The sequence below is a fragment of the Lemur catta genome, chromosome 22, assembly GCF_020740605.2.
Source record: "Lemur catta isolate mLemCat1 chromosome 22, mLemCat1.pri, whole genome shotgun sequence".
Classification (NCBI taxonomy): domain Eukaryota; kingdom Metazoa; phylum Chordata; class Mammalia; order Primates; family Lemuridae; genus Lemur; species Lemur catta.
The window spans coordinates 23,836,848-23,908,936 of record NC_059149.1 but is presented as its reverse complement, the minus strand read 5'-3'; the positions used below and the strand labels follow the sequence as shown (position 1 = coordinate 23,908,936).

The 72,089-nt window shown below is 42.1% G+C and overlaps 2 protein-coding genes across 3 annotated transcripts; one reads left to right on the top strand and one right to left on the bottom strand.

Moving 5' to 3' along the window:
• The first annotated feature begins 20,356 nt into the window (after positions 1–20,356).
• NEFL (neurofilament light chain) lies at positions 20,357–24,343 on the top strand. The gene is made up of 4 exons (XM_045535780.1): positions 20,357–21,403; positions 22,381–22,505; positions 22,915–23,237; positions 23,766–24,343. The coding sequence occupies exons 1-4, from the start codon at positions 20,357–20,359 to the stop codon at positions 23,906–23,908; spliced, it is 1,638 nt and encodes a 545-aa protein (XP_045391736.1). The 3' UTR covers positions 23,909–24,343.
• A 17,752-nt stretch (positions 24,344–42,095) lies between these two features.
• Positions 42,096–66,328, bottom strand: NEFM (neurofilament medium chain). Of its 2 annotated transcripts, none has more exons than XM_045535779.1 (3): positions 66,306–66,328; positions 45,425–45,549; positions 42,096–44,073 (listed from the first exon to the last, which is right to left on the bottom strand). In XM_045535779.1, the coding sequence occupies exons 2-3, from the start codon at positions 45,499–45,501 to the stop codon at positions 42,588–42,590; spliced, it is 1,563 nt and encodes a 520-aa protein (XP_045391735.1). In that variant the 5' UTR covers positions 45,502–45,549; positions 66,306–66,328; the 3' UTR covers positions 42,096–42,587. The 2 variants fall into 2 exon arrangements, with proteins under 2 accessions (XP_045391735.1, XP_045391734.1); XM_045535778.1 differs by lacking the exon at positions 66,306–66,328 and adding an exon at positions 46,276–47,482.
• Positions 66,329–72,089: the final 5,761 nt, after the last annotated feature.

The following is a 72,089-nucleotide window of genomic DNA, read 5'->3' as shown; positions in this document are numbered from 1 at the left end:
GCGGCTAAGCAGGCTGACTTTGATATCAGACCTCACTGGAAGTCCTGCCTGTGTGATCTGAGCAAGTACCCTAACCTCAGTAAGTCTCCATTTTCCCACCTGTTAAATGGGAATGTGAGGAGAACCTTCAACAAAGGGCAGCTATTGGGATCAAATGATTCACAAGAATCTTAACCATAATTAGCAGCAGGCAGCTAAGCACTTGGTGGACGCTGGCTCTGATTGTTGCAGGGGAAATGCCTTCCCTGCCACTCCGGTCCCCACCCTGAAGCTGGAGTGGCCGCTCCCTGTTTACGAGCCCATTGCTCGCTGTGCCACCTCTAGCAGAGCACTCATCACACTGACTTGTTAGTGTCAGTTTGTATCTCTCCTTCTTTAGACTGTAAACTCCTCAAGGACAAGGATTCTGAATTTAAATTCTTCATTTCAAATGCCGGGTACAGTACCTAATATGCAGTAGGCATTTAATAAATAAAGGACGAAATATTGCCTTTCACTTAACATGATATCAATCGAGCTTCACATGAGATTGGCACAGCAGAAAACAACAGTTTATAGCCAAGGACAGAATGAAATGACCTTCTACGGCACACTAGTGACAGTTTGGGCTTAATTACGGGTACCCTGACTCTTTGTCCAGTGCTCCTAATGGGAAGACCGAGAAGCACACAGAGGAAGAGCACGGGCTTCGCAAAATCACTACCTGTGACCCAAACCAAATAAATGTCTAAAACATTTATTTCTTGGTCCTTAAATATAGGTAAGGTAACCAAAGTACCTATTTCACAGGGTAGCCCAGCCCCAGACTTGTGAAGAGTGCTCAATACATGGTACCCATCATTAGGAAGATGAGGCTGGTCCCTCACTACAGTACAGATGCCAAAATCTCAAGAACACACTGTGATCCCAAACAGTCAATCCAATTGGGCAAGACAAGCCTGCGAGAGGGTGCCCTGTCCCCCAGACCTGCACAGGGCATGTTGCTGTGAAGAAAGAAAAGAACAGGCCAGGTCATGGGTCATGCCCTTCCTTCCCAGCTATCAGCTATGAGCTAATGAGTTCGGTAGTGCAGGAGGTTCTCTCCGTCTGCCTGCGGCTTCTTCACACCGCCCCAGCCATTTAACTTGTGCCAGTCATGGACAGTTTCTCCAATATATCTCAAGTTCAGCTCTTATTGCCACCTTTGAACTTGGAGAGGAAGTCAAGGATGTAGGAGAGTGAGACATCACACATTCACCAATGAAGGGGACGAAGCACTCTGTTTAGCTTTCATTCTGTGGCCAAGGCTCCAAAACGGACACATGCCCCGTAAGAGGCTCCAACAAATTAAAGTTCCAAGACCTCTGCACTTAAAAAAAGAGATCTTTTGCTCATTGATTTAACCTTTGCTCAACTACTAGTAAGTACCAGGCTTGGCGGGGAGTTCAGAAGTGAAAAGGAAGAACTCAGTAACCCCCAAGGAAATAAGAGAATAATGAGACCTACATGAAAACTATCATAAGACACAACAGAAGGCTGTGGAAACTCAGGGCTGTTCTGAGCAGGGCCGATGGCATTGGCAGATCTGGGCTCCACAGAGAGTCCTTCAGCAGCCGTGGATGGGGTGAGCTGAGGCTAGGGGGACACTGAGGCAGAGAGACCTTCAGCTGAACAATCTGCCCAAAGAGTCAGAGGATCACGGGTGCCTTTTCTTTCTTAAGTGATTTGTTCTCAGTCATGAAACCACGCTCATGACTTCTCTCATTGGCTCTCCTGTCGGACCATCCTGAATCCTGGTGCTAATTTTAACATCAAAGTCTAAATAAAGAAAGTTATTAGAGAAGTGATGAAAAGCCATATATATGAGATGGCTCAGTCACAGCTCCTCTGCCCTTGAATAACTGAAGCGCGAGTTATCAAGCCAGGAAAAAACACAGCCTGGTGCGATGCAAAGCACCATTTGTTTACAATGCCCCCTGTTTCCTTCTCAATGCACAGGCTGAACAAAGCACATGCAATGAAGCCTGAAGAGGCCTTGCTACACAATAAGCCTTCAACATTTGCCAGCTCTATTGACTATGGAGTTTCACATTCTCATTCCCGTTAGGTTGAGAAGGGCAACATGCCAACCTCCTCAACCCCAGGGCAGAGACAACATCAGGACAGGAGCCTAGAATACAACTTATTTAGGAGATGCTCTTAGCGGCTGTTCTGGGAAGGATGGACAGAGCTATACAACTGGATACAGTGATGCTTTCTTCACAGGAAACCAGCTCAGGCTGGCCAGCTGGAGCCGGAGGTTTGCATTAGTGTCTTGTAAGCCGAGAACAGTTGTCACACCATCATCCCACTTCTATTCGGACTGGCTTGGGGTCATGTGCTAGTCTGGCTTTGACAGTTTATGACCGTATTTGTGGCCAAGAGAGAGTGGGGCCTGGAAATTGGGTTAGGGTGGCTGAGCAAAGAGAAGTATTCTGAAAAATCCAGGGTGAAAAAGGAGTGAGAAGGCAGGCAGGGATCGCTGGGAACATGCCGGCATGACCGGGGTCCTCTGCACAGCCTTGGAGTTATCTATTGTCTTATGTTTAAATTAACCCTCCTTCAGCCCCTGTGAAACAATTTCACGCACCAGATTAGTAATGGTCCTGAGAGGTAAATTAGAAAGAGCAGCCTGCATAGGTGCTCCTCATGAGCTTTATGGATTCAAGAGAAATAGATTCATTTGCTAAGTCAGTCTGGTTCCAAAAATAATATATAAATTAATTCCCCATTTAGGAGCTAATATTTACATTAAATACTCAAAGCAGTAGCAATTCTGCGGCAGGCTAGTAGCATCAATAAAAGATAAAAATGAAATTCAAACTCTTTTTTCTACACTGATATAAAATTCCTCTAAACTTTGGTATGGTAACTTTCACCCTGGAGAGCTCTCAAAAATAGGCTGGGTAATCATTTGCTTTTATCACATCAATGAAGTGGCACGAGATAACATTGCTTATCTTTTCCCCAGTGATATATCCTACTTGCCAGTTAAATACCTGGAATTCTTTCACTAACAATTTAGTCTTTTGGGATGACTCTTCAGGAATCCTGGTTTTTGAAAGCAAATACTTCTCTCTGAAAGAGGTTCATAGATTGCCAACGTTTGCAGGCCTGAAATCATCCTGCAGTGTCCTGATTTCACCAGTAGGTGGCGATCTTGTTGTTTTCATAGCTTGGAAACACCTGGTTTTGTCCTTCAGCTGTTAATGGTAAAGGTACCTTTTAAGGAGTAGAAAACCTCTTCACAAAAAGATCCAACTAACCAGTTATTATCTAGAACTTTCTAGTTCTTAATGAATTGTGCATTATATAAACAAATAGAAACTGTATAAAAATTAATCCAACAGATTCAAGCCAAGGCATTTCTGTTCAGTGCTTCCTAAGCTGTAGTCAGAGGTTCATTCCAAATCCTGTGTCTAAGTCCCTTGATCTGTGGGTTTAACAGAATCTGGGCCTGTGATTCCAAAATCCTACTGAATCTCACAGATTTTCCCAGCCGCTAAGATCTGACTTTATCAGCATGGGGTTTGCAATTAGATAATTGGTACTTAAATTATTTGAATTAAATCGTTCTCACTTGGTTCATTAATAAGCCTGCCTTTTGAATTTTTTCCTGCTTCCTTTCAGCAACCGAGTTCAAATAAAAAAATAAGTCAACTGTAAAATGGATCTGCTGCTTGACTCTGCTAGCCTGACCATTTAGTCCATCAGAATAATGCCCGAGCAATTTACATCCATTTAGCTCAAGAAAAACATAGCAAGCTGAAGGAAAGCTGGGGAGATTTTAGCAATCCAGTTTGGAAGGAGAGAACATCAATGAATCATAAATTTCAGTTCCTTTTAGAAGGAGATAGACAAGTTGATAGCTTGGAAACTAGCCCAGATTTCTTATAACTAAAACAAAAATAAAATGATGGGTAATACACAAAATAAACATATAAAATATATAAGATATATAAAAATATATTCTTACCTACAAAGGAATCAAAACATAAAGTCATTTCTATTTCATGAGTCTTTCCGGACTCAAGACTTTGAAAATTAAAAAAACAAAACAAAACAAAACAGAGAAAATGCCAAATATTCATTGTCTATCTATTGCTATTCAAGCAATGTAATAGATAGTTTACTTACATTATTGTATTTGATCCTCCCAGCACATCGATGAGATAAGCATACTTGATTCTGTTTGTAGATAAGAACATTAAAACTCAGAAAAATTATTTGTCTAAGACCCTCCAGTTAGGGATGAGAACTCAAGGCTTTTGACTTAAAATCCCGGATCTCGTCTGCATACCACAACTAACACCTGAGACTTTACATTAAGGAAATAATTGGGAACACAGAGCCACTTGCAGCTGCGTGAGTGATCAATGCAAGGAGGGTTCAGAGGGGCAACAGTAAATTTAGGCTTCAGTAACTCTAACTTCTTATTAAGTCTTAGCCACTAAATAATAGAAGTACCTTCAAAATTTTCAAAAGGAATAAGGAAAACTTCATCAATCCCAAGTGAAAGCAGAGAAGTAAAAAAAAAAAAAAAAAAACACATAGCAAAATCAGGGTAAACAGAAAGCCTAAAACAAGATAGTAAAAATAAATCCAAGCATATTAGTCATGATAATAAATGTGAATAGGCTTAACTTAGCAATTAAAAGCCAAAGATTGTCAGACTGGATAAAAAGAAAAATCCAGCTATATGCTGTTTACAAGAAATTACTAAAGGATAAAAATTATAAATACATAATTTTAAAAGGCAACCACTTGTCAGAAGGATGTAACAATTTCATATCTGCATGCACTTATTAACATCAGTTGAAGTATATATTAGCAAAAGTTGAAAAACTGTAAGAAGCAGCTGACACTCCCAAGCTCTAACATCCGTCTCTTACTTATTGATTTGATTTAAAAATCCAATTACCAAGTTTGGTCTAATATTGACATGTACAGAATACCATACTCACCAAAGAGAGGATATACAATCTTTTCAAAAACCTATGGAACATTTATAAAATTGACCAAACCAGGCCACAAGGCAATTCCTAACAAATAACACCACACACACAAAAAAATCATACAGACCACATTCTCTTACTACTATGTAAACAAGCTAGAAATCAATGACCAAAAGGTAAATGAAAAAATCCGTATGTTCAGAAATGTAAAGATACACCTCTAGATAATCTTTGGGCCAAAGAATAAATTGAGATGACACTTAGAATGTGTTTGAACTGAATGATAATGAAAATCCTACAAAAGTCACCTTGAATAATGTAACTAAAGGGGTACTTAAAAGGAAATTTATAGCAATAATTTCTTATATTAGAAGAGATAAAATATGGAAAATTAACAAGCTACAAATTCACTTCAAGAAGTTAGAAAAAGAACCAAAGTAAAACTTCCCAAAATAGAGGAAATGAAATAATAAAAATCAGAAATTAATGAAGTAAAACACTCAAGGAAAATAATAGAAAATGTCACAAAGTGAAAATTCAGTCCATTGAAAAGAGTAAAATTATATGTAAACTTTTGGTAGGATTAATCCAGAAAAAAGGAGACACGTGGGCAATAAGCATATGAAAAGAGGCTCAATGTTACTAACCATTAAAGAAATGCAAATTAAAACCACAATGAGATATCATCTCACACCCATTAGTATGGTCATTACCAAAAAACCCCAGAAAATGACCAGTGTTGGTGAGAATGTGGGGAAATTGGAACCCTTGTGCACTGTTGGTGGAAATGCAAAATGGTGCAGCCGCTATGGAAAACGGTATGGAGATTCCTCAAAAAATTAAAAATGGAATTATCATATTATCCAGCAATCTCACTTCTGGGTATATATCCAAAAGAATTGAAAGCAGGATCTCTAAGAGATATCTGCATACCTATTTTCATTGCAGCATTATTCACAATGGCCAGGAGTTAGAAGCAACCTAAATGTCCACCAATGGATGAGTGGATAAACAAAATAGGGTATACACATATGGTGGAACATTATTCAGCCTTTAAAAAGAAGAAATTTGTCACATGTTACAACATGGATAAAGCTTAAGAACATTATGCTGAGAAAAATAAGCCAGTCACAAAACACCAAATATTGTATAATTTCACTTATATGAGGCATTTAAAGTTCTCAATCTCCTGGGGACAGAAAGTGGAATGGGGGCTGTTGGGAGATGGGGGAAGGGGAAATAGCAGATTGTTTTATGGATATAGAGTTTCAGTTTTGCAAGATGAAAAAGTTCTAGAGATCTGTTGTACAACAATTTAATATGCTTAAAACTACTGAACTGTACACTTAAAAATAATTAAGATAGTATATTTTATGTTATGTGTTTTTTAACCACAATTAAAACTTTGTTAACAAGAGAAGACACTTATGAGTAATGAAAAAGGAGATAACTGCCAATAAAACAAAAACATGAAAACAATAAAGGAAGATCACCAACACCAATAACTTTATGTTAATAGAATTGAAAACTTACAATGTATAATCTCTCTGTAGAAATGTAGATTCTAGTATTTACTGTATAAGGAATAGAGAAACTGAATGGCTCTGCAACCATAAAGATATTTTTTCAGTAGTTCAGATTTATACAAAATAAAAAACTCTACCTGGATGATTTTAGAGGCAAGTTTAATTAAACATCCAAAAAACAGATGGTATGTTATACACATCCTTCCAAAAAACAACATGAGGGAAACCTACCAAGTTCAGTTAATGAGGTTGGTGGAACCTTGATTCCCAAGATCAGGCAAGGATTACAGGAAAAGTAGAGGTTAACTTCACTTTATGAGTATATATGCAAAAATTTTAAATAAATATAGACAAACCGAATCCAAGAACAAATGAATGCATATTGATATCTATGTCTATCTTCTATCTGTTTATCTATTTATCCATCCATCTACCTATCTATCTAATCACAGGGTATAATGATGACTTAACATTAGAAAACCTATTCATGTAATTCATCACATTTACAGAATAAAGGAAAAGAATATATAATTATTACATTAGATAATTCAGTACTCATTCATGATAAAAATTCTTAGCAAACTAGGAATAGAAGATAATTTTCTTAATCTAATAAAGCAGTGGTCCCCAACCTTTTTGGCAGGAAGGACCAGTTTCATGGAAGACAATTTTTCCATGGATAGGGGTTGGGGGATGGTGGGCTGGAGGCAGAGCTCAGGCGGTGATGCCCATGATGGGGAGTGGCTGTAAATACAGAAGAAGCTTCACTCCCTCGCTCACCTCCTGCTATGTGGCCCGGTTGGGGGTTGAGGACCACAATAATAAAGAATAGTCCCCCAAACTTACAGCAAACATATCTGATGCAGAAACATTAAAAGCATTTTCTCTGAAGTCAGGAAAACAATAAAGAGCCATGCTATCACCAATTCTGTTTAACAGAGAGTAGAACTGTAAATAAGATGAGAGAAAGAATTTTAAGGTTTAAGGGTTTTAAAGGAAGCAACACAACTGTATCTATTCAGGACAAATATGTCTACATTATTATATATATCCATATTATTTATAGATAAGAATTTTTTTCAAAAACTTGCAAGAGAATGAGTAATACTGAATTTAGTTTGCTGGTTACTGCTGGGAAGGACAGGCCAAGAAAGGGATTGAAGAAAGCTGAGAAAGGATCTTTGTACTTAGAATTTTTTTGGTCTAAGATCCAAAGCAAATCTGACAAAATTTTAAGATTCGACAGCTGAGCAAGAGATATATAATGTTTATCATAATATTCTTTATATTTTTCAGCAAGATGTAATACAAAAAGATTTTGCCAAGAGCTGATCCTATCTGCCTAGAAGTTTTTCAATAAAAATTTGTTATTCATTTTTTAAAAGGTACATTATTGTGGGATCCTGAGAGGATACAGATTGTGAACAGTGTGACTTTAAAGTATGAACACAAAATATGACCCATGAAATATGTATATACAGATATGTGTATATGTACATATGTACACACATATGTATATAAATTACTATTTTTAAGTCCTTGATACTTACTATTTTTGGTTATCAATTTATCTGACACCAGTCATTGGGCTGGGGAAAATGTGGGTAGCTGATTTAAATGTTTTGTCTGCAAAACTTTTTTCTACATGTGAGATGTAATAATATATTCTATTATACATGTATCAGCATATCACATGTACCCTCTAAATACATAAACAGTTATACATCAATTTAAAAACAATGCTGCTATGAACATTTATATATGTCTTTGTGTAGACATATATATATTTCACTTCTTTTGGGGAGGTACCTAGGAGTGGAATTGCTGGATCATACGGTAACTATGAATAACATTTTGAGAAACTCCCAAACCGTTTTCCAAGGTAGCTGCACGATTTTGCATTCTCACCAGCAATGTTTGAAGATTTCAATTTCTCCACATCCTTCTCAACACTTGTAATTGCCTGTTTTTAAAATTACATTCACTCTAGGGGGTGTAAAGTGGTATCTCACTGTGGCTTTGATTTGTGTTTTTCTGATGACTAATGATGTTCTGCATCTTTCCATGTGCTTATTGGTCATTCACACGTCTTCTCTGGGGAAACGTCCATTCAAATCTTTTGTGCAAGTCAGTGTTGTTTCTTTCTTTCTTTTTTTGCTCACATACACCCCAGAAGAATGTTGGAAGTTTATTTGACTCTTCTTTTGATTTTAAATTTGTACATTAAATTTTTCATCATAAGTTTAGACAGTGTAATTCCCAGTATATTTTATTTTATTTTATTTTTTGAGATGGTCTCACTCTGTTGCCCAGGCTAGAGTGCCATGGTGTCAGCCTAGCTCACAGCAACCTCAAACTCCTGGGCTCAAGCAATCCTCCTGCCTCAGCCACCCAAGTAGCTGGCACTACAGGCATGTGCCACCATGCCCGGCTAACTTTTTCTGTATATATTTTTAGTTGTCCAGCTAATTTCTTTCTATTTTTAGTAGAGACAGGGTCTCACTCTTGCTCAGGCTGGTCTCGAACTCCTGAGCTCACATGATCCTCCCGCTTAGGCCTCCCAGAGTGCTAGGATTATAGATGTGAGCCACTGTGCCTGGCCCCTGTATATTTTAAATATAGGCATTTTGAAATAAAATTGTAGAATTACTCTTTTCAATATATTGAATGGAACCTAAATACAATGCCAACATTTTACCTATCATAATCCAATTAAAACTTTTAAAATTTTAGTAAGTAATTATTAAAATAAAAACAAACTTTTCTTCAAAATATACACACATATATATAGTATAAAATTACTACAAAGTCTAGTTTACCCAAGTAAGTATATAAGTATACAAGTATACACATTATAAATATATAGGAATAGAAGTTTATGTTGTTTTATATTAAGTTTTAGGATTATCATTCAATATTTGAAATCTTCCCAAATTTTAAACCAAAAAGCACATATTGACCTATTAGAAAAGGAATTTTAAAGATCTATCAGCCAATTAATTGGTTAGGTACTTTTAACATTTTGTTAAAAGCAAAGAATTGGAAAGCACATAGCTTGCATAAGGATTATCTCTGGATGACTAAAGTAACTTAACTCTATTTCTGGGAAACACACCAAAAGAGACTTTACCGAGTCTTATCAAATGACTATTAATTATACCTGATTATTTTTTCACTTAAAGGTATTTTATTTAACCCATTATAAAGGATTGGAATAAGACTATTTTTAATTTCAATGCATCCTTACCAATACAATGTTAAAAATAAAATTATCTTCTTACATCATTTAAGTCCGCTTTTGTCAAAACCTTGCTGTTGCAGATTCAGCTCATTCACCTTACAGTGGAAGTGGGGAAGGAGACAGTGCACAAGTCAGAAAGTGGACTGACTTTCTAAAAAACCACATATGGCAACTGGGGATCTGGAAACAGATTCCCCTGGTGCTGTCCGTGCCTGTGAACCGGTTGGAAAGTCCTCCAATCCCCGCCTCGGGGGAGCGTGTGGCCCCATGTGAAGACAGTTGTACTTGGCTAATGGCAGAGCTAGAACTAGGATCAGACACCTCAACCCCAACCCCAGTGCCATTTCTACTCTTTACGTTGTTTCCCAAAACTATACAGGCTTTCAAAATTGTCTAAGGTGCAACATCACATTCATAAAATTCAGTTGTCAGGAAACAATGATGCTGCATTTGGCTGACTCAGGCGGCACTTTTTCTTTTTTGAAGTAGCAGCAGGCGCCACTCATCTACGCTGTGCCACCTTAGTGACACCCTAGAGATTGTTGGCATGTCCCCTCTCTAAACCCCAGGCTCACGGTCTGGTCTACTGTTCCCTGGGCATTGAGTACGAATTCTTAGGTACCTTTCTGCAAAGGGAAATCAGCAAGACACAAATTTCAGGAAGAAATAAAGAACCAACACCTTTAAGAAAGAGGCTGGGGCTGGGGGAAAGATTCTTCAATTCCTCATGCCTGGGTTTGGGTCCTAGATGAGAAATGTGAGTGGACATCCACGCATGCTCTGTTTCCACACTTAGTCCCAAAGCCAGAGTAAAAGAAGCATCGGCTTTTCTCCCCTTTCTTTCATCATCAACTCTTGAAAGGAAAAAAAAAAATGAAAGAGGGAAAATGAATTTTACTGTGTTATGTGAATGGGAACCACTTCAGCTGATAAATATTGACAGTTCAGCTTTTTATCACTCAGCTCTGCTCTGTACAAAAAGGCGAGTTTAATGCAGATGAATAAATACATGTTCCCCAAAGACTTCAATTAGTAACTTTCTTTCTTCCCTCAAAAACCTCATTCTGGCGGGGCACAGTGGCTCACGCCTGTAATCCTAGCACTCTGGGAGGCCAAGGTGGGAGGATTGCTTGAGCTCAGGAGTTCGAGATCAGCCTGAGCAAGAGCAAGATCCCGTCTCTACTAAAAATAGAAAAATTAGTTGGGCATGGTGGTGCACACCTGTAGTCCCAGCTACTCAGGAGGCTGAGGCAGGAGGATCACTTGAGCTCAGGAGTTTGAGGCTGCGGTGAGCTAGGATGACACCGCAGCACTCTAGCCCGGGCAACAGAGTGAGAACCTGTCTCAAAAAAACAAAAAGCAAAACAAACAAACAAAAACCACCAAAACAAAAAAAAAGCCAAAAAACAAAAACAGAGACAAAAACAAAAAACCTCATTCTGCTGGCTCTTGCTCATATTCTGTCTTTTTGACTCATCTCTGAACTAAGACATCAGCAAGTCTCAGTTTTGGGACTAATGCTATGCTTTTAAGCTCTCACTCTTGATCACTGTAAGATGTGCATGCTCCTTGGCCCTAGCTGATTTGGTATTTTTAACCTTTTTAGTACTTTTGAATCAGAGACTCTCAAGTTGGCAAAGCACCCAAGAGGCCATCTAGGGCCAAGGCCAGCTCAGGGTGGAGTGATTCCTTTCTGAAATGCTGCTGCCTCGTGCCTTGGAGTGACCTATCCCACTTTTGGAGAGCTCTGAATTTTATATGGAGCTGAGCCTTCTCTCCCTACAGCTTCCACCCATCTGCACATTTCACAGTGGTAGAACAGAGCTATGAGCCTTCCTTAAGTAATCTTTCTAAATTTCATTTTGGGAACCCATTTGAAAGACAATTTTAATTTGGATAACTTCTAAAGTAAGTATTCATCAATGTAATGGGCAAAAACTTTTTTGGCATGAAGGGAAAAAAAAACACTTCGCAAATTGAAATATCCGAGACCTGTTCAAAAGCACATCTGTTATCCTAATGCGATTTAGTGATGCAGTTTATTGGATTTGTAGGATAAAGTGACACTGAAAGGTGCAGGGAACCTTTTACAGTGCAGTTTTTTTCTCTTTGAGTTAATATAATAATAAAAGGAATTGCTAGTTTAGCAATAAGGCATCAGATCTGTATCTGGAGAGAGACACGCTAATGCAATTTGGTTCTTGTAAATCATTTTATGATGCATGTCTGTTTTTGGAGGCTGCTATGAAAGCAGTGTTGACTTAATTGGTTTGTGTCTGTGCTGCTCTACCTAAATGACTATTACATGGATTAGTGATGCAATTCTGATTATTGCAGCTTTTTTTTTTTGCATCAGAATACACATTTCAACTTTGTAGGAAAAAAAAAGAGTGAGAGATCTTATTTGCATACAACCTCTCAAGAACATTCTCGCACTTTGGTCACAGTAGGAAGTGTAAAAATTCAGTCAGACCTTGACCCAGCTATGTGATCTTGACTAATATTCTTAAATTCTCTGAACCTCATTTTTTTTATTGTAAAATGAAAATAATACATACCTCCTTAGAGTTCTGAGATGATCTAATGACATATTATAATATCACCGAGTTCCTTAGGCACCCTGTTAGTCTAAACCTTAGTTATCACGTCTTTAAAATGAGGATGATTTTAATACCCAACTCATCGGGATTTTGTGATGATTCAATGAAATGATCCAAGTAAACGATTTTGCATGGCGCTTGACACAAACCAATTATTAATATTATTACATGTGATTATGCTTAATGAATGCAAATTCTCCTTTCCCTTATCCTCTTAAGTTATAGGGATTATAATTTCACTTCCATCAATCCTCAGGTTTGATAACCAGGTTTGTGGGCTGTTTTACTATTTCGCCTCTCCTTTTTCTATTTGCTACTCCCTTTGGCCTTTTCCTGGTTGGTGCAGCCCCTTCCTGGAGTGTGAGCTTTGACAAAGGTCTGAAAATAGAATTTCTTTGGCCAAAGGTCAGGTGGCGAAAGATACCCCAAAATAAAGCTTTAAGGTTCTCCCCTGATGTAAATACATCCTGGATATCCCAGGACTAATTGGTTGTAATTAACATGGATCACATCTTAGTCAATCATAGCACAAAAGGCCTTTGCTTTAGGCATCATAAACTTGAAGTCTACAAGGAACATTGTGCTTCTGGCCCTGCCACCTTTCTGGCTTCTCTGACCATCCACTTCATCCCAGGAGTGTTTATTCTCTTTTTTCGTTCTTACCCTAAGCTCACTGCTCGAGGTCCTCGATATTTTTTCTTTCTTTTTTTCTTTGAAATTATTGCCAATCTCATGTTCAATATTGGGTATAAAGTTTGGGTATGTCAGCTTTTGCCTTTACCTCTTCCATTGATACCAGCATTTTAACAGTGTTAGAAGGTAAAAAGATGATGCTCTAATCAAAATAGTTATGCATCAGGTATCTGATCAGAAAGTGGGGCTTCCCTGCCTTTCTGGAATTGCACCATGAAGGGGTGTGAAAAAGGATAGTCTTTGTACATGTATTTATAAAACTGTAAGATTTAGAGGAAAAAATCATAGTGGATTTGATGATAGGAAACCTGGAGTAGAGCCCTGGCTCCCTTGCTTACAGGAGATAGGGTTACCCTTACCTTCCAGCCTGCTCAGCATCCTTATTTATCCAGTGAGATGCTAACACCTGCAGGATCTGCCTCTGCCTTGCAGGACTGCTACAGGGAACAAGTGATACCACTGGGGAATATCTGGGAAACTTCAGCTCCCCATTTAAATATCACTGCTATCATCTCTGTCATTCAAGGAGGCCATGACAGTCACATGGAAAAGAAATGTAAGTGTAATGACAAATAGAAAGTGAAAAACCAAAGCTTATTTCTGGGCACCAAAGCCTCTGTCTCCCTAGAAATTCCTGCTCTGTTTGGAAGTACTGTCCAATGGCTGCAGCGTGGGGTACAACAAGAAGGAATAATGTACTCTACAGAGGGGGTAAGCAAAGCAGACCAAGGTTGAGACCTGACAGAGATAAAGAAGCAGTGGGGGACTTTACTGGAAAACATTTAAATTACTTTCCAACCCCAAGAGTCTATGACACATAGCATATAAAGTACATTTCTAATAGTGTGAAGTTAAAAAAATATTGGCACATTCATTCATTATCAAACTTGACCTAAAGTTGGAAGGTTTTAAAACATTCAGTAGGTTTGAACAATGGACCAAAAATATGTATATTAAAGATTAGATTTAAAGAAAATAGATAAAAGGTATATTTTAGGTTTTTTTTAAAAGCCGCAGTATAAATCATTTTCAATGTTTTTTAAAAAGTCAATACAAATTCAATATGAGGCTGCAATGTAAGATTGCTAAAAAATTTTAATGCACTATGAGCATAGAAATATAATATCTACTCATATTTAGAACAAAGAGTAAGAACATCTACTTCAGACAGCAGCTGTGAGCACTAAATACGATACCTGCAAACCATCTGGCATAGTAACCAGCCATAAAAATCAAGTCTACTATCACTTCTCCCTTTTCGAAAATCATAGTAATTATTGTGTGTACCATTCTTCTCTTCTTTGTGACACATCCTAGGATTCTACCTTTTATTATTTACCTTTTGCATAGTTCTTTAAAATTTCATGCACATGGGTTTTGTCTGCTTAGCTGTTTTTTAAATGATTTGTTATATATAATATTAAGTTTTTATTTTTGTAATTATATACACTATATAAATGTGTACATATACTTGGTTTAGCTTTTTTTCTTTTGACATACAATTTACATTTAATGAGATGCGCGAATCCTGGTACATTCTCTGCACCTTAACAAATGCATACACCTGCACAATCCAAACTTCTCAAGACACTATAATGATACTATCACCCCAGAAATTTCCCTTGCGTTTCCTCCCAGTCATTCCTTACCCCACACTCCCTGAGGAAACTACTGTTCTGATTTGTTTTTCACCATAGATGAGTTCCCCTGTTCTAGAATTTTATGTAAATGGAATTATACAGTATGTATCATTTACCTGAGATTTCTTCCTCTCAGTATCAGTATATGTCATTTTTGAGATTCATCCATGTGGTGTGTATCAGTAGTTCTTTTCTCTTTATTGTGCTCAGATATTTTGCAAGCTCTTTGAAGACTGAGACTGGGCTCTAACTCCCTGCACCCCCCACCCCATGGCAGTTGTACAGAATTCTGCACATTGTAAGTGTTCCATCGACATTTGGTGACTCAATGGATGAATGAACATTTGAGTTATTTCATCAATCAATAAGCCACTTAGACACAATCAAGTTTCGCTTTTCTAATCCGGACAGTCTCTTGCATGTTCAACTTACCAAGCAACAGCGTTACATATCCTGGTTTCGGAAGCCTGCCTGCTTTACTGTAGGAATCCAGGGATCCGCCCATGTGCGTTGCTACAGCATTTGCTGCACTGGTGCAGCAGTGAAGTGCTGTGAGAAAGTGAACTGCTGCCTTGGATGGAGTCCAGCATGGCTGCGAAAGAGCCAACCCTGGGGCTTTGTCTCTTGCAGACGGAAATGCTTATCCTCTATCTTTGCAAACATGAAACCTCACATTCCTCCCATTGATTTATTAAACCACCGTAGAGGTCAGCAAAGAAATCCAGGTGCCGCATGGAATATTTTTGTGGCTGGTTATTACCCAAATTGCAAAAGCAGCATATATTGCCTTGCAGTCAGGAAAGCACAACTGAACAAACAGGGTTAGTATTGCTGGCTCTGACCGATATCCCTGTGACCTGCCTGGAATGGCTGTCCCCAGCACACCCTCTTACCTCTGAGTCTGGTGACTGTGATTAAGGGCAAGGCACGGTAGAGCAGGCCTCTGGGGAGAAAATACATTCCCTTGGTTAGTTCCATGGAGCAAGCATTTAGGAGTTTGAACCTATCACCATCATTTCTGCTTGGACAGCAGCAAGTTCCTGTCATTTCTAATACTGCACGTGCCCTGAATATAAACGCGCTTCCCGTCTTTAATCTATTCAAATGACATTCTTGTTCCTGCTGCAATCTAAATTTTATATAGCCGCATAGCACACTTTATGATGCATCACTTCAAAATGTGGTGCTGTAAAATTAGGCACAGTTTATATTAAAATGGGAAAAGTTTTTCTCTTAAACATATTTCCCAAGAGAGGGGGAGATGTATTATGACTCCAGTAGTGAGCATAACATACAGAGAAATAAAGTGGCTACAAGAAATAGAAAGGAAAGATATTTGTGGCTTCAACAAACTATACATTTCTGTTGACTTTATTTATGTTTCTTTTGAAAAAGTTAAAGACTTGTGGAAAGCATGATAAACTCCAATAATGAGGTATTGGGTGTCAGTAGTTTTCAAAAGAAAGAAATTCCTTAAAGCAATTTTTAAGGTCACTTTTTCAAAGAAAACCCATTTGCAAGGGCAGAAAATAAAGATATTTTAATTAGAAAAAAGTGGAAGTCATGGTGTGGTTAAAGAGTTTCCATTAGCTAAGCTGCATTTTAGCTTATTAATTCCTGAAAAAGTGTTTTGTTAATGGATGTTTAAAGTTGTGTCTAAAAAGTTATAGCACCAGTGCCATGGTCCATTTGATTTTACACTGGGATATTTGAGAAACCTACAACAATCATATAGTTTGTTGCAACCACTAGCTATCTAAAAAAGGAACACACTCATTAACAGTTTCTTCATGGTACAGGTCAGTTCATAATAGTGTCCCCCAAGCAGGAGGGGTTTATTACATGTGCGCTAGACTCCAAAGACTGTAGCATTCAATTATCAAATTCTGCAGAGACATAGGGAAGTGGCCAACGACAATGGCTGCAGGATGTGTAATGAGTACAGCATCCTTGGTCTCGAAGCAGATAGAGCTTAGGTTAGAAGTAGCTGTGTGACTTGGAAAATTACTTAACCTCTCTGGGCCTCAGCTGTGTGCTTGGACTAATAGTGGCCATCTCTAGGGGATTTTGTCATTACTAAACAATTGAGAGCAAGTGCCTGTCCTATGTAGGTATCTCGCATGTGTTTATTTCCTGCATTTCCTTGCACCAACATGTGGATGCCAACTTTTATGACACTGATGTATTTACCTGGTGGTGGGATGGACGGAGTCCGATCTGCTGTCTTGATCTAGGACTGTTGCCACAGCTTACTGGTGGCAGGAGAACGTGGCTCTCCTGACCCCTGGAAGGAGGCTTTTCATGGGCCCTACCTTGGAATATAACTTCAGCCTAAAGCTGAGCTTTTTAAAACAAATGCCAGTACAGAACTTCCTGCTTTGCCAAAGGGTTTTAGAATAATGAAATGAAAAGTCGCCAGGCATCAGGTCCCATACTTGTGAAGCCTTCAGACTCTTTTGGCACTGGAGAAAGAAAACATGTTCAGTGGTTCTAAAAGAGTTATGCCTTAGGCATTTTATGGTAATGCAAATATATTTACTTTTTAATAAATTACCTCAAACAGTCTTTTAGATGAACACGGAGGTATTAGGAATAATCAGACTGGTAGGAATTCTATTACAGAGGTTCCTCAGCATACTTCTATATTTGTTTTTTAATACTTATTTTTTTAATCTCCAAGGAGTGTGTTTTGTTGGCAGCCCTTAACCAATTTCATGTTTGTGCAGAAGAGGCTCAAAAGGAAATAAATGCACAGGTATATAACAAGACTCAAAAGCCTCCTTCTAAAGAGATAATGATATTACTTCAAACAACACTAATGCAGAAACATTTACAGGGAGGGGAAGGAAAAGTCGGGATTTTTTTTTTTTTTTTTTTCTAAACAGATTTTTCTAAAGTTGCTCACTTTACCTTTGCTTTGACACCCAGAGCAAATGCCACATGGGCTTTCAGGGCGAAATGCTGGGAGGAGGATTTAAAAAGGAGGATGACTGGACAGAATATCAAAGAAGAGGCAGGCAGCTAGCAGAGGAAGGCTGAAGGTGGGGGTAACCAAAACCAAACTCAGACCCAGGCCGGGTTCAGGAGCCCCCTAAAGTAAGGCAGCAGGAGGTGGCCACACCAGGAGCTATTCAAAAAGACCAGAGAGCTGCGGCGATAAACAAGGTTGTTCTGCCCCTCCCCCCACTCCGTGGGCCAGGCTCAGCCCAGAAAAGGGCCCCTCTGCCCTCCCAGTCTCACCCTCCCTCCCTCTTGCCTCCTTTTTCTGCTACCCAAAGGACGGTCCCAAATGCCCAACTGGTTTCTTCTCCCGGCAGCATCTGCTGCCCCTGGCGCCCCTCTCCTTTCTGGGCAGCCTCCTCTGCAGTCAAAGGCCTCAGTGAGGAGCTGTGGAAAGGAAAAAAAAAAAAAAAAAACCACAAAACGCTGATGGCCTTAAGATCTCTGAGAGTGATCTGCAACTCCCGGGAAAGGGAGCTGGCACAAAGGAAATGAATTCATGAATAACCAAGAGTGTGGTGTAGCAGACTCACACACACTGAGTGTGAAACAATGTGGTTTACATGGACCAGGTTACAAAACCATCCATTCTGCCACTTTCCATCACATATGGGTAGCTGGGAGGAGATAAATATATGGCTTATTCAAGATTCTCACTCCCCACCCCCAACCCCACCCCATAATCCTTTCCCACTGTTGAATCTGATGAAAGAGAAAACCAAGAATGCGCAGGCTGTAAAAATTCATCCGAGTAAGTACCCTACCATATCTGCCAGGGCCAAACCATATTCAGGACAGCCTTAATGACCTTAGGCTTGAAATCCTAGAATGTCTGGACCTCTGAGATCACTAGGTCTTGACAGATTTAAACTACCAATATCCATGTTTCTGAATCTGCATTATTTGAGACAATAGAGATTGTTTAGAAACCCGATGAAAGTTCTCTGCTGCAGTCTTTCCCTCTACCATGAAGAAGGTGGGGTAGCATAATCCCCGGGTTTTAGGGTCGGAAAGGACCTCGGAGGATGAGCCTCTCCTACCCTCTTCTCGGGAGAGGAGGGCAGCATCTCCGGAGGCGACTGCGGCACCGCTCCACGCGCTTCGCCCTCTGAGGATCACACGGGAAGCCGTTGGGCTTCTCTATTTGAAAAGTTATCCTGTTTTCCCCTTAGTTCGCCTCTTTAAAAAAAATCAGTAAGTTGATATAGAAATAAAACAAAAACTGAATGCTTGCTCAGAAAAATCTTAGGTATTTTAACTTCAGTGTCTGCAATCCCTCCACGAAACCGGAGGATGCTCCGTGAATCGCAGGGCTGTGTCCAGTGTGCACAGTTTCAGGTGTTTGGCTGCTTCCTAAAGGAAACTCACAGATTTCTGACTGCATCTGTTATCTACCCGTTATGGTGAACGGGAGTGGGGGGGGGGGAGAATCACGAGGCTGTTTTCTATCCGATCCTGAACGAGAAGTCGCAGTGAAGTCGCAGCGAGTCCTCCTCCCCGGAGACCACACCCGGCGCCCGGGGCTGGCCGCAGCGGCTTCCCTGAAAATCAGCCACCTGCACGGCCTGTCCAAATCATCAGGTTGAGTGCTACACAGGTGTAAAAAGAGGGAAGGGGGCTTTTAAATATGCTGGCGTTGGTGGTGCCAGGCAGGAATCCGGCTTGGTGGGCTCCAAGCAGCCTGAAGTTCCCCACTGCGGAGCGCACGGCTGCCTTAGCAAGTCGGTCCCACCGTTGGTCTCCAACTCACTCTGTTCTCCACCTACACCCTGCAACGCGCTGAAAGCATTCAAGTTTCCACTCCCAGAAAAGAAACAAAGAAAAAAGCTAGAAACACAAACAAGCTGATTAGCTGCTCTAAAGGTTTAGAAATGCTAAACAAACACCTGCAGTGCCGCAGAGTGTGTGTGTGTATGTGGCGTGGGTGGGGTGTGTGTGTGCCCGCACATCCCCTGTGTGTTGAGAAGCATCACATTAAAGAAAAAGAAAAGGAGAAAGGGAGATAAAGAAAGTGCCAGAAAAGGCTACAAAGTAACGTGAAACTCTTCTCCATATGTGCCGCATACACGCAACCTAACCTATTATTTCTATGTCAGATGCCCTCGCGGCACCGTCACCATAGACACCAAAAGGGATGATCAAGGAGTCCCTGGTGGGGAAAGGGCGAGCTGGGGGACAGGGAGTCTGTGAGGCACCAGGATATAGAAAACTAGGGTGTCTGTAGGGAGGGAAGACCTGTTATTGGGGACACTTAAGCTAAGTGACACAAGGTCTAGGTATAAGCAAGGATGGGGAGTGCGTGGGTGGGTGGGTAGAGAGAGGAAATGAGGAAGGGGGTGTGGGGTCTCAGAGAAAAATCGAGGGGCTCAGAAAAAAGCAGACAGGACGGCCGCCGCAGCTCCCCAGCCGCCTGTCGCTCGCCCCCGCCTTCCCTTTTGCGCAGAATCCTCGCCCGGGCTGCGGCAGCGCTGCCGCCCCCCCCCCCCCCCCCCCGTCCCGGCCGGCGCGCCGCGATCGATCGCACACTGCGTCAGAATCCTCTCGGCGTATAAATAGGGGTGGCAGGACGGCGCCGAGCCGCACACAGCCATCCATCCTCCCCTTCCCCTCTCTTCCCTGTCCTTCTCTCTCCAGGCCCCCGCCGCCGCCGCCGCCGCGGGCCGGGGAGGCACCGGCCGCCACCATGAGTTCGTTCAGCTATGAGCCGTACTACTCGACCTCCTACAAGCGGCGCTACGTGGAGCCGCCCCGGGTGCACATCTCCAGCGTGCGCAGCGGCTACAGCACCGCGCGCTCCGCTTACTCCAGCTACTCGGCGCCCGTGTCCTCCTCGCTGTCCGTGCGCCGCAGCTACTCGTCCAGCTCCGGCTCCTTGATGCCCAGCCTGGAGAACCTCGACCTGACCCAGGTAGCCGCCATCAGCAACGACCTCAAGTCGATCCGCACGCAGGAGAAGGCGCAGCTCCAGGACCTCAACGACCGCTTCGCCAGCTTCATCGAGCGCGTGCACGAGCTGGAGCAGCAGAACAAGGTCCTGGAGGCCGAGCTGCTGGTGCTGCGCCAGAAGCACTCCGAGCCGTCCCGCTTCCGGGCGCTGTACGAGCAGGAGATCCGCGACCTGCGCCTGGCGGCGGAAGACGCCACCAACGAGAAGCAGGCGCTCCAGGGCGAGCGCGAGGGGCTGGAGGAGACGCTGCGCAACCTGCAGGCGCGCTACGAGGAGGAGGTGCTGAGCCGCGAGGACGCCGAGGGCCGGCTGATGGAGGCGCGCAAAGGCGCAGACGAGGCCGCCCTGGCCCGCGCCGAGCTGGAGAAGCGCATCGACAGCCTGATGGACGAAATCGCTTTCCTGAAGAAGGTGCACGAAGAGGAGATCGCCGAGCTGCAGGCGCAGATCCAGTACGCGCAGATCTCCGTGGAGATGGACGTGTCCACCAAGCCCGACCTCTCTGCCGCGCTCAAGGACATCCGCGCGCAGTATGAGAAGCTGGCCGCCAAGAACATGCAGAATGCCGAAGAGTGGTTCAAGAGCCGCTTCACGGTGCTGACCGAGAGCGCCGCCAAGAACACCGACGCCGTGCGCGCCGCCAAGGACGAGGTGTCCGAGAGCCGCCGCCTGCTCAAGGCCAAGACCCTGGAGATCGAAGCATGCCGGGGCATGAACGAAGCACTGGAGAAGCAGCTCCAGGAGCTAGAGGACAAGCAGAATGCCGACATCAGTGCTATGCAGGTGGGGCACCACCCGGAACACATGGGGGGGAGCTGCCTAAAGGGGTGGGGGAGTTGAGGGTGCGCCCAGAAAGTGGAGACCAGGGGTGAGGCAGTTGCATGCAGCTATTAGGGGTAGGACTTGGCTCCCTAAAGTGTGCGTGGTAGAGGTGGGGCACTTGGAGGGCGAGGGTGGGGCGCTCGGACTGCACTGTGGGTTTGCGCTCTGTGCTGTTGAATCTGTCTTGCGCATTGAAGCTGCCCAGCCCTGCCTGGGGGTTGGGTGGGGGAGGGGAAGAAAAGAGAGTTGGGCGTTGCCTCCGGCCAACCACAAATTACTTTGCAGCACCTATTGGATTATCTGGTTAATACATAGCATAGCGAAAAATTCTCAATCAGTTCTGGAAGATTACTGTTTCCAGCATGCTTTATGACTAGTTTTACCAATCACTCCCTCCCCTTAGCAGAGAGACAGGAATACAGTCAAAATAGTTTTACATAATTAACTAGTGATGGTCAAGGTAAACTATTTCTATTTACAGGACCTCCATCTTCTGGGGAGTAGAAAAAATAATTTAGATACAAGGGAAATATTTTAGAGGATATAATTTTTAAAATTCAGCTATTTCCTTTTCCCATAAAGGAAAGAATTAATCAGTGAGTGAGAAATTTTTCTATCAATTTAGTTTTTTAAATTTTATGATGATCATCAGACTGTATTAAGTAAAGAAATAGAAAAAAAGGATTTTCTTTCATCAGTTTTTTTTTTTTTTTCATCTCAGGCTTCATGAAGCTGGATAATTTTAGCCAAGAAAAGGTTTTAAAGAGAACAGGCAATTGTTTTAGGAGAGATTTTATGAAAGGTGTGCACTGTGGTTTTAATTGAAAATAGGCCTTTGCAACTGTACTACAGTAAAATGATAGCACTAGGGATTTATGCTTGGATTTCTTTCTTTCTTTCTTTTTTGTTTTTTTTTTTTTTTTTTGGTCTTCCAACAGGACACAATCAACAAATTAGAAAATGAATTGAGAACCACGAAGAGTGAAATGGCTCGATACCTAAAGGAATACCAAGACCTCCTGAACGTGAAGATGGCTTTGGACATTGAGATTGCAGCTTACAGGTGAAAACAGGGGCAAAGGTAGCTGCCATTAAGCCTTAGGAAGAAAATCAGATTCCATTTAAAATTATGTGGGATCAGAAACCTTCAAGAATAGTTCTTTGAAATAAAGAAGCATTAGTTTTTTGGCTTCTCCCAAGAGGAAGGTATTTAGACAAATACCGAAGCATGTAACCCTGTAATAATAATGAGTCTTATTCTTAGCTTCCCATTACATTTTAAATCTATTAGGCCTATTTATGATTTTTTTTTCTGGTCACCGTCACAAAATCCCCAGTCTTTAATTTTTGGTAATTCCCAGCTCTGCTCCTGGGGGCATTAGGGGGAAGGGATGAGGGGTGGGCTCAGAGCAAGTCATTAAGCATATTTCTTGCTCCTGTTTTTTAACCCCACCTTCCACCTGCCTCCCCAGGAAACTCCTGGAAGGTGAGGAGACCCGGCTGAGTTTCACCAGCGTGGGAAGCCTCACCAGTGGCTACACCCAGAGCTCCCAGGTCTTTGGCCGATCTGCCTACGGCGGTTTACAGACCAGCTCCTACTTGATGTCTGCCCGCTCCTTCCCGGCCTACTACACCAGCCACGTCCAGGAGGAGCAGATCGAGGTGGAGGAGACCATTGAGGCTGCAAAAGCAGAGGAAGCCAAGGAAGAACCCGCCTCTGAAGGAGAAGCCGAAGAGGAGGAGAAGGACAAGGAAGAGGCTGGGGAAGAAGAGGCAGCTGAAGAGGAGGAAGGAGGTATGATCAAAAACAAACCCCTGCAACTTCAAGTGCACACTGGATGTGGCTATTTGTTGGGAAGTGGGTAAGATAAATGAAGTCTTGCTTACTCTAGGGAGGCTTTATTTATATGTGATTTTAGAATCTCAAATAAATAGTACATTTGTTTATTTAACAAACCTTTAGTAAGCACCTGAGTGATTGCTCAAAAATTTCATTTTTTAATGCAGTCATTGATCATGCCACTTGGTATCCTAAAAAGATGAATACCAGACACATAAGAAATCCTGAGGTTAGGTCTTGGAGAGGAGCAGAGCTTGCAACACCTAGACTTAGACATACATCATCTCACTCCATTTAAATATGCATTCAGTGGCAAAGGATTCATGACAAGCATTGTCTGCGACAGGTGCTTTTGGGGAGTGGCATTGAGAGGTTTTTGGTGAGCATCCCTATAGTTGTGTTTTCCCATAAAACCTTCGCAGAAATGTCTTGATTGCACTTACCCTGCATCTGGAGCTTGTCAATTTTCTTTTTATGTTACAGCTGCCAAGGAAGAATCTGAAGATGCAAAGGAAGAAGAGGAAGGAGGTGAAGGTGAAGAAGGAGAAGAAACCAAAGAAGCTGAGGAGGATGAGAAAAAAGTTGAAGGTGCTGGGGAGGAACAGGCAACTAAGAAGAAAGATTGAACCCCCCCCTCCCTTTTCTTTAATTATGCCAGGAATAATTCTCCCCAAATCAGGTCAACCCCATCACCAACCAACCAGTTGAGTTCCAGATCCTCCATGAATTTAAAAAGTCAATCTGTGTATAATTCTGAGATGACTTAGGTTGGATATTCAATGTTGTGCTATGACTTTTCTCTTTATGCAGAGTATCTGTTTGCTTGCAGAGTGGCTTTCTGGCTTGCTGCCAGCCTGTGCATGGTCGCTTATGAGTTCAGGATCTACGGCAATGTGAATCATTCAGATGTTTACAAATAAAAAAACACACCATGAATCAATGAATTCACTAATGTTAATGTTAAACTTCATGGAGAAATAGTCCTTTGAGCCTTCGGTGGTTAAACATTAAAAGACCTCAAGTTATGTGCAATAAATAGTAAATAAAGTTACACTGAATGACATATTTTTTGCTGTGGTTGTTGATTTAATTAAAATACCTTAAAGATGGCACAAGTCTAAACTATATACAAGTGATCTATTGACCTCTAATTTTCTTTAAAAGTCAAGATTTTAACGATTACTTTTTTTTCCCCACGTAATTGGAAATTTTTTTCCCCACTTAATTGGAAATTCTGAGGGATACACTGAGGTCATGACTATTCATCAAATCTTTCCCCTCAAAAATTTTACGGATAATAAACATGAGTAGATGAGAAAGTCTATAAGGAACAATATACTTTGCCCCATAAAATATACAATAATAGGTTTCAGGATAGCTTTATAGGAAGCAATTCTGAAAGTATCTGACAGATACACCCTTTATGGTAAATAGGTTGATTCAAACCAGTATGTAATAATACAGTATGAATAGAATGTAAATCCCACACATCTCTAAAACTGCATTTTAAAATATAGTCTAAATATCATGGGCAAAGGTTGAAACCTGAGCACATGATAGAATCAGGAAGAAGAATTTTTTATCAATGTATAATTTTGGGAGGAGAGAGTTGAGACTATCAAAGGTTCTTTGTCACTCCCCTGCAAACATGTTGCCTGCAATCCTGAGCTCATGATTCAGTGTGTTGTTCGCTTAATTCTGTTGTCTCAAGTAAATAGCATTTAATGCCACACATTTTAAACCTTTTTAAAAACTACCGACACAGGTAATGAAATTATTATCAGTTACTTACGGGGGGGAGATAATATACTTGTACGTTCCATTGGCATTGCTCTGCATGTCTTTATTGGGAAATACTTGGATTTCAGTGATAGCTTAACTGGTTGGACGTTGCATCAAATACACACCCCATCTGTCCTCCCTGTCCACTGTAAAGTTATGAACGCTCTTGCAATTGCATTTGATGGTGAATATAGATGACATTATTGAATATCTGCTACTCTGCTTCTGTTCTTAAACAATTGCTTTGTCAGCTGACTTTGTTCAATATCTGGTTTTTAGATGATATTTTTAAGTTATGAATTTAACCTGAAACCAAAGTGGTCTCCATTTAAAGTTATTTGATCCCTTTGCACTACCTATTTCTAGTTAAATATATGTTATCATGCAAATAGGTAAAATATTTCTTTATCTACCATGAGAATATGGACTTAAACTATGAAGGCTCTGAGTATATTGGCTTCTGTAAAGATTTAAGAGTCTCAGAACCAAGCTTTTCACATTTATGCTAATTGGACGTGAGATGATACACATGGTGAATTTCAGGCAGATGCAAACTACTTCTACAAAGTAACTTTAGCCAAATGGGAACAGCTGGCTGGTTTGAGAATTTCTTGGTTGAAGTAAGAACACTGTACCATCCTCTATCCTGTGTGCCATAATAAAATACTGAAAAACCTAAATTAAATGTATTTGGAGTCTTTTCTAAAATTTCCCCAAATGCGGTACTGTTGTCCATACCCCTTTTGTTTTTGCTCCCCGCAAAAAACCCCAGTCCTTTTTCAGTTATTCCCGCTTCCAGTCAATGACCCCACTCCTCAGTCATCTGATTCCGATTCCGTAAGCCAGACACCTCGCATGTCACCTTCCTCCCGTTTCCTCTCCTCGCACCCTCTGGTCTAATCTGTCACCGCGTCCTAGTGGTTTTCCTACCTCCATGTCTCGAATCCATCCACTCCGCTGTGCATGCTGCCACCGGTGCCTACGCTTGGTCTCCTTCAATCAGCTCCCGACAGCCGGCTAATCTTTCAAAAAGTTTTGATCATGGCATCTTCCTGATTAAAACCCCCCAATAACTTCCTATTTCTTTTAAATCTAAAAACCAAACTCTCTAATGTGATCTTTCAAGGCCTGCATAGGCCTGACGCCTGCCTACTTCTCTGGCCTCATCCTCCGTGTATCCGCTTGCCCCGCACTCCAGTGCTCCAGCCAACCTGGTCTTCCGTTCTCCCACCTGCAGCAGGGTCTTGCTGATTACCCTCTCTTGAGCAATTATCTTTTCTTTCCTCCTCTCAACCTTGCCCAGCCAGTTCCTACTTACCCTTCAGATTTAAGCTTAAGTGCCATTCCCTAAGGAAAGCCTTTGCAGACCTCTTCTGGTGGGTCAAGTTCTTCTGTTAAATATGCTCACAAAGACTTTGTAGACTTTTTCATACTTTTTTTTTTTTTTTTTGGAGACAGAGTCTCACTCTGTTGCCCGGGCTAGACTGTCATGGCGTCAGCCTAGCTCACAGCAACCTCAAACTCCTGGGCTCAAGCGATCCTACTGCCTCAGCCTCCCAAGTAACTGGGACTACAGGCATGTGCCACCATGCCCAGCTAATTTTTTCTATATGTATTTTTAGATGTCCATATAATTTCTTTCTATTTTTAGTAGAGACAGGGTCTCGCTCTTGCTCAGGCTGGTCTCGAACTCCTAAGCTCAAACGATCCACCCGCCTCGGCCTCCCAGAGTGCTAGGATTACAAGCATGAGCCACCGCACCCGGCCTACTTGTTCATACTTGTAACTAGACATTATCTATCTGTGTGATGGATAATTTGATCACTGTCTGCCTCTCCCACCACAGTGGGGTCCTCAGAAGCATGGGAGTCAGGTCTCTGTTGCCCACTATTTTATCCCCAGCATCTAGCATAGCCCCTGCCATAGCAGGGGCACGATGCATATTTATTGAATGAATAACTTCTCCATAGCTTAAAATGCCTTCAGGACGACTAGAAAGTCAAGAGTATTCAATAATCAGTTCTAATCTACTCCACGCCTTGTTGTCAGAGAACCAAGAATGGAGTGTCCATCCTGGATTCTAGAGTTACTCTCTTGTGGCCCACTGGCCATTCCCACCCCCACCCCCACCTGATCTCAATTTGCTTATCTACGTAAGGGCCACATAGCTAGTCTGAATGGCAGGGCTGGGATTCCGACCTCACAGTCCAGCTTCGTAGCCCACACTCTTAACTCATCCACCTCACTGCCTTTGCAGTCCATCTTGTGAGGCACACCTGTGGCATCAGAGTATGTCCTCACCAGCATATTTTGTGACAGTGGTCAGAGAATTTTCACACAATAATCAGAACTCTTAAAAGGCAGTCCTTCACCATTCAAGGGCCACATGCACCGCTATAGTTACTTAGGATGCTCAAATGTTTCATTCATTCCTTTGATGACTTATGTCCATATCTTAATCCCTTTGCTTAAATTATAAGCTTTTGGAAGGCAGGAACCAGATCTTATAAAGAGAGATGAATTTGAAATTTATCTTCAACAATCATCAACTTTCAAGATGATGGTTCTCATGGTGTTATTCCTCTACCTGGTCAAAATGTTCTCGTTCTGTTGACATTTTACTAATCCTCAACTGTTTCTTCTCCTCCTTTTCCTCCTCCTCCTTCAATTTCTCCTCTTTTTAGGAAAAAAAATCTTCTCCTTTCTCTATCTCCTTCTTCTTCTTGCTTGTGTTCTTGCTATAAGCTATTTCAAATAATTTTGGGAGGGGAGAGATGAAAATTGACTGAATAAAAGGTGTCTTTGTTTCCTTCCACAATACTCAATAAAGTGTCTTGGATTTAGTGGGCATAGTAATAAAGGTTTCTGGAATGGCAAAGGTTTAATATCTGTGAGAACGTTTCATAAACATGGGAAGGATCAAGAATTTCTTCTTTCTCCCTTGAGGACAGAGTGTGAGTTGTCAGAGATGATTCCAGTTCAGGCGAGATTCATTTGAAAGGAGCTCCCAGTGGAGAATCCAGGAGGTTTTTCTGTTAGGTGTGCAGTGAATTAGACAAGCTCTCAGCAGGGACCATTGTCAGTGTAAGGTCCTCTAGAAAATTCTCAGTAAAGAGTCTTAAATAAGAACTATAAAGCTGAAAGGTAAAGCAACCTGGGAATAAAAATACCTTCAGCAACCTCAGAAAGTAACTATGGGTGGTTTTTACCAGCCTTTTTATTCTGCTTCAACATAGATAATCATTTGTACAGGGGGGGGGGGTTTAAAAATGTAACGATGAGATTAACAACAAATTTAAAAAGAAAAAAAAATCTTGTTCTCTCCAAACCCAGTTATTTTCGTTTACATGTTCTTTTTTTAGTTCTTACTTTTATTTATGTATATTTTGACATAGAGCATCCATTCACTCCCCAAAATTAGTCATATACTACATGCCATACACTGTTCAAAGTGCAAGGAATAGAGCGAGAATTTCCTGCTTTCAGGTACTTAACAGTGGTGTGTGTGTGTATGTGTGTGTGAATAGACAGTGAGCAGGTAAACAGGTTAATAAGTAGGTGATCTTTGATCAGAGCCAGACCTGTAACAATCTGTGTACCAGGGTTCCACGTGCAGGGAACAGCAAAAACAACAGCTTAGCTTCTTAGCTAAGCTTAGCTTAACAACAGTTTAAGCTCATTGCAGAGGATTATGAATGAGACAGAGAGTAGGACAGAAGGCTCAGAAAGATAGGCAAAGGCCAGATTATGCATGGGCTTATAGATCAAGAAATTTAGATTTTATTCCTCATGCAACTAGAAACTTTTGCAGATGTTAAGCAGGAGAAGGTGATATTACCTCATTTATGTTTTATTACTATAAAGACCACTCTGGCTCTTGTGTAGAGGATAGACATTAGGGAAGCAAGAGCCAAAGTAGAGACTAAGTAAAAGATTGTTTTAGTCCAGATAACAAAAACTAGAATGGTGACTTAGAATAGGAAGTGGCAATAGTGATGGCAGGATGTCATGTGATTCAGGATATCGTTTTAGCTATTGTCTTACAGACAGAATGAATGCATGGAGAAGGAAAGTTGTAAACAGTATCTTATTTTTGATAACTACATAATATTTCATTTGTCACATGAATATGCAGTTTTTATTAGTTATCTGTTGCTGCATAACAAATCATACCAAAATTAAATGGCTTTAAACACCTCAATTATTCATTACTTGTTAGCTTCTGCAGATCACGAATTTGGGAGTAGCTCAGTTGAGACGTTCTGGCTTTTGATCTTTCATGGAGTCGCAGTCAGATGTTGGCTGAGGTTACTGGTATCTGGAGGCTTGACTAGGCTGCAGGATCCGTTTCAGGGTGGCTCATCCACTTGGCTGGCAATTTCCTCTCCATGTGGGATTTTCATGGAGCTGCTTGAGTATCCTTACAACATGGCAGCCAGCCTTCCAGAGCAAGGCCTCATTGCAAGGCCTTCCAGAGCAAGGCCCAAGGAAACCAAGGCAGAAGTTACAATGTCTTTTATAACCTAACCTTGAAAGTCACATACCATTACTACCACTGTATTCTATTTGTCATGGAGACCAGTTTGCCTGATTCAATATGGAAGATGTCTACACAGGGGCATATACCAGGGGCAAACACCAAGAGGTGGACATCACTGGAAGCTACCTTTATCAGTATATTCATTATGGTCTGGTCATGTGTCCCACCTTAAGTTTAAAAACATGTTCATGAAAATTATAGACAGTTTGACAATGAGTATCTTTATCCAATGTATATCTTCATGTTTGTCCTTCTATGGAAGTATTTTTTATATAATTCCCTCAGCGGGATTATATGTTCAAAGGACATTATATACATTTTAGTACACAAATACTACTGATATCTATCCCCATATTTCTTTCCCCCTTCTCCTTCTCCTTCTCCTTCTTCTTTTTTGATTCAGGGTCTCACTGTCATCCAGGCTAGAGTACAGTGGAGGCATGATCATATAGCTCACTGCAATCTTCAACTCCTGGGCTTGAGTGATCCTCCCAGTTTAGCCTACTGAGTAGCTGGGATTACAGACGTGAGCCACCATACCCAGCCTCCAATGTTCTTTTCTATAAAGGGTGATAGCTAATACTTCAGGGCCTTAACTTCCTGCATCCATTCTTTGAAATGAGATATATATTAATATTACTCTAGTTTACTGGAATAAATATGTTGGCAGCTAACATCTAACTTAAGGTAAGTTGTGACAGAAAAATAAAAGTGTTTATTGTTTTGTCAGGTGGTCAAACCCATCGCAGTTAACATCTTATATATATATATTTTAAAAATGTAGGTTTGCACATGATTTTAAATAGGAGACTTCTAATAAATAAAAACGTATGTTGATTACAAGTAGTCTAAATATAAAGGAGTTTATAAAAAACCAACCTGAGACCCTGCAGATGAGGCTCAGGTTTCTTGCAGCTATTAAAGGCACTTTCATTTGTGTATTGATGGCCATTAATCCCTTTGCTCTGAGCTCAATGTCATCCTCTCAATTTATAACCACCCCACATCCTTATAATGTCATGTGGAGTACAGGCCATTTCCTGATATGACCATTAGAAAAAAAGGACAAATAGCAACTATTAAAGTTCCCTTTTTACTTTGTATCTACCCCCTAGTAGAAACAGAAACCCTGCATTAGAGAGGAAGGAATGTTCTGGTTATTCTGACTGGTTAGTTTGTTTCTTTGTTCACTGGAGAACTCCATCTTTTCACCCCAGGAGTTAAAACACACACACACACACACACACACACACACACACACACACACACACACACACACACACACACACACACACACCCTGGCTTCCTCTCTTTCTCCTCCTCTCCCTCCTAGATACACACAAAAGAGAATACGTGTGAAAGAGAATCTCACCTACAAGCCACGAATCATTCACACAGTTTAAGGCAGAAAAATTGGTGTCAGACATGTGAAACCAGAGGGTGATTTTGAGGCCAGAATAAAACGCACTCCCCTTCCACAATGGGTTGTCGGTTGACCCCACCAGCAGCAGGTTGCCAGGATGGACCCAGGGCTCTGATCGTGCCACACTTACTTAAGAAGAGTGTGGTGTTTGTGTAACTGACTTCAGAGTGTGAACCCAAAGGGCCACTTTAGTGACTTAGTTGGGGCACCTGGGAAAGGAGAGGAGCCAGGCTTTCAGTTGCTTTCGGTGCCCCCTGTACACTTGGCACAGCCTTCAGGACCTCCCGGTCCCCGCTGAGAGGTGGAAATTAGAAATGACAAGTGTGACTTCTGAGAAGTCAGCTGGAGTGTCCAGACACAGGGACCGGAAGCCAATTTCAGCTTCCACAGTGCTGGTGCAATTTTCCTGGGTGGCTCACAGCCCTGAAACAAATGGCCCCTCCGCAGGCAGAGCAATCCACCTGCCCTAGTGTGTGTGTGTGTGCGCGCGCGCATGTACACGTATTATTTAACCACCATATCCTTAGCTTGTTATTCTACCATGCGAGAGGCCAGACAAGCAGCTTGCTGTTCAGAGGCCCAGCCCTGCAGCTCTCTGCAGCCCGCTTAGGAAACAACACTTCGCTCAAGCTCACGGATGATTTCAGCTAATGAGTAGAAAAATACTTCCTTTCACCCACTGGCAGCACCCTTCCTGGGGGGGGGGTGAGGGCCTATGTGTGGATTAAAGAGCCTTTCCCGTCTCCCCAGGGCGGACCCACAGCAGCGGGGCGCCGCCCCTGCGGCGAGGTGGGAGGGGAGGGTCGGCGGGACCTGGGCCCCCGTGTCTTCCCTCCCGGGACTCCTGACAGCCGGCTCTGGGTCCCCTCCGGGAGGAGCTGGGCTGTGTTCCCCGGCAGGGCTGAGCGCATTGGAAGGTGTTTCTGGAAAAGTGTATCATGTCAATATCTTTTAAAAATAATAATTAAAACAAGCCCTCCCTAACCTGGGAGAATCAAAGACGAAAGGCTTTGAAAAATCAAAATGGCCAGATGTGACTTTTTTCTTTCTCCAGTGCGGCGGTCCCCACTGCCCCGGCCCCCGCCCCAAAGCCGCGCTCTGGGTTCCGGCACCCCCAGTTTTGCCTGGAGCCGCCCCGCCCTCCGGTCGCCGCTGTCACAGCTGTGCTCTTTGTTTCTTTCCACCCTTCAAGGACAGACCCAAAGCCAGAGTGTGTGGTGGGGGCGGGGACTGCGGAGAGACAACCGTGTCCCCTGAGCGAGCGGGCACAACCCGGGATGCCGCCCCCGTCCCCCGCAGAGCGCCGTCCCTCCTCGCTCCCCTTGGGTCCAACACGCGGCAGCTGCAGCGTCAACTTAACCGTGAAGCCCTCTCATCCCCCCACCCCGCAAATGACAAAGTTCCAAGACTTCTGAAGTACTTTAGGGCAGGGGAGAGACAAGAATATTCAGAAAGCCCAGACATTGGGGGACGGAGCGGAGCGGGGAGGCGGCAGGCGCCGGGAATTCTCAATTTGCGAGATCTTTCTCCGGTCGCCACGCCCGGAGGACGCGTCAGAGAGGTCTGCGGGGGACAAAGCGCTCACTGCGGTCCGCGGCCGGAGCGCCCGGCTGCCGCCTGGCACGGGAGGAGCCTCCTGGGAAACTTCGGGGGAGCCGAGAGACGTCTCATCCAGAGCTGGGGCCATTCTGGGACCCCAGACTCCAACAGGGGATTGGGGAGGCGGCATCCTCCATCATACTGGGCAGTGCCCCTCCCCGCCGAGGCCTGGCGCGGGGCCCCAGCCGCTCTGAGGCTGCGGTGGGCAGCAGGGGAGGGGATGGAGGGGGGAAGGGAATAGAGAAGGAGGGAGGAGGAGGGTGGAGAGGAAGGGGAGGAGAGGGAGGAGGACGAAGGGGAGGGGTAGGGGAGGAGGATGGGGGAGGGGGGTAAGAGGGAGAGGAAACGGGAGACGTGTATACTCACATGGGGGTGGAGATAGGACAGAACCCACATGAAAATTTACTTTTCTGGGCAGGGCAAAGTTTTCTCCATCCCCCCCCCCCACCCCCCGCCACAAATCCCATTCTGTAAAAGTGCCTTGCCATATATTTTCCATAGGACAGGCCTTGATAATTTCAAGTAATTTTCACCTGTATAATAGTCTTTGTCCCTCCCCCCAAGCTGGGGTGGTGATGATTGGAAAACATGCTGTAAGTATATCTCAGGTGTTATCAGCATATGGTGATGAGGTGTGATCTGATTGGATCTTGCAGTGAGGTGACGTCAGGGCTCCTCTGATTGGATCCCATATCCTGCCATGCAGTGTTCACATCTTAATTCAGTCTCACTCCTCAGTCCAAGCACTAAGGTTCTGCCCATGAGTGCATGCTAGCTTGGTTCATCTGGGCATGCTCAGCTTATGTGACCTTGAACCTGGCAGTCCATGGCAACTGAAGAACAACTCGCAACTTTGTTATATAAAAGTTGAGCCAGATTGGTCTGCTATGGTTACACCTGCCGTCAAGACACAAGTGTGGGAAGTGGCATTGAAGTATGGAGCTAAAGCATCATGCAATAAAGTCAGCCATTTCTTCCTTGAGCAATTCAATTATTGATCACGTTTCCTAAAGGATAAAAGCAGATTTTTCTGGCCAGGAAGAACCTGATTATGAAGCATTGAAATAAGAAAATTACTTTGAAAGACTTTAATAATCACACGGAGATTGCAAGTCGCCCAACACGTCATCATCTCCAACGCCACATTACACTGTTAAAGCCAACAAATTCATTCCACATCTATGTGATCATGCTGGTTTCCTCCTCTGTCCCCATCCTACTATCCATATGGGCACCAATTCCCCATCTGTCCATTCCTTTTGTTCTTCAGTTCAGATTTTAATTTCAGTGATAATAAAAATTATCGCCATCATCAGGTTTTGGGTTGATGGTGTGTTTTGCTTTTGAAAGCACTTTTATCTTTTCTCATAATGCTGGGAAGCAGGAGGAAGGTGTCCCACACATTTTACAGGTGAAATAAGAAGCCCAGGGTTTACGGCAATTAGCTTCCCTTGAGATACCATCTCCACTTTAATGCCTGATGGACAATCAGTTTCTCATGGCAAAGTCTCCCATGTTCCATTTCCCTTCCTATTCCCTAAACCTGTCTGCTTCTAAAGTCTTCCCACTCATTTGCATATCAATTGATAGAAACTCCATTTATTCATTTTCCCAGATCAAACACCCTGGAGTCACCTTTGATTTCTCTTTTTTTTTTACTCTCTATAATTCTCCATCAGCAAATCTCATGGGCTTCACTTCCAAGATATTCTCAGTGGCCTAGCACTTCTCATTACCTCCAATGCTACCATTTTGGTCCTAAGCACCAACATTTCTTACCTAGGTGACTGCTATAGTTTTGTACTTAGCCCTTTTCTCCTCAACTCATCCTGTCCCCCAGTCTATACTCAACACAGCAGCCAGAGTGATTCCTTCAAAATTTACCTGTCACTCCTTTGCTCAAAACCCTCCAAAGCCTTGTACTTACTCTGGCCTACAAGGCTCTCCTTCATGAGGTCCCACCTGTCTCTGGCCCCTGCCTCCCTCTTGTTGGTTCTGTTCCTACCAACCGGGCCTCCTTGTTATTCCACAAACACATCAAACAAGTTTTTGCCTTATAGCCTTTGCTCTTGTTCTTTCCGCCTGGAATGGATTTCCTCATATATCTTGACCTTTGCTGCCAATATTTATTTTTGCATGATGCAAATTTTTGAACCCAAAACAATTCCACCACAGATTGCTTATGCTGACTCAGATTTAAGTGGGATGAATCAAATACCAGCTCACTCACCCCTATAGCTGGTATGTCTCCTACATAAACTGGATGCCCAATAAATATCTGTGGATTATGCATTGGTAGCATGGTCTTCAAGAATGGGTCAAGTGCAATAATCATCATTGTAGTAAAGATTATTATTATCCACCAAATGTGCTTATTTTCATAATCTAAATAGTTTGAGGCTGTAGTATTATGGTTTTGAAGTTATTAAATCAACTGGAATAAATGGGTTGCAGTAACCATAGACACAGTGGAGCTGTTTGCAGAAGGATGGTGACATGTGATAAATGTCAAGCATCATGTAGTATCTAGTCATGGCCATGAATGTGAAATAAAGTGGGGAAACATTTATAGTATACTGTTACTGAAAAAAGGGGTTACTAAATGATATTTTCAGAATGATCATAGCCATGTCAAATTTGTGCATAGAAAAAAGTCAGAAGGAAATACACTGAAATATAACAGTTTTCTAAGGTGGAAAGTATGTTGGTGAATATGCTACCATGCCAATATTCTACAATGAATATATGTCACACTTAGAATTTGAAAAGTGAAGTATCTTTTCTTTAAAAAATATGTCCTAAGAATTCATATGGTAGGGTTGACTGGTGACTGTCTCTGATGTAGATAAATCGCTTCTCTGAGCTTCCATTCCTGCAGACTGAAAAGAGACATCACAATAGCTGTCCTACATATTGTAGGGTTTCAACAGGATGGGGTATCTGATGCTACTTTCTAAACTGTAGAGAAATATATGAGTTTTTGGTGGTGTAATCACTGGCATTGCTGTAGAGACGGATGTTACTGCTGCCGTAGAGACTCCCATGACCAGCTGCCCCTGGCGTGGCTCTTTCCCAGAGTCTCTTCTGACCTTCTGTCTTTTTTGGGCACAAACCCTCAGCGGGCCTCACTTGCTTCTTGGCTGACCACACGTGATGTGCTCATGTCTAACTCTGAATGAAAGAGGCCTGGAATAAGGAAGTACTATTGGTTCCAACAAGAGTCTGGTTTACCTGGCACATTTATCCCGAAATGATTCCTTATTGAGCATTGTGAGTTTTTGAGTGAGTAAAAACTGGATTTTGAATCTGTTAACTCTGGGCTTCCTGGTCCTGGTCACCCAGCTGCATCCTGATTACTCACTGCATTTGCATCTAATTCTTAACCTTGTTCTTGTTCCATAAGCTGGTCAGATGCCCTCACCTTGATTTATGCTGGGAATAGCCCTGGCTTGCCCCCCTGCTTTGCTGGTGGCACTCTGCCTCAGACCTCTTTTGGTCTGGAATGTGCAATTCTTCCAGAGAGTGAGAGGAGACGCAGAGTAGTTGAGATCCAATCTTGCTGCATTGTGTTTTGCTTGCAGGGAAGGATGTGACCTTGGCAGAATGATGTGACCTTTCCCTTGACAGAACAATTTATGCTGAGGGGGCACAAGCTGGGTGGCTCCTATTGTTCATTATTTGTCCTTCATCATCAAACGACATCTGCTAAGGCCCTCATTCCTGAGCAAGGTGAGCCATTCCATAAAGAAAATTAACTATGTAGAATGCCTATGGCATTCCCTGAGTCTAAGGCCTGAAGTGGAGAGAATATCTGAATGGATTAACAACCCATGGATTAACAATCTTGATTATCATATTTTGAGACACACGTACACAATCTTGGAACTTTTGGATAAGAAGGGCCTCTTGGAGAAGAGGAGAGGACCCTCAAATGGAAGTAGATAGGAAGGAAAGAAGTAGAGAGCAGAAAGGAAGCTGGGACGGACACTCAGAAATTGTTTTAACCTTTCTAGAAGTTTCACTTTATAGGCAGCTTGGTTCAAACCAACATTTGGATTTTCCTGGCTTATTGATCCTAAAACTGGCTAAAGTAAAGGTCCCCTGATTAATAATAAGCAGCATTTTTTGAGCTCTTACATATGTTAGAGAATCTACACTGTTTTAAGAGCTTCACAAGAATTATATTCCATAATGCTCAAAATATCTTTGATTGGCCCCGCTTTTCAGATGAGAAAATTGATGCGTGGAAAGGTAGAGCGAGTTGCCCAAGATCACAGGGTGAGTGTGCCAACTTGTTCTCAGTTCCATTCTCAGCCTGACCTTGCTCTACTTCTTATCACAGGAACTACATATCCCAGGCTCCCTTGCTGACTAGCTTCTGGGTACTGTGGGCCATGGGAGGTGCTGGAGAAAGAGTGGAAAAGGGCATAGAGGAGAATTAGAGAATTCCTGCCATGACTGTCTTCCCACTCCCCTTCCTGAGTCTATTTCAGGGCAACATGTCTGGCAGGAGCTGCATCTCCTTCCTTTCTTGAGTTCTTGAGTGTGGCCTCCGTTGGACACCTCCTCCTTCCACAATCTCAGTTCTCACCAGGCTGCCACCTGTCTCCCTCTGGGTGGCCCTGAGTTCTGGGCTCTGGTGGCAACACCCACTCCAGTATGCTCCACCCTCAGAGGCAATAATAGTTTCTTTCCACTGCTAATTTTTGAGATGTCCCAACAGTCCCCTGCTGTGAACTGAATTGTGTGCCTCCTCCTACCCCACCAAATTCATAGGTCGAAGCCGTAAGTCCCCAGTGTTACTGTCACACAAGTTCTTGGACCCTCGATTCTCTGTTCTCCTCCCACCCACTCCCACCCCACCCATCTACACACAAAGCAGGATATAGTCATGAGGCCCTGTGTGAGTGGTGTAATTCCCTACTGAGGTCTTTAGAGAGATTGCCTTCCTCATAAACTTAAAAGCTTCTGATCTAGTCAACTGTTAATTTTTTTCCCTACTCTGTTCTCTTCTAAGACAAGAATTTTAACTAACATTATAGAAATGATTTAAGGTGTATTACCTAGAACTATTAATAATAACTTATTGGAGATATGATGTGATAACTTTTCAAAATACCTCCCATAAGAAGTCAAAGAGAACTCTGAAAGCGCTGTAGGATGGTAGTGAGTTCAATCAATACGGATTTGGGAATTTAGTGCTATCTTCAGAGGCCTAGCACAAAACTGTTTCTCTTACTCTGAATAGTGTTTTAAATAATTTGCATCAAGAAACTTTTACGCCTCGTGATTATGTAGATGGATTCTTGGGTGTCTAAGCAGCCTATATAGTTTGCTGCAGTGAAAAATGCAATGATTTATTTTTAACCCAAATTCTCTATATAGGTAATGAATATGTGGTGAAGAAATATATGAGTACATTTATATTTATATTGTATACTTACTGTGTAAACTTACCATAATTGCAATCTGTATTGAAATTATGTACAATGTACCAATTAATTTATGTTCAAATTAAATAAATTCTGTATCTAAAGCTTTGATCCAGTATAAAAGTGAATATGTTCAAAAAATGGTTTTTTTTTTTTTGTTTTTTTTTTTTTGAGACAGAGTCTCCCTCTGTCTCCCCAGCCAGAGTGCAGTGACATCATCATAGCTCACTGTAACCTCAGACTTCTGGGCTCAAGCGATCCGCTTGCCTCAGCCTTCCAGGTAGCTGGGACCACAGGTGCACACCACCAGGCTTGGCTAATTTTTCTATTTTTTTTTTTGGTAGAGACAGGGTCTTGCTCTTGCTCAGGGTGGTCTTGAACTCCTGACCTCAAGTGATCCTCCTGCCTCAGCCTCCCAAAATGCTGGGATTACAGGTGTGAGACACCACACCTGGCCTAACAAATGGTTTTGATCAGCTACTATGTGTCTGTTATGGTACTAAGTACTTTCATAGATATCATCTCATTTTATCACCTGAGCAGCCCTATTTTACAAATAAGTAGCAGCTCAGAGGGGTAATATAATGGACCCAAGACACACAATTTTGCTATCTATGAACCGGGATTTGAACCCTAATCTGATGCTTTTGCCAAGCTCTAAAGGTAGAGGTGCCCTAAAAATACAAGAATTTTATGTAGATCTAATAAAATAATTCACTTAAAAATAGCTCCTGTTTCCCTCTGGGTAAATTATATAAACCACCAGGAAAAAATAACTTGTTCCAAACTGGAACAACCAACCTATTTGTTGTGGAAATGAATATCCTAATGTTTTAATACTGTCTCTGCACTGACTGGCAATAGAATGAAATGCACTAGAAATAACACTTCCTTTTTCTTTTGAATATGAAAGTTACTATGAGAAAACTATTTTGCCACATTTTTGTATGTTGCAAGCTGTTGTGACTGAAAGAATCATCACTTAGTTTGTATTTGAGTATTTATTCTTATGATACAAACACAGTGCCATAGAGAAGTGATAAAATATAAAGAGATATGTAAGCATGTTAAATAAAAGATTTGTGGCATGGTTCTGTTTCCTTCCTGTCAATCTGAAAAGAAAGAAAGGACCATAGCTAAATAGCCTTATAAATTCAGATGGCCACTTGGATGGATTTGAGGGTCCTATAGTATAGGCATTAAGAGTACATGCCCTGGAGCTGTACTGTCTGAGTTAAATCCTAGACTGTGTGACCCAGAGCAAGTTTCTCTTCTAAAAAATTCTGTTTCCTTATGTTTGAAAATTGGGAACAAATTATCTTTGGCCCTCCTTGCAATATTTAAAATGAAATAGCATTTCTAAGGCAATCTACTGGCAAAGTTGTAATTCTTATCGTTCAATGGCTTAATGTCACTGTATCCAGAAACTGATTGTAGTCAGAGAAAAGGTACTTGAATTTCCTAAACACTTGGAGATTTGTGCTCAGTTTAAATGTAGTCTCTCTCTGTCACTGAACATACTGGGAAACACGAATTTCAAATTGCTTTCTCTTTAGATAATAGTGTAATGGTTGGCATTGACAACAGACTAAGTAATTTTCTAAGAGAAGATTTCTATTGTATCTCCAGGCCCTAATGTTCAATCAACATTTGTTGAGTTAATGAATCAACCAGGCACTTTGATTTATTTAGAAATGTTTGCATGGCTTATCAAAGGTATGTTTTTCTATTATTTTTGAAGAGGGCAAAATAGTGATTCTGCCTTATGGAATATGTGGAAGTATTACTAAAATTCTTACCTTCTTAGGAAAGAAAATAAGATGGTTGAAAACAAAGTGAGGGCTGAAGGGGTTAAATCTCTAGTGCTGGCCTTGGAGAGTTTTGCTGATTGATGCTGTCACTGTCAAGCAGTAGATGCTACCAAAAAAAAAAAAAAAAAAAAAGACATCTAGGCCCCAGGGACCAGTGCTGGTGAGATGATTTTAGGTGCAAATGGGTATTTTTATAGCAATGGTTATATATTTAGCAGGCATTTTAAAAATTCATATAGATCATTAGATAATATCACATAGGTTCAGCCTCTATTCCCGCTTCTGATGACAGCGTCCAGATTTTTCTCTGGAGAGTTGCTGCTCTATCATTGGAGTCAGTTTCGGTGGGACTGTCAATCAAGATGCTGCCCAAGGTGTGAGGGAAATATAGGATGCTCTGTTCGTGAAATTCCAATGAAGTGATACGAAGTTTTGTGTTCAATCAGCCCTGTAGTGACTGCATGATAATTCCTGTGATCTCTGTCCCCGGGGGGTTGTCCCAGCTTGTCCTTCTCAACACCTGCTTCCTCTGCTGATCTTTCTGTATCAAGAGGCACCCTATATCCTTCCAGTACACTCTTTTTTATTTTTTAATTCTATATTGCTAGAGTCAGTTTTTTTGCTGGTTATATTTAAATAATCCTGTTTCACTAAGAATGTCATGGATAGTATTGCTTCAGAAAAATTAGTGTCTTAACATAAAATATGAGTTGGTTTAAAGAAAAAATGTAAATAATTGTACAGATGATATGCAAATATAGCAGAAATTGTGAGGATTGGCAAATGGCTAATTACCATTAACAATGAGCTTCTGGCGGGGGAGGGGAAGGGTAAAAACCTACCTAATATGTACAATGAACACTATTCGGGTGATGGGCACATTTATAGCCCTGATGTAAGCATTATAAAAGCTATCCGTGTAACAAAAACATTTTTATTCCCTTAATATTTTGAAATTAAAAAGAAACAAAAAACAAAACAACAAAACGATGAACTTTCTTAATATGTTTAGGCATTAAAATTGGAGTATCTTGAAAAATCATTAAAATGAGCAAAGGATTATATAATTGGTCTGATCCTATTGATAAAAAATGGACTTGGAAAATGTAATATGCTAATGATTATATTAATAGCCTTCAAGGTCTAAAGCAAATACATTTTGAAAAAGGAATAATATTACTTCCTTGGTCAAGATCAGGCCTTTTTATTTAAAAACACTTATTGCCTATGTCAGAGAATCTCATTTTTCTTTTCCCAAGTAGGGTATTTTATTTATTTTTGACATTATTTTCCCCAATTAGTAAAGTACTAAAAGTACGAATATCCATCAGCCAACAAGAATCAGTGATGTGGGTAAGTGTGTGTGTGTGTTTGTGAACTGGATCACACATCTGAGACCAAATATTTCCTGTTATGGGAGTGTCAGTGATTTCAGCCCTGTCTCTTCTGTACACATTGCTGCAAATGTCATGAGTTCCTTTGTCCCTGTCCCAATTCCAAGGCTCAAGTTATGACTCTGTTATTGGCTCTCTCACCTGGAGGTCCCCTAGGTTCTGGTTTGGGATCTTGGGATCGAAACATTGAAGACCTCTATCCCACCAAATTTCCTTTTTTGTCTGATGTTTTCATTTTTATTTCAAATTATGTTTTTAAAATTTGGGGATGAAGTTTGAACTAAGTAAAGATTTTGAAACCCAAACATATCTTCAGCAATTAAGTTTTCTCAGTAATCACTCTCAGGGGGAGTTTGTGATAAGAAGTGAAGGTGACTTAAAATTCCCCCAAATAATCTATTCTAGGGAAAAAAAAGCTTCCAGTAGTGAGGCCCGGTGCAGTGGCACACACCTGTAATCTTAGCACTTCGGGAGGCCAAGGTGAGAGGATTGCTTGAGCCCAGAAATTCGAGACCAGCCTGAACAATAGCAAAACCTCTCTACAAAAAATAAAAATATTAGGCAGGCATGGTGGTGCGCACCTGTAGTCCCAGCTATTCAGGAGGCTGAGGCAAGAGGATCACTTCAACCCAGGAGTTCGAGGTTGCAGTGAGCTGTGATGAGGCCACTGCACTCCAGTCTGGGCAATAGAATGAGACTCTGTCTCAAAAAACAAAAAAGCAAAAAAAAAAAAAAAAACCCCAAACCAAAAAACAAACAAACCCCCCAAACAGAAAAACTTCCAGTAGTGGAGGAGATTTCACTTTGAAATGACATACACCAAGCAATTGACTATGTTTCCAATATGACCTTTATTGAGCAAGTACTGCTGTGACGTTTAACATCAATCAACATAAGGTTGCAAACTGTGCATGTCAACAGAGGTTCTCCCATGAACAAAACTCCACTTTAAATGCACCAGTGAGGTAAACATAATTATTCATATATAGCTTTCTTAAGGCTAAGAGAGTTCTGTGTTTCATTTATTATTTTTGGCTCAGTTGGTACTTTGCATAATACATCTCAAGACATCCCCCTAAGTGCCCCTCTTCCAACAGCTTAGGAAATTGGCAAATTCCCCAGGTACTTACAATATCATGCATTTGAATCCCCCAAAGACTGAAGAGGGAGCACCCTGAGCTTGCATGCAGTCCCCTCCTATTGCACAAAGTAAAATACAATGTCTGGAGCCCCCATGGGAGAACCCGTTCTGTTTTGAAGCTGCCAATCACATGCATTTTGAAATTTGTCATATGGCTTAACCTTTTGCAATGGACTCAAAATCTTAGTCACCCTGGGTGACCTCCTTTACTATGGCGTGTGAAGTGACTTTTTCTACCTTTTTAGTAGACACTAATTTCTCCTCAAAGGTTTCTTCATGCTCTTCAACCTTTTGAGTGACGGTGACAGATTTAGTGATGTATTTGGTAGCACCATCTCCCCCCTCACTGGTGATTTTTTCTACCGTTTTGGTCACCACCACTTTCTCCTCGCTTCTGTCACCCCCTTTCTTTTCATCTGCCGGGCTCAGGTCTAACCCATTGGTGACAACCCCTTTTTCCTCTTCTCTACCACTGCCTTTTTCCTTGGTTTCCTGCTCTTCCTCCTCTTTTCCTTCTACCTCCCCATTGACAGCTATGTCTTCCTTCTTGGATTCCTTCAAACCTTGGTCACTCCCTTCCTCCTCACTCCCTCCCTCCTCCTCTGCTTTCTCCTTCCCCTTCTTCTCCTCTTCCTTGACTTCTTTCTCCACGTGTACCTTTATTGATTTGGTGACAGTGACCACCTCCTCCACGGCCTCCTTCACCGGGGACTCAGCCTTCTTCTTGGCAGGCACATCCTTTGGTTTCTCTTCCTTTTTCTCCACCTTCTCTTCCTTGGGAGATTCCTTGGGAGATTCTTTGGGAGATTCCTTGGGCGATTCCTTGGGAGATTCCTTGGGCGATTCCTTGGGAGATTCCTTGGGCGATTCCTTGGGAGATTCCTTGGGAGATTCCTTGGGCGATTCCTTGGGAGATTCCTTGGCTGCTTCTTTCTCTTTTGCCTCTTTCTGTTCAGCTTTGCCCACCTCAGCTTCGGGTTTGGGCTTCGCCTCTTCAACTGGTGATTTTGGCACAGGGGACTTGGCTTTTTCTGGCTTTCCCACCTTGGCTTCTGCCACCAGCTCCTCCTTGGTCACTACTTCCTCACGCTTTTCCTCAGTCTTCTTTTCCTCCTTGGCTTCAGCTTCCTCTCCTTCACCTTCAGCCTCAGTTTCTCCTTCTTCTTCCTGCTCACCTTCCTCTTTCTCACTGGAGCCTTCCTTCTCCGAGCCTCCCTCCTCAGCTTGGTCTGACTTAGCCCCCTCATCTTCCTCCTCTTCTTCTTCCTCTTGGCCTTCTTCCTCCTTTTCCCCTTCCTCCTCTCCTTTAATTTCAGGTGCAGCGGCTTTCACTGGTGATTTCTTGGCAGCTACAGCTTCTTCTTCAGCTTCTTCTTCCTCTTCCTTTTCTCCTGCCTCTTCTTCCTTCTCCTCTTCTTTCACGGACACGGCCAATTCCTCCGCAATGGCGGTCAGGGCATCTTCCATTTCCGACTTCTCATCCTCCACCTTCGTTTCCTCTATGATCTCCTCCACAAATTTGTGTTGGACCTTTAGCTTGGGAGCCTCGACCTTGGTTTTCTGAATCTTACTGGAAATTGTGACTGAGGGCTGGCGGTGCGTATACAGCGGCCCAGTGATGCTTCCTGCAAATGTACTAAACCTGGTCTCTTCCCCCTCCAGGAGTTTTCTAAAAGGAGAGAATCAAAAAGAAGTCATAATTAAAATCCCATTGGGCCTTCTGAGTTCCATTACATTATGGATAATGCAGTAACCACCTTTGGATAAACAGAACTACATAAGTGAAAGATTCTATCATTCCAGTGTAATACCAGCTATCATTTCACTGGTATATTGTGTCATATTCAGTGACAGACAGATTCCCCTGGACTGCCATACAGTTGCCCCCTGCAGTAACTAACTACACCCAATGGTCCGCTAACCACACCCAGCCACTAAGTCTCAGCCCTGCCGCAGAGATCCATTTGGTGCAACACTGAGAAGTTCCCTAGAGGCCAAAAAACAAAACAATACAAGATAAACAAACACCAAAAAACAAAAACAAACAAAAAAAAAAAACCCCAAACCTCAAAACCAAACAACTTAGTGACCTTTCTGAGCATTTGGACTTTCAGGATATGCATTAATTTCTTTCTTAGCAAATATAATGTTCAAAAAAATTCACAAAACTGTTAAGCATATTTCAGAACTTAGGCTATATCAGGTTTTAGCTAGGTGCTAATATGGGTGTATCAAGTTATAAGTTGGTCTGTAATTTTAATCATAAAGTATCTATATTGGTAGTAGAAAAACTGTTTAATCAAAGATTTTGTCCTTTGAACTTAGTCAACAGCAAGGGCACATCAGTTGGCAAATTTATAATCTATTTCTCTATCTGTAAAGAGATCATGCATACATCTATATATCTAGATTTATATATCTATATATACATATCTATAGATCTATATATATGAAGATAAATATACACGACATATATCTAGACATACAATCTATACAACTATATAATAAAATAAAATACACCCAAATTATCTACATATGTAAAAATAAACATAGCTATATTCTAATATGTCAATCCGTATCTATCCTCAGCCAGACGATGGCAATAGTAAGCTATAACAGAGTAGAATGTCCTGGTGCTTGTCCTTGACATTATAAATTTCCAAAGCTGAAACCACCAGATCAAATATTACAAACTAAGACTCCATTTGTGCTTCAAACATTCAAAAACATTTTTCAATAAAAAGTTTAAGCCTATACATTAAAATTAATGGCCGCCCCTTGCCCCCACCCCTTGTGATCCAAAGCCTTTTATTTTTACTAGTATTCACTCTTTTAAAGCTGTATAAAAAGTGGCAAAGCTCCATTTGCAATTCTTTAGAATACTTTAAGTCAGCAGGAAAACCAGGCGCTGACTTGACGCCGCACCCTGCCTGCTTTAGCTTAAGCGGGGAAGGTTCTGCGTGTGAACAGCCACCGCAGTGCGGTTAGCATTCCGGCCACGCACGCAGCGAGCGCCCTACCTGTACGCAGCGATCTCGATATCCAGAGCCATCTTGACGTTGAGGAGATCCTGGTATTCCCGCAAATGACGAGCCATTTCCCACTTTGTGCCCCGAAGCTCATTTTCCAGCTGCTGGATGGTGTCCTGCAACAGATACAGGGCGTCTCCACAAACTCGTCTTTCCAAACAGCAACTTCCTTTGCAGACCACTTGCAACCGCTCCCCCTCACCCCCTCCCCAGTCCCCTTCCAGCTGTGCAAACCTCGCAGACATCACTGTCAGCCCCATCCCCCCGCCCTTTCTTTTAATTTACATCTAAGGAATTCTTAAACAAAATCAATAAGGCAATAAGACATTTCTTGGGCACATCATGCGCTGAGATCCGTGAACCGAGAACACATGTCATCAGGGAACAAACATGCACGGGGACACTCCGTGGCTGATCGGGTCATTCCCATCTGAGCCCTTTGGGCTGAAGGCAATTGTGGGAGGTGTTCCATCACTGCCGGAAAAGTAGAGAATACGTGCGTTTCTGCATAAGCTATCCTAAAGTTGCTGCTTTATTAACTACCTAATGCATACCTCCGACTTTCAACGTGCAAGCGTGCAAAACTGGAACTGGCGAGGAAAAAAAGCCCTTTTTTGAAAAAGGTTAGAACTCTTAGGCCTCTGGGGCAGGTGGGCGGGGGAGGAGTGTGGAGGAGGAGGAGGGGCGAGGACCCTTCCGCAACTACTAGGTCTGCGGCGCGCGCGCACTGGCGAGCGGCCACCAGGGAGCGCGGCGGAGAGGGCGCTTGGGCACGCGCCCGAGTGTCGGGGGCGCGCGGCGCTGGCGCTGGCGCAGGCTGGCCGCGCAGCCGCGGTTCCTACCTGGTAGCTGCTGAGGTCGTGATTGTGGCGCTCCTCGATGTCGCTGAGCTGCCGCTCCAGGGACTCCTTGGTGCCGCGCACTGACTCTAGCTCGATGCTCTTGGACTGCAGCTGGCGCCGGTACTCGGCGATCTCTTCCTTGGCGGAGCGGATGGCCTCCTTGTTCTGCTCGGCCGCCTCGGTGAGCTTGGCGTAGCGGCATTTAAACCACTCTTCGGCCTGGTGCATGTTCTGGTCGGAGTGGCACTCGAGCTGGGAGCGGATCTCCTTCAGCGCCGTCGAGATGTCTGTCTTCAGGTAGTCTTTGCGCTCCACCGTGATGTGCGACGCCTGGATCTGGGCCAGCAGGTCGGCCACCTCCTCTTCGTGATTGCTCCGCAGGAAGGCCACCTCGTCCTGCAGCGACTGCACCTTCTTGTCCAGCTCCACCTTGACCATCGACGCCTCCTCGATGTCTTTGCGCAGCGCGCGGATGGCCGCCTCGGTGTCATCTCGCAGCCGTGCCTCCTCCTCGAAGCGCTCCTTGAGCCGGTGGATATCTTCCTCCAGGTGGTCCGAGTCCAGCTGTACCTGAGCCTTCTCGTGGTTTACCAGCTCGAGCGTGGCGCGCAGCTCGCGGATCTCCTGGTCGTACGCGTCGCCCAGCTGGGCGTGCGAGGCCTGCTTCTGCCGCAGCGCCTGGATCTCCGCCTCGATCTCCTTGTTCTGCTGCTCCAGGTAGTGCACCTTCTCGATGTAGCCGGCGAAGCGGTCGTTCAGCCCCTGCAGCTGCTCCTTCTCGTTGGAGCGGGACAGCTTGTAGTCTCCGCCCGGCCCGGAGGCGCCGTTGAGCAGGGACGAGGACTGGCTGAAGTCGAGGCTGCTCTCGGCGGAGCTGAGCATGGCCGAGCTGTAGGCGAGGCGCGGGGCGAGCATGCTGCGCTTGTAGGAGGAGGACACGGTGCTGGGCGAGCCGCGGGACCACGACTGCGAGCGGAAGCCGCTGGACGGGGAGCCGCTCAGGCGGCTGAAGCTCGAGCGGGTCTCGGTGACCCGCCGGTAGGCGGACGGGTTGCCCAGCGAGTCCAACGTGTAGCTCATCTTGGAGGCCTTGGGGCGTGTGGCTGTCACAGCGTTCTGCTGGCCCCGCCGCAGCCCATTTATAGCCGCGGCGCTGGTCCCGGGCCAGGGCCCCGCCCCGTGGAGGCGGCGGCCGAGGAGGCGGGGACTGCGGGTACCGGGCCGGGGAGGAGGGGAGGGGATGACGACTGAGCGGTGATTCAGCGCCCGCTCCACGTGGGCCACGCCGCATCGGACCCCGGACTTTACTGCCCGGGTGCCAGCCTCTCCACCCACCGGGGCCACTTTCCGTCCCAGACCACTTGTCGCCCCCTTTCCATCTCTCACTTTCCGATTGCATTTTACACACGTGGTGCCAATATCCACCCATTCAATGCCCTTTCTTTGTCTAGTCACTCTCCCGCCGTGCCGGCAGCTCTGCTCCGGACCCCCTGGTACCCCCAGCCCTGCACACTCTTGTCCGTGAGGCTTTCTCTTCTTTTGCCCTGTCTTCGACACTTTTTTCTTTACCCATCTTCTGTGCCTAATCACTTCCCTTCCTTTCTGTTTGGGCTCTTATCCGTCCCACTCTGGCCTTCTCTCGTCCCACTCCCCCCGCCCTTCTCTCTAAGCCCCTTCCTCTGGGACCCTTTTCTTCCAATCTTTTCCGTCTCCCTTCTCCTCCCTCCCCTCCCCCTCCATCCCCTCTCCTCCCCTCCCCCATCCTCATCTTCCCCTGCCCTCCTCCCCTTCCCCCACTCCCTGTCTTAAAGCAGCTGGAGAGGAGCGCAAAGGAGCTGAGTCTAGAAGAAAAAAAAAAGACTTTGAGGAACGGTCGGCCTGAAGGCTTCGGGAAGGGGACAAAGAGGACAGGCCGGGGTAGTTATTTGTATTAAAAGTGGGATGTGGCGCTACATTCTGCTTAACGTTTGGGGGACGTCCGCAGCTTCCGCAGGGGCACCAGGTAAGGCGCTTGTGCTCGCTATGGCGCCGGCAGCACCACGGACAGCGCCCAGGCCGGCGAGCGGGGAGGTCCAGCTACCCTGGGGGCTTGTCACCCAGCCTGGCCTGTTAGCTTGGCAGGGAGCAGGGGGCTCTCTCCCCCGTCTTCTCCCGGAGTGAATACAAGTAAAACCTGTTTGTAGTGACTCTATTTGCAGGGGCCAAGCTGGAATCGCACGCTAAGACTTCTCTGCAATGCAGGGTTGGCACAAGGAACAGATTGCAGGTTTCGAAAACAACCAAAATTCATTAAAGTCAGTTAACGAAAATATATGTACTTGTAGCCCAGTTTGAGTTTTCTAACATATGATGGATGCAGGAAAGCAAGAAATACAGGGCCTGAAATTTGAAGGTCAAATATTCCTTGGAAAGGAGAATTTGAAATCTGCTGATATGAAAAGTCCAGGGAAGCATAGTTTATGATAAGTGTGGACATAAACAATTGCCTTATCATCTGATGGTTTAGTACTCTCTATGTGTAACTGCAATGATAGAAAGGCATCTGAGTTAATTCTAAATTAATTCAAAAGTTGCCAAACAGATTTACCACAACCTTGAATAAAACCAGATAAATATTTCCTCCTTTTAAAATGTAATGTATTTCTCCTTTTAGATTTTCATAATTGAATTGGAATAGATTTTCCTTATCTTTAAACATGTTTATTTAAACAAGGACTCTATACAGACTTCCTGCTGTCTGGTGCACTCCTAACTGTTAAAATGTCCCTTTATTTTGGATAATGTCTTGGGGGTAATTCGGGGTGGAAAAAGTTCAGAATACTGCAAGACAAAGTGAAGAACGGAATGTATAACTAAAGACAGTGCTGAGGCCACAGGCACAAGTGGTAAATGCTTGCTATGGGTGAGAAGGAACTGCCGCTTATAAAAAGTAGAGACTTCAGACTTAAATAGCTTCTTTTTGCAGCCTGCTTTCCCTAGACTCTGTTCTTATTAAATGACAGGGTCATATTAATCAGTATGTGTAATCAGAAAAGGCGTGGGTTTCTAGAGGTCTTATTTTTTTTATTTTTATAAGTCCCCTTGGCCCATTTGTATTAAAGTAGAAATAATGTTTAAAATAGAAGGGGTTAATTTAGGGAGTTACTTTTGGTTCATTAATGTGAAACTGCAGCATTGCAGGCTGTGTGGGGGAAGGATGTTCTAGTTTGCTGAGGGAAGGGTTATCTCTAAGGAAGGAGATCCCGTGTCTCAAGTTGTTCAGAGAGGCAGATGACAGAGTGAGGGGACTGGCTTGTGACTACTATAAAAACAGGATTTTCTGGTTTCATTTGGATAAATAAAGGAAAAGAGTAAAAAAAACTCCCAGCCTTCTGGACTCAGCAGGATGCCATCTAGATAAGGCCAAATGCTAATTATGTAGTATTTTTGCCTTACTTATTACTTTCTGCTTGTATTAAAATATATAAAAATCCTTGGCGATTTCATGTTGCATGTTCGCTGCAAACACTTTCTGCAATGAGAACACATGGTTAACCGGCAGGCTTCTGCTGTTAGTTTTCTTTAGGGCTTTGCAAATGAGATGACTCTGCAGAGAGACATTTACAAGGAAACACATGTCTAACTTCACAATTAGCCTGTTTTGCCTTGTATCTAAACTAGTCCAGAAATTGTTCAGCTTCCAACTGGCTACAGGAGGAGGAAAGTTGTTTGTTGCGTACAAACAAAATAATGGCCAATTACTCAGGCAAACTCTAGTGCCTATAGCTTAAAATCATAACTCCAATGTCACATGATGTATTGTTCAATCTGGGCACTGCAGGATAATGCAAAGAATTATAACAGTCACTTTATTAAGGAAAAACAGTTCCCATGACTTAAAAATGAAGATCCAGTTCCACGTTTAGCAAAATGTTTTATCTCATGTTAGACTCTTTCACTTTAACCACTCTTCCTAAAGGTGACTTGAAGGTTATACCCATCAGTGAATTTAGTACAAAAACTTTTTTTCAAAAAGCGATCACAGACATTTTTCCCTTTTTGCCTCATAGTTTTGAAGAACATTTGCCACCTTAATATTTTTCACAGAAAGAAATGTTTTTGCATTTTTTTTTTACCCTAATGACACTAAAGCTATGGAATCTTCTTAAAACATTAACAAGAGAGTAAACAAGCATGGCAATTTATCTGAATTTACCACATTACATTGATGGAAGTGAGTTGACTATAATACTTTTGTAATTTTTTCCAAATTGGGGAGTTACCCATAGGATTCAGATGTGAGACATTTTTAATGAAATTTATCACTGGATTGTTGTTTCATAAACTATAGTCTGTTTTGAATCACTTTACAGAGCATGCTCCAATCTATGTGTTCCTTCAATAGGAAAAGTGCAAATGTTAACTTGGTACTTAAGAGATAGCCACTGTAAGGTTTTTTTTAAGGTTCTCATCTAATAATAATGGGAAATATATCCTTTGCATAATGGGTGTATTTATCGGGCCAGAAAACAAAGATCAAAAAAAATAAGAAATTGGACATTTTCTCCCTTTTGCCCCATTTCCTCACTATTCTTCTTTTAGAGAATGTATATTTTTTGATACACAAAAATGCAAGGAGGATGGGATGTGGGAACTTGACAGCCAGCAAGATACTCCAGATGGAAGATGCCACTGTCAAACTGGTAGGCTGAATCTGTCCAAGATTAGATGATCTGTTCTTTCTCTCAACCTACTGTGATGTCTTGAACCTTTTGCCTGGGATCTGATTCTAGAACTCATGACGAATAATTATTTATAACCTGTGCTTTGGTAATTGTTTAAGGGGTTGTTGCTGTAGGAAGCTAGGGACTTAGTCTGCTGGAGCAGGAACCACGAGAAAATACAAAAATATAGTACTTATTTCTGCTTAAGCCTCGGGATGTCAAACTTTAAAAGCAACTTTGACTTTTGGGTTTTTTGGTTTCAGATATTGAAAGCAAAATAAAAATATCCTCAGGGGAGAAAGGATATTTCTTGCCGGGAAAATTGGGATGTGCATGTTTATATCCCTATTATCTTTGATTAAAACAAGTCCATCTGGACCACAGTTTCCCTTTTCTGACATGAAACCACTGAAATGGTGTTTGTTTCCCTTGCCAAATATTTTATCCATTGACTAGTGCCTTATATTTCTGTCAGTTACTGTTTTTATGACGTTAATTGAAATATTTAAAAAAAACTTAAAACATTTAATTTTCATATTATTCCAAATATTAACCTAATCAGTTTTGAAATTCTATATCTGGAAATTTTATGTTTCATAGGGAAGGATTTAGCTTTCGGCTTTAACATAGCTTGCTGATTTTTTTGCTGTGTAATGCCTTCACCCTGCCACCGTAAACCGGTTCTATGACAGCCAGCAGAGGAAGACTTAGAATTTTAAAAAAGTATTTAGTAGAAGGGTGATTCAAAAATAAAGTTGAGTAGATGCAGTATTGCTATATTAACTGTCAGCATGCTTTTAATTGAACACATTGGCATTACCTAAAAAGCAGCAGATCTTGATGATATGCACTTGAATTTTTAAAACCCTGCATTGCACGTAACTTTGCACCAGTGCAGCCATGGAATATTTATAGCCTATTTTATCCTGAGCTTACCAAGGCCTGACTTAGCAAGAGACATGATCCTTTTATTAGAAACTCTTAATTAAAATGAGCTTTGTAAATCTATAGCATATCAATAATCTTTGGACCAAATTTCTGAAAAGAACTAAACCCGGGAATATAAAATCAAAAAGAAGTCTTACCTAATAATTAAATCTCATCGTCCCAGGACTGGGTTATTTTTTTCACCATTTCTGCAATTCTAAAAAGCAATATTCTTTCATAATCCTCTGAAAATGGGCTCACTGTCATAGCTCTCTTGTCACTTAGATTGCCAAGAACATCATATATTTTAGAATATTTTACTTACTTTTTGGTTAAGATTAATATATAGAGAGTGTGGAAATGTAAAAAATGCAGAGAAACAATAACTTAAGTATTTTCTCCTAGTCTTTTTCTCTTTAATTGATATATAGGTGGAATCTTACTGTTTATATAACTCCATGCCTTGTTTTGTAAAACCAATATAGCTGAATAAGTAATATTCTATCTTTAGAGGGAAGAACAGTCTTTTTTGCCATGAGATTTGGGCTTTAGTTAGGCATGTAACTTGCATTTTCCTCTTTAAAGAAAAGATTTTTAAAGACCCCTTAGATAAAGAATGATAAAATAATAATGGTAATTAATAATAAAAATAGATCAGGAAAGCCAAATTGTGTCTGATATTCATTTCTTTCTCTCTCTCTGTCTGCCTCTCTCCTTGTTTATTGAGAGGAAAGTTATCATGAAGTTGAGGGTGTTGGTGTGACAGCCGGAGGTGGTAACTTGTAATCTGGCCTGGTCAGGCCTGAATACTGTATTTCTTTCATGCTTAGTGGTACCCTGAATCCTAAAGCCATCGTCATCATCACCACCATCACATTTTTACATGTGAACAATGCTTTACATCAACGAAGCAAAACAAAACAGTGTTATCTCATCTGGCTGGAGCACCAGGGGTAACTAAGGTAGAGCACAAATTATTATCCCCATTTTATAGTTGATTAAATTGATTAAGAGATTTGTCCAGGGTTACACATCTGGTACATGATGGAGCCTGGACAAGAACTAGATCTTCTGACACCAGTGCTAACATTAAAAAAAAAAAAAATTCCTTTACTAGGATATCAAATCCAGTCTCAACTGGCATGAAGAAAAAAATTAAAAGGAGGCAGATCATGGTCCTATCAACATCAGTAACTGGTATTTATTAAGTGCTTATTATGTGCTGGCACTGTGCCAAGGCTTTACTACGTTATCTCATTTAATTGTCACAACAACCTTTTGAGATGACACTATTATTATCACCATTTTGTAGAAAAAGCAAGTGAGCACAAAGGCACAGAGAGGTTAAGTACCACACACAGCTGGGAGGTGGTGGAGTGAAGATAGGCATTTGAGAGGGATGATCTTCACAGCAGTTAGCCGCAGACCATGCAGTCCATCCTAAAAATCTCATTTAAAAGCTAATTGTTTCACTGTTAGGTCATGTTAGAAAGACCCAAGGCCCAACTATGCATTCTTTTGTTGCTTTTTTCTATTTATATAAAAATAAAACATCTTCATATTTTCTCAGATGAACATTATTTCTTGGTTTGTGACTTTATTAAAGGCATTAAAAATGAAAACTTTGAATTACTTGTCTTTGTTATGTTTCATTCTAAATTAATTTTCTATGTCATTTGAAATATATCTAATTCATTTATTCTAGTCCACGGATAATATTCCTAATCATGTATCTATTTTATCTGGTATCTATTTATCACTTAAATTTACATGCACATTTGGTTTGGTTTTTAGGAGATTTTAATTTGTACTATACATTAATTTATCATATCATTTATTTACTAATGCATCTATATATTTATACACATTTAAATTCAAAAGACCATCTTTTAATTATGTATTCATAATTTTTTTGTAGATGTCGAACTCTTTAAACTAAGTCTACTTTGAGAGATTCAGTAATACACATTTGAATCTTGGCAGAAGAAACGGCTTGGGCCACAATTTTCATCAGTGAAGGTTTACAATGGGACAGTTGGCAAGAAAGCAGCTTTTTAAATCTATTAAAACAGTGAAGAGCCAGCTATGAATAATTTTAAGTGAATCTCTTGATCATCTATTTTATATACTAAAATCAGGGTTATGGGACTGTACTTATATAGGTTGCCTGGAGACCAGTCAGACTTAATCCATTTTTGTTATTTATGGGACAAATGCTCTGACTCACCCTTACTTCCATTTGTGTAAATCTGCTTTGATTTCTGCTTTATCAGATAGGGTCAAGGAAGAGAACCGTTTCTCATTTTTTCCCCAGCAAAAGTTGACCTTGAAAAGAAACAACATCTATCCTGTATTAGTCACGGTAGCAATCAGCTTCTGGATTTCAATTACATAAATTATTAGGAACTGGATGCCTAATGAAGAAAATCCTTCCTTAGCCCCTGTGACTCATTTAATATGATTTGTTATGCTTTCTCCTGCTCCCTGATAGTATCTGCAGCCCCTTCCTTCTGTCATGCTCAATAGACCTTGGAAACTTGATGCACTCTTGGAAGCTCCTATGGATGAGACACTTGTGTGCTTTCCTGCACAAGGTATGCCGATGTCATGATCAAGCCATTAGGCGCTTATGGAAGACTCACATCACATAAGCGAGATCCTTCTGCTTCTGGCCTGCCAGTCTCATTTATGCTCCCATGACCTGGTCCTAGGAAACCTCCACTTATCCAGATCCCTTCCCATGTTTTCCAGGTATGCATTCCTCCTCTCAGTTCCTCAAGCTTATCCCTTGTGGTCTAGTGGGATACTACCACCTGCTGGTCATTTCAATAATGTCGCAACACTGGCTAACCATAAATTTTAGCCAGCAGGCACCAAGTCCTATCTGTATTTGTATATCCCAGGATCTTTTGCTGATAGCGGGTGCCCATTAAATATGTGTTGTGTGAATGAGTAAATGAAGTTCTACCTTTTTTCTAAAACTTTCATTCAACAAACACTCAGTCTCTTTAATATCAGGCACTGTGGTGGATGCTGGGGAAACACATGAAAGGCAGGATCCTAGCTTGGATGGACAGGAAAGTGAAGACTTAGTTACCATGGGGGAACTGTCTCTAGCACAGCCATCATTTTCTCTTCTTATAAGGACACCAGTCATTGGATTAGAGCATATCCTAAGGACCCCATTTTAACTTAATTACCTCTTGAAAGGCTCCATTTCTATATACAGTCATATTCTGAGATGCTGGAGGTTAGGGCTTCAACATATGAATTTTGGGGGGACACCATTCAGCTCATACCAGGATCCTTAATCACACCTGCAAAAGTCTCCTTTTCCATGTAAAGTAGCATATTCACAGGTGTGGGTAATGGACATGCACATCTTTAGAGATGGGCATTATTCAGCCCCACATGTCCTCCAAAATATAAAGTACAAGAGAAAAACCAAATTTAAGGGTTAGGGGATGTTGGACACTGGAATTTGCACGTGATGAATCTGGGATGTCTATGAAGCAACCACGTAAAAAGTCTTCCAGGGGGTTGAATTTCCTTGACTATAGAGAAAGGCCTTACTGTCCACTCTATAGGACAAGCAGGCTACTCCATACGGCATAGCATTAATTACATACAGTGTTTTTCAATAATTATTTTAGTCTGGTTGGTCTCATATTCCTAGTTAGATTGTAAGCCCCTTGATGCTATCATCTTGTAACTCGTTTGTATCTTAACCATTCCAAATCTCATTTTCTTCATTTGTGAAACAGTGATAATAATGGGACCCATTTCCTAATGTGGTTTAGAGGATTAGATGGAGTCATGTGTGTAAAGTGCCTAGTGCCTTTGACAGTGCTCAGTAAACAATAGTTATTTTTATTACTATTAATATTATTATGGTGATCATGAATCTCACCCCCATACTGGTTGGTACAGCTCTGGGCATATGGTAGGTTTTCACTGTGTACTATGAAAGGTTAAAAAGAAGTATATCACATAACCCTTTCATGAAGAGTTTAAAGACTTGTCAGAGAGACAAGAATTTGCCCAAGGTAAAAGAGATACTTCTCTTTTATTCTTGGCAAATTGATGTGCTTTAGCTTACCAGGTTGGCAAATAAATATGTTAGAACAAAGATGATTACAAACTTATTCAGCCAGAATGTTGCTGGGGACTTGATTTCAGGCAAATAGTTCAATATCAAGACAACAGAAAAATTTAATTTCTCGTATGACTGAGTATGTGAACAGGACGCCCCTATCTTTCCTCCCCAAAGTTTCTTGCCTACAGACATAAAAAGAAAGTTGCTAGGTTGCGGGCAGCACTTGTAACGGATCATACAGGGCAGATGACTCTACTTTTGTTTTTTTGATTTCCATTCTTGTGGGTGCTCCATACTGATTTAAATGAACAGAATATGTAACTTTGTGAATCTGCATTCAACCTCAAATACAGACAAAATCTTTTATCTCAGGGCCACCAATGATATATCTGGCAAAGTTTCACCAGTATAAATACTGATGACACCACAACAAGTGTTTGGTATAATCTATGTATTTTTTGATAACCCTAAATCCTAATTTTTTTGCTAATATAATACTTAGATTCCTATTCATTTTAAATGCTTAGGTTTATGCCTTTCAAATCTTTTATTTACAGGCAGATCCTATCAATAGGTGAGAATCAGAGAGAAATTATAAATATATTTGGTAAAAACAGTGAGGAAGGGACAACAGTTATTTGTCACGGTATGTTTTATGTTAAAATATCTGGCAGCTTATTATTTTCTTGGCAAACTGATAAGGCTCCAGAAAAGGATTAGAAAGTCTTTTGCAATGTCATTTGTTTAAAATACTAATTGTCAAAAATCTCCTGTACTTGACAGAGGTTTTTTCTTTTAATTTTTATAATCAGAAAAAATACTGTAATATGCAAATGTGAATGCAAATTACCTCCTATTTAATTACATTATGGGTGTAAATTACCCCCAATGCCAAACATTTCTGCCCTGGATTCTAGAACAGTGTGGTTGCAATTACATCTTTCAGTGCTCCTTGAAATTTTACAGCGGCAACAAATGTGTAATAGCAATAATTATGAAAACCACTTGTGATGTGCAGCTTAATTTAAAATCTAGGTTCATTATTCTATATTTGAAATATAAAATTCAACCCTGTCAAACTTTCATCAGCACCTTCATCTAAATGGTTCTTCTGCTCACGTCTGGAATAAGAAGTGACAAAGTTATCTAAGGCTCTGGGACTCAGTGAACAGGACAGCACCAGCTGATGCTTGAACTTCCCTTGGCTTTTAGTTTGCTAATCTGCCAAATGGGGATAACATTTACCCTACCTAAAAAGATTACTTTTTCAGAGAATAAATGAGATCTTGCGTTAGTTGGTGTAAGCTGATATAATAGGAGACCCAATATTGTTAGGTAGATAGTTGGACTCTCCGGCTCATCTTGGGACAAGTGTTCCCTATTTTGGTGCTGTTTTGAGCAATTGCTCCACCTGGGAGGAAGGATTAGGGGCGGGCACTCCATTTTGGTGCTGCCCCACCCTTAATCCTATCCCGAACAACCACTACACCTGGGGGAGGAGGGATTGCTTTAACAACCTAGAAATTCCCCAGCTCAGGCAGAATATGATTTAGAAAGTGACCTAAGAGCAATTATTATGCCATTAGCTGGAATCTATATTGAAGTTCACCCCCCCACTCCCCGCCCAGGTGGGCTTTCTTAGAGGGAGCTCATATACGCAGATGGAATTCTGAGGACACCAGTTGATCATTTGATAACATCCTACACCTCCCAAGAGCCCCTGTCCAGACTAAGCTAATAAAAGGAAACAATCCGAGAAATCAGTAGAAAGTGAGTGAGTTGGTCTGTCTCTCTCCACTCGTGGACACAGTCCCGTTTTATTCTTCAGTAAAGAGCTGCTGGTGTGAAACTGCCCCCTGCCTCAGGTTGCTCCGTGCTATTGGCCTTGCTGGTGACTTTTCCAAGAAAGGAGTTGGAGGACCGGGACAATAGTCTGGACTTGACACTTTGGTGTGTCTGGTCATTCCTTGGCCAAGAGCACACCAAGAACTGGGGGCGCACTCCCACCCTGACATCTTTGGTGCCGAAACCCCAGATTCTGACAATATTACAGTGGCTCAAAGAACACTTCTTTCCTGTACCGGTTCTGGGGAGTAGGTGGCCTGTCTTCTCCTATGCCATCATTCTGGGGTTCCCTGCAGATTTCCTGCAGCTTGTTTCTTCTTCCCGTGCTAAGACAAAGACCTCATCTGCATTGGCAGAATTCAGTTTCATACAAATCCATGCTCCAACGCACAGGAAGAGGAAAAAGCACACAGGCTCTTCTCCAGCTCAGGCCTGGAGGATACATGCGTCACTTCTGTTTATCTGCCAGGGGCGGGAATGAAGCCTTGGGGATCCAGCAGCTGGCCGGGGAGCGGCTAGTGCGGTCTCTGGCAGGGCAGCCTGGGCCCTGCTGCAACTCTGTTGCTATGGAAGGAGGAGAGAATAGGTTGTGGTGGACAAATACCAGTCCCTCCTACAGCTGAGACTGTTCATGTGCCCCTTACTTAAAGTAAATTAATAATACTGTTTGAAATTCTGTGGGTTAGCAGTGTACACACCTTGTTTTATTATCTCAATAGTCCTACTAGCGAAATGCTATTAAAAAAAAAAGAGCTCTACAGATGTTTCACAATTTAGCCAAGTTCAAAAGGCTCATCATGGCAGAGCTGAGGTTGGAAACACATCTACGCGATGCCAAAGCAAGCTGCTCTCTGCCACATCTGGGTTCAAAAAATGAGATTTTAATGAATTGACTGGGCTAGAGGGCATTGTGCTTAGAATTCTGATATTATGACATTGTGTCCCTCCTGAATGCTTCATCAAGTACTCATCTTTTACCCAAGTTCTACCCCTAGACCATAGCTCCATTTCTATCTCCTTAGGAAGACCTCACTGCCCCCTCTCTCCTCTGCTGTAAGTTTCTCCAGTACCATACTTGGTAGCACATGATTTAGTGATTATCTCAGCTCCTATTGTTTTATATTGTACATGCGAATAAATCTTGTTCCTGCAGTGGAACTTTAGGCTCTTTAAAGGCAAAGACCTCTTGTTAATGCTACTTGAACCTCCCCCCTGCTTTCCCCCCCATCAGTGTGTAGAACAGTAGCAAGTTTATATACGTACTTTATAAATAGACATATTGAATTAAACAAAATCAAGGACAGTGCCAGAGCTATGATTTCTCAGACTCAGAGGAAACAGAGGGTTTTGACCTTGCTTTGTATTGACAACTTGGCTAGGTTTGCTTAAGTTTAGATTTTGGCCTCCTAATCTCCTGGTCAGACTTTTCCATGACACTCACCTGGGAACTCATTCCTGAGGAAGAGTGTAGGTCAACCAAAGTCAAGAAACAAGTTGGCAAGAGCCAGAGATTGTGGCCCTGCAGTATGTGGCTTGCACCAATGGTGACGGGTGGCAATGGAACCCTTGGCTTCTCTCCATATTTCTGCTTATCCTGCATGTTTATGAAGACTGTATACAACCACATCCCCTTTATAAAGTACATTTTAACTAGGAACAATGATGGGGATGATTATGCATTTTGGCATGTTATATGTTACAATGTTATATTGCTAATGTCCAATTAATGTTTGGTGCCCAGGTGGTAAACTGAAAGTAATTGATCTTTTCCAGTCAATATGCAAACAACAGTTGATTGTGACCTTTCGGATTCCCTTGCCTTTCGGTGTCAGATATACCACATGCTGGGTGTTATAGGCACTCATCAATTTTATTGATTGCCCTTTTGATTTTCTCTTACTGCTGAGCTTCCATTAAAATCATGCATTCGCCCGGTGCAGTGGCTCACGCCTGTAATCCTAGCACCCTGGGAGGCCGAGGCAGGAGGATGGCTTGAGGTCAGGAGTACAAGACCAGCCTGAGCAAGAGCAAGACCCCGTCTCTACTAAAAATAGAAAAAAATTAGCCAAATGTGGTGGCACCAGCCTGTAGTCCCACTTATTCGGTAGGCTGAGGCAGGAGGATCACTTGAACCCAGGAGTGTGAGGTTGCTGTGAGCTATGATGACATCACTGTACTGTGGCCAGAGTAACATAGTAAGGCTCTCTCTCAAAACAAAAAAAAAAAACCCCAAAACCACACGTTGTATCTACTTTAGGCTGATTTGCATAGAGGAGGAGAAAAGGGAAGAAAGTCCTTTGGTGACTGTTGATGATGTTTATTGGGGGCAGTTGTGGGGGGAGCCTAAACCTCTGCTTTCAGGGGAAGTCTAAGAAGGGAGCCCTTACAAACTAGTGGTTTCATGTGAGGAATCTGCCCCATTTCTGGGTGGGTGGCAAGGACAGTTGTAATGGGTTCAAATCATGCATTGCCTCTGAAATCCAAGCACAGCATTTGATGTCTTGATTGATTTCTTCTTGGCTTCTAACTCAGTTATTTTAGAAAAACTTGCGTGGGTTCTTGTTAGACAGGTGGTAAAAATAGCAACTGTGTCACATGTAATTTTTAATTAAGCATTTACATCACATTGTATATTTCCAAAGTAATTTAGAAGCACCCAGATTCGTTGCCAGCGACAATGCCTTTGTGAGCCCTATTTGTGAAAGTATTTTAACTTCACCTTGAGGGGAGTGGGGCAGGGAAGCGTGACACAGTATTTTGAAATATTAGTGAGCTCGGCTGGAATCCACTCCTAGGCCCTACTTTCTGTTAGCTCCTGACTTACACTGCTCCAACTGCTGGAAGACGGTCGAGTCTGAGGATGGAAAAGGTTTTCTGAAAGATTAATTGAATCTAGGCACAATGTCAACAAAATGGTTCTGGGTAGATGGAAATTAGATTGCTCTAGACAACTCTATCAATAGCACAGTCCACATTTGAATTAAAATGAAGTATTTTCTTAACTGGGTGAATAAAAGGCTACTAAAAATACAGGAATGTCTTTTGGGGTAAGGCTAAATACCTCATTAAAAATCAGTATAGAAAAGTAGAGTCTAATGAAAGATCCAGGAACACTGAGTTGTTATTTATCACGTTCCTTTCCATCAACTTTAAAATAATTCTCTTGTAAGACAATTATTTCCTTTAGTGTACTGTTCCTCTGGTTCCACTTTTGGTAATTTTTCACCACATTTTGGGATAACCTGTAGTTCTCACAATTAAAGATTTCCTTAATTCTTCTAGTGCGTGGTACCAATTAGGTCACTAAAATAAAGATCCCATTAATCCATGGTTATTTGTAATTTGAGACACATTATTGCTTAAATCATGTCCCAAATGATTTTTGTCAATTCCATCTTGATAAACTGCCTTACAGAATTATGTTTACTTGTTCATTCATTCAATCAACTAGTCAGTTACCATTCATCGGGGTCCTACAGTGATTAAAATGTTGGTCTAGGAGTTGTGGGTTTTTCCCGTAGGCCCCAAGGTGTCGGGCCAGAAATGTGTCCATCTCAGATTTGAGTATTTTTAGACAAGTTTGTGATTATGAATGAAGGCTTGTCAGAACATAAAAGCGACTAAGTATAGAGCCCTCCTACAGTTCGAAGCAACTGTTATCCCATTTTCTCCTACAATGTGCCAGACATCATGGTTCACTGCAAAATTAGAAACAAAAGAAGGTCCAGCCTCTATTCTGGAGAAACTACTGTGGAGACAAACATTGCAATATCATCAGGTGGAGTCCTTTGTAGCTGGGAGCAGTCACACAGGAAGGTCATACTTTATGTAGATTCACTGTAATCCTCCAAAATAAGGTAAATATTGTTCTCATATTGCAGATTAGAAAACTAAGGTTTTAAGAAGTATGTCACAGCTGGAATTGGAACACACGTTCTTTCTTGCACACACGGGTTTTCTCAGGTCACACCAGTCTGGGTAGTACTCCAGCGTTAGCATGACAAAAATAAAACACAGGTTGTGTTTTCCTGGTGCTTTCCCATATGCCTAGAGCCTCAGCTCCCTCCTAAGTCCTTTTATCTGGATCAAATGACATGATCAGATAGGTGAGGGTGTGTATTAGGGGGCAGAGTGGGATGGGAAGGCGTGAGTGGGGATTTTCCCTGGCTTGTGAATTGCTACCTTCACTCATTCTTTTATTGGAGAACGTCCATTCCTCCCTCTCTGAAGTCATTTTTCCTTTCCACTTCTGCTGTCTCTGTGCTGAAGCCAGTAGGCAGAAATACCCTACACCTGCCGGGGTGATACGCTCCAGTGTAATTCGGCCATGACACCCACATTGCCAGTCTTGTTTTGAAAATCTTGTGATGCAGCCTTTCATAGGTTGCTTCTTTTGTTACAAGACAGTGCCATTTTCCTAAAGGTCACTGGGCTGGGAGATCATCTGAGAATTCCCAGAGGAGGATAGGCCTGATAATCACTTGATTTGCATGAACCCCAAATGTTACGAGACTTGTTCACCTTGACCTTTCCCCTTCTAGGTGATCCAAGGTTTAGGGAGTTCAGTGAAAGAAATGAGGGTACCAACATGGGTCAGATAAAGACCTATACCTGGATACATCTGAATGTACAGAGGACACATAGCTTGCTATATATTCTGGAACCCACACTATTAAATTGTTCAAAACCCACTCTTATTGCTTAAGACAGTAAATTAAAGACATTAAGTTATAAAAGAGTTTTTACATCTTTGCAGATAAATAGACCCTCGGTACTTAATTTTGGCCTTCGACTGCTTAAAACACCTCTGAGATGATCTGCTGACCACAAACACCCAAATACCTGAAACTAAATTCTTTGTCTTCCCTCACCCCTCTTTCTTGCTCTGTTAATGTCACCGTCTTCTTTCTAATCAGCCTTGTTTGAAATCTGAGTATCATATTGGATGCTTCAGTTCCTGTTTTTCCTCATACCAAATCTGTGGTCTAGTCCTGTCTTATAGGTAAAATTTCTTCCTGGACTTCACTAAAGACATTTCTGTTGGATAACAGAAATGTCCTCAGCATCAAGGCAGCTTTGGGACCAGCACACTGTGTCATGCAGTCCACCCACAGCATCTATGTTAACAAGGACAAAGAATGACAGCTTCTAGCATCCTCACACAAAAAAGAGCCTGACAGTCACTTCTTGATGTTCTTCTACATTGGCTGAGTTTATTGTGTTTTTTCTTTTTGGGAAAAAAATCTCTTCTTGATTTAGCATGCCTTGTCCATTTATGCCTCTGGTCCCCATAGAATGCTGCCAGACATAAAAATTTTGGATTACAAGGAAGATGTGGTTAGCTTTGTCTTGCCTATTTCCAAAATGACAGGCTCATGGCACCAAGAAAAACACAACTAGGTCCAAGATCCTCTGGTCTCAGTTTACACATGCACAAATGGAGAAGTTAAATGACTTATTAAAGATGATTCACCTAGAAAACAGTGGATTTAGGAATCCAAATACTTGCCTCCTAATTCTAGAAATGGGACTTTGTTTACATGTCACTTTCGTCTGTCATCTAAGTTGCACTGCGGGGTGCACAAAGGGTAGGATGTGATGGAAGAGGAAGAATAACTGCATGTTGTGGTGCCGTAAGAGACAGACAGAAGTGTACAGAAGTGACATTCGTCTGCTGTGCACCTCCAGCTATAAACACCTGCAAGTGCAGTCTTCAATGCCAGTTCACTCTTTTGTGAAAAAAGGAAAGAGCCAGGCTTTCTTTCTCAGTTTTTTTTTTGTGCTATAAATACCAGATCCACGGAAACCCTTCACCTATCAAATATTTACCGAATCAGCTCTGTGCCAGAGCTGGAGATGCAACCTTGAGTGACGTTGTCTCAGCCCTAGGGAGTTCAAGGTCTATTTCACATTCTTTTAATTCAGACTCATTAAAGAAAGACAAATCTGAATTTGTAAAAAGCCTGATTTACTGAATAGAATATTGACAACTGAAGGTGGGAAGGGGTCTTACTATATATTATTCAGTCCAACCTTGTAATTCCACAGATAAGGAAATGGGCACAGGAAAGTTCTGGACTTCTAAAGAAAGTCACGTTGCTCTTAATATTTGAGCCAAAACGAGAATTCAAATTTCCTGACTCTTAGACGCTATTCTTTCACCACACTCTGTTTACCTTAAAGTCAGCGGAGAAAATGGCTGAATAGCTGTTTAAGAAACAGAGAAATCACGTAAAAAATTAAAAAAAAAAAAAAACAAAAACCCATGCCTTGCTACTGTAAGCAGATTTGGGTGGGGCCTGGACAGAATTTTTATTTTTTTTTAAGTTCACCAGGAAATTTTAATGTATAGCCTACGTTGGGAACAATTGTACCAGGAGCTGTAGAGTACACAAAGTAGATGAGACATTTCTTGACCCTCTGGGGCTCCATTCTAATTGGAGGAGGGAGATGCCCTTGATCTCTACCATGGCTCTAAATAAATGTCTTAATAGAAAATGGAACCGCTTGCATTTTAATCTTGCCAATTCATTCAGTAGAGTTGTAGCTTTTTATTTTATTGCTGATTATTTTTTGAAATTGAATTGGATCTTATTTATATGCCTGTATTATGTCTCAATTTTAATAGCAGACTTAATTAGATTTCAAGGTTGGAGTTTATTCTGCTTTCCAAATGGATTTATTCTCTTTAATTATAACGTTGGAAAGTCGGATGGCTCGGATGAAATGTATTTCTCCAATTAAAAAAAAGGAAAGAAAACAAACCCCCAATATCTCCAAACTATGAGGAGACCAAACACAATTGATAACAAACACCTTTTAACCTCATCTTCTCTGTCCTACTCCAGCTGTCTCAGTTCGTTTGGGCTGCTACAACAAAATACCTTCAACTATAAGTGGCTTGTAAACAACAGAAATTTATTTCTCATAGTTCGAGAGTCTGAGAAGTCCAAGATCAAGGCCTCTGGTGAGGGTCTGCTTACCGGTTCACAGACAGCTGTCATCTTACTACGTCCTTACGTAGCAGAAGGGGAGAGGGATCTGCTCTGGGGTCTTTTATGCAAACACTAATCCCACTCATGAGGGCCCCACTGTTAGGATCTAATCACTTCCCAAGTTCCCACTTCCTAAAACCATCACCCTGGGAATTAGAATTTCAACATATGAATTTTGGGGGAATGCAAACATTCAGTCTATAGCCCCAACCTACACAACTCTTTAATCATTCATTAGTTCTTTCTTCCTTGTAGATAGAGCATTAATAGTATGCTTTGGTATTCGAGATGAGAACGAGTTTCATTGTGAGACTATGTCAAATATGTAAGGAGTGAGCTTCCCTTCATTGGCTCCCTGGCCCATTCCATTCACGCTAAGCTTTCTCTTGACGGCTCATATTTCAGATGGTAACCAGCTACCTTCTGTCTTGTCATTTCACCTCCATTGTTCCCATCATTTTATTGATCTGCCACTAAGAAAAGCTAGGGTCAAAAAAGTTCCCTGTGCACAGCCACACAAAGTAGAAATAAAAACCCGTATGATACATGTGAGCATTTGCAGTGCTTGGTTTCATTAATTTCTATGCTAATTGCATGTCTCAAAATTAAATCTAACCGACTCGTTTAAGACAAAGCCAGCCTGTGGGCTCAGCGGTAAGTCTGTCCTATTCAAAATTTCTTCAAGCTGGCGACTCTGCATGTGACTTGCTATCCCCAGATGGCGCGAGGTTTGTGGGGTCGTGGGCAGATCCTTACTTGGAAACAGCTCTCGATTGGCTTATTGGTGATGTCTGAAACTGTATCATGAAAGGACCTTCAAAGGCCTGCTGTGAAAGTATCTCCATAAGCTTTAACGCCTTACTAGTGGCAAATATTATTAAAGGAAAATGAGGGGTTTCTGATGATGTCAATAACTGAATGAAACAGTGGTGAGAGACAGATACTCCTGTCTACTCAGTGATAAAATGTCAGCGCATATTGTAATAGCGACTACTGGGCGTACATCAGCTGGGGAAGAAAAAATCGAGATGATTTTGCTAACTACCTGCCTTCTGCACTATAAAATTACCTCCCATGTTGTGGGAACATAATGCAGCCTCAGTGGTTTTCTATGTTCATGTTGCCCTAGTGCTTGAAACAGGTAGAGTTGTCCCTCCTAAGAGTTGAAGAAATGAGGGTGCAAAGAGGAAATTTACCCTTTGTCAAGGGCAGCATGAATTGTAGGTGATTCCTGTGGGAAGACTTGACTTCAGGGACAAACCTTCAGGAATGAGAGATCATTGTTCTTATCAACACATTCTCGCACCAAAGCCTTTCAGGAGGCTTGTCGGGTTCAATCATTCGTGCAACAATATTTATTGCATGTTCAATATGTGCTAGGCTCCTGCCTAGGTACTAAAGATAAAATGGTTTGCAAAGCAGAGGAATGTTAACTCACGGTTCCAGAAAGCTCCATTTTCTTACCTAGAGAGAGCTTCAGAGGGCCCTTGACAACTTGCAGCTGGCTGGCAGAGTGCCTCAGCATCTGTGGATGCAAGATCAAGAAGGCTGAGGGTGGCTGGTTAGAGTTAAAAGAGCTAGTGATAGAGTTAGCCGATTAACGCCAGCACCAGGGAAACCAGCACCTGGGAGTCTGAGACAATGGGACTGAACTGTAACACCTGGCTAAGGAAACATTGCTCCAGCTCAGCTCAGCATCCAGATTAAGACTTAAATATGCAGAGAGTTCCCTCTACTGGGCAGATGCTATTATTACACACCAAGTGCCAGGTGGCAACAGATGGCAGTGTGATTTCCTCGCCTCTGAGAGGCACCCCAATGAAATAATAAGTCACCCCCTAACTCTTTTTTTTAATTTCTCTTTTACTTTATCTAGTCATCACACTTGTTAAGTACTGAACGTGCACTAGGATATGGACATGGAGCTCCCGTCTGGAAGGTGCAGATGATCTAGTTGGGGGGCCCAGGGCTGCGTGCAGAAACTAGCTGGCGAGGAGCTCCCCATGTGTTGCTCTTTCAGGTCTTCCTTTGAAAAAGCTTCTTTCCCCTTTCAGATCCTCCTCCACCCGCCATTCCAGTCCCTCATGACCTGCAGCCTAGACAAGGACAGTAGCCCAGGACTGGCTCTCTGCTTCTGGTTTTTATGGCAGCCAGGGCTGTCTCGTTGTCACCCTCTCATCGAGAGCCCAGAGTGCCTGAAAGTGATTGCGTGTTGTCTGTCCCTCTGTTAGGCTCTGAGGTCACTAAGAGCAAGGAAGGATTCTAAAGGAGAGATAGGACACAGAGACAGGTACTTTCTATACACTTTTGTGTTGGAACTCCTTCTGTCTAGGTCTTTTTTGTGCCTTAGCTAGAGGGCAGGGACTTTATTTCAATCGTCTTTGTTTTCTCAAGATTTACTGCAGTGCTTTCTAATACTTCGTGCTCAATGAACATTCTGATGGGAATATATGGACAAAGATGCTTGTTGCTGTATTTATAATTTATTTAAAAATGAAAATGAGAAGTGTGTGCAAACACAGAGGAACAGGGAAGTAAATAATGTTATCTCCGTGGTATAGTCAGTTATTAGTCAATAAAGTTGTGCTTTGAGGGATTTAAAAATTCACAGTGAAAGATTTTTCGTATTATGGTAAATTTTAAAAAGGAAGCTGCTTAAAATTTGATCGAATCTGTGCAAAATAGGCACAGAAAGAGTATTGGGAGGAAGTACTAAAAAATGTTAATGGTAGACCTGTAATTTCCTGTAGGTTCATTTTTTTCTACAATATATTACTTGGATATATTACTTCAGTCAGGAAAATAGCTATAACCAAATTCCATGACATAATCAGTCCATTTCCATGTTTTCAAGGCCTTAAGGATTCTTTGTTGTATGCAGTATGAAAAGTAAGTTGCTGTGTTTGGCAGTTTACACCAGGCTCAATAACTACTATTTAGCTGCATTTTTTTCAGTATTCCTTTTCCACATTCCATATTCCAGTCACATTAAATTTCTGAATACAGCTTGTCTTTTAAAAAAAATTTTAGCCAGGTGTGGTGGGATGTTCCTATAGTCCCAGCTACTCAAGAGGCTGAGGTAGAAGAATTGCTTGAGCCCACGAGTGCAAGGCTGCAGTCAGTTACGATCACGCCACTGCACCCCAGCCTGGGTGACAGAGCAAGACCCTGTCTCTTTAAAAAAAAAATTAAAGAAAAAGCATACCCAAATGTAAAAAAATTCAGAAAATTCCGAAAAGCATAAGGAAGAAAACAAAAGTGGCTGTGAGAGAGACACTATCAATATTTGCCAATTTCCTTTCTTCTTATATATATCAAAATTAATTTGCTTGCATATTTGCATCACATATGTTTTATATAGAACATAATTGGGCACATATAATATATACATTCTGCGCATTTCTCCTTTCACTCAACAAGCATGTTTTCTGATGGCATTACAATTTGCTGAAAATATTCTTTTGCTGCATAATATTGCATTATAATCTCTCTCCTTATACAGTTTCATTGACTTCATTGAGTTTAAATATAAATTTCTAGCCCAGGCTTCTCTTCTTTGCTTAATACCTTACTATCAACCACCATTTGGAGATCTGCATTCATTGATACTCAAAACGTAACATGCCCTCCACTGGACTGAAACCTGCTTCTCCAATCTTCCCAATTTAGGAGTTGAGCACTTCCATTGACCAAATTATTCCTGACAGAAACTCGGAAGTTACACTCGACATCTTTGCTTCCTGTAGTGGGTTCAACTGTGTCACTCCCCCCACCCAAAAGATATGTACAACATATGTACAAGTCCTAAGCCCCAGTACACCCGAATGTGACCTTAATTGGAAACAGGGTGGTTGCTCACGTAACCAAGGTAAGATAAGGTCATCATGGATTAAGGTGGGCCCTAAAGCCATTGGCTGGTGTCTTTATAAGGGAAAAAAAAGAGGGAGATTTGGATACAGAGACACAAAGGAGACCAACAGGCAAGAGGGCCGTGTGAAGACGGGGCAGAGATTGGAGTGATGCGTCTGCACACCAAAGACTGCTGGAACCACACAAAGCTTGCAAGCCGCAAGGAAGGCTCTTCCCCTAGAGCCTTTGGAGGGAGCACGGCCATGCCAACACCTTGATTTTGGACTTCCAGCCTCTAGAATAATGGAAGAATAAATTTCTGTTGTTTTAAGCCACTAGGTTTGTGGTGATTCGTCTCAGCTGCCCTAGGAAGCTAATATCCCTCTCTTCCTTGCACATAACCAAATAAAGCATGTATATCTGCAACGTATGTATTGCCTGCTTAGATCTTTCTATTTCCACACTATCCCCCAGTTTAAACCAGCATCCCGTATGTCTCTTTCCAAGAATCCCCCCCTAATGATCCTCTGCTCTTGTCCCACTCTTTATAACAGCCCCAGGGAGCTTCTGACACTGTACCCTGTGACAACATCACATCTATGCCAGGTCTTCTCTGTGGCTTCCTGTATAGCCTGGGAGGATAAAGGAATCTCACAAGGCCCCCAGGTAGCCTCCTCCGGCCCACCGGCCAGTCCACTTTCATTGCCTGCTGTTCTCCCTGCTTGGCGCATGGCCTTCTTTTGTGGCCTCAAACACTTTACTGTCCTGTCCTCCTCAGGGCATTCACATGTGCTGTTCCCTTAGCCTGGAACGCCCTTCCTTCCACCCTTCCCTGTTAGCTCCTAACTCCTGTTCATCCTTCAGTTCTTGGAGAGGCCTCTCCAGCCCCCTCGTATAAGTGATATCCCTGCTGTAGTCTCTCCTGACATTCGATACCCACCACCATAGCTTTATCCCAATGGGCAGTATATCTTTATTCCTGTGACAATTAGCTTATTGTCCATCTCTCTACTGCCCTAGTGTCTCAGAGCCTTATTTTCATTGACTAGCACAGTTCTGACACAGAGTAGAGGCTTTGTAACTAAATATTAAATATGTTTCCTCTGGCTGTGCCCCAAGTTTACTAAGAGGACTCACAACAGATGATGCTTAGACTTACCTGCAGTTCTCAAGGCTCTGAAGGATGCTGGCATTCCCATGAATTTGATGGTGAGCCAAAGTAAAGCAGGTCAAGTCTGACCTCTTAGAGGCAGTCACTGGAGTGAGGGCTCTGGAGTCCATTGCACTTGGATTTGAACACCAGCACCGCTAACCATAAGCGTGTGACCAAAGGCAACTTATACTCATCATTGGTAAACTGCAAGTAATTCCGGCTACCTCCTGGAATTATAAGAATTAAATGAGAATAAATGTTCACAGTCAGTACTCAGCGGAACACAGCTGCCTTTATCTGCATCTTTTGTCATCAACACCATCACTACTAGGACTATGCTTTCACATTTGAAGGTTCACAAAGCATCTGGGGGCAATTCCTTGTAGTGGGTCAGGGCATGCCGTGTCTGTCTAGGCCATTTCTGATGATGCCACACCTTTGGAAACTGCTTGGTCCCACCCACCTGTCCCAGGCAGAGACAGTCTCTGCAGCCCAGGTTTTCCCAACTGTTCCTGACCTGGGCTCCTGGCCTCACCCTGGTGCCCTGCTGTCCTGGTGCAGCCAGTCCTGGCATGTGCCAGCCTGTAGCCTGCACACCTGAGAGCCAGAGCTGTGGGACAGGATGGTGGCGGGAAGAGGTGGAAAGTGTAGGGCAGGCGCGGAGTGCAGATGAGGAGGAGGAATTAAATCCAGCTTTTGACTCCGTAAAAATTTCCTCTATCTTTCAAAGGATAGTTCCCAGAGTGGCACCTTGGGCTAATTGCCTGGAGAAATAAACCAGAGGACAGGCAATGGGTAAAAGCCGGCTCTCAGCAGGAGTCTGCGTGTCACATCCTTCCTTTTCACATTTGGAGTTCATATTTAAAGCAAAGACCCATAAAACAACAGTCCCCCACCAGTAATGATTTCCTGCTGGTCCGCTGGAAAGCATTAGAAAAGATATTTCCTTTTAATAGGCTATTTGGAGAAGGCAAAATCAATAATTTCTAGGCAGATGCTTTACAGATGAGAGTTTACTTTGTCTAAATACTCCTGGTTACCACCCTATTTCCTCTAAGAAATGACCACGTGGTCATGTCGCCTTTGGTAAAAAGACAATGGTTTGCACTTCTGAATATGCATACAATGAAAGAAATGCTCACAGTAATAGATGTCTTACAGAGGCTTTTTATACGATTTCAGTTGCATCTAGCTGCCTTTGGCTATTGCGGATAAATTCAATTATGTGATTTACAAATGGGATAGCTAATAGAATTATTCCTTTTTAAGATCCTGACAAATTAAACTAGTACCTAACATAGATAGCTCTAGTTCTAATCCGGGCTTGACTAATGGGTCTGCAAGAATGATATACTATATTTTGAGAATTTGGGGATTGAGATACAATCAGAAGATGAGTTTTCTAAAAAGGCTGCTCTTCACTCAGCTAGTGAGATTCTTCGAATAATTAAATTCATTAGTGGCCAGCCATTGTTCTGCAACCTGAAGACATGGCTTCCTCTTTTCTCCATCTTTGAATATATTACTTTAATGACTCTTCAATATATTACTGTAATGACGCTCCATCTGTTCTTTCTCCTAAGGAATGGGCTGAACTTCAGAGAATGCAAACCACAGGTGACATAAAGCAAAGGCACCTCTCATTTTTTAACACCTTCCCCCCTATTCCTCCCTGCTGTCCCACAGCACAGTCCCCATCACAATATTCACTGTTACCTCCTCTCCCCTTGACTTGGAGATCTTGTACAGTCACGAGTGCAAATCTAGGGTGGGGACTGGGTATTCCACTGGGGCCATTGGGGGAAAAAGAACTTGTCATCAGGAGTGAAAGGGCCTGACATTTAGTCTTTCGTTGATTATCTGTGGGTGACACTGGGCAAGTCCCCATGTCTTGAGTTCTGGTGAAGACTGAAGCAGAGATTGGAGTGATGTATCTACAAGTCAAAGATTGCTGGGAGCTACTGAAAGCACAGAAGAGGCAAAGAAGGATCTTCCCCTAGAGCCTTTGGAGAGAGCATGGCCCTGCCAGGACTTTGACTTTGGATGTTTAGCCTCCGGAACTGTAAGAGAATAAAAACTCCCTGTACTAGTTATCTACTGCCCTGTGACAAATTGCCCCCTTATTTAGCAGCTTAAAACAGCAAACGTTTCTGATCTCACATCATTTCTGAGGGCGAAGCTTCCAGAGGCAGCTTAGCAGGGTGGTTCTGGCTGAATGTCTCTCCCTGCCTTTCCCAGCGGCCTGG

Coding starts and splice junctions, on each gene's coding strand:
- NEFM (XM_045535778.1), bottom strand. CDS start 47,355: ATGAGCTACACGTTGGACTCGCTGGGCAACCCGTCCGCCTACCGGCGG. Junction 45,550..46,275: donor ACGACCTCAGCAGCTACCAG/GTAGGAACCGCG, acceptor TATCTGTTGCAG/GACACCATCCAGCAGCTGGA. Junction 44,074..45,424: donor ATCGAGATCGCTGCGTACAG/GTAGGGCGCTCG, acceptor CTCTCCTTTTAG/AAAACTCCTGGAGGGGGAAG.
- NEFL (XM_045535780.1), top strand. CDS start 20,357: ATGAGTTCGTTCAGCTATGAGCCGTACTACTCGACCTCCTACAAGCGG. Junction 21,404..22,380: donor CCGACATCAGTGCTATGCAG/GTGGGGCACCAC, acceptor GTCTTCCAACAG/GACACAATCAACAAATTAGA. Junction 23,238..23,765: donor AGCTGAAGAGGAGGAAGGAG/GTATGATCAAAA, acceptor TTTATGTTACAG/CTGCCAAGGAAGAATCTGAA.